General features: G+C 45.8%; 4 protein-coding genes across 9 annotated transcripts; 2 read left to right on the top strand and 2 right to left on the bottom strand.

Moving 5' to 3' along the window:
* Nucleotides 1-10,670: 10,670 nt before the first annotated feature.
* On the bottom strand, nt 10,671-12,537 carry LOC309573261 (interleukin-8-like; the record flags this gene model as incomplete). Its single annotated transcript, XM_082282024.1, has 4 exons — nt 10,671-10,701; nt 11,299-11,382; nt 12,164-12,299; nt 12,474-12,537. The coding sequence occupies 4 exons, from the start codon at nt 12,535-12,537 to the stop codon at nt 10,671-10,673; spliced, it is 315 nt and encodes a 104-aa protein (XP_082138150.1).
* A 22,806-nt stretch (nt 12,538-35,343) lies between these two features.
* Nucleotides 35,344-50,842, top strand: RASSF6 (Ras association domain family member 6). Its single transcript, XM_082281925.1, has 11 exons — nt 35,344-35,453; nt 39,941-40,030; nt 44,097-44,175; nt 44,528-44,679; nt 46,507-46,598; nt 47,045-47,229; nt 47,333-47,434; nt 48,648-48,699; nt 49,232-49,350; nt 49,437-49,534; nt 50,239-50,842. Exons 2-11 carry the CDS (start codon nt 39,960-39,962, stop codon nt 50,312-50,314), a joined length of 1,026 nt encoding a protein of 341 aa, XP_082138051.1. The 5' UTR covers nt 35,344-35,453; nt 39,941-39,959; the 3' UTR covers nt 50,315-50,842.
* A 1,814-nt stretch (nt 50,843-52,656) lies between these two features.
* LOC309572800 (alpha-fetoprotein-like) lies at nt 52,657-61,772 on the bottom strand (the record flags this gene model as incomplete). Its single annotated transcript, XM_082281265.1, has 14 exons — nt 52,657-52,779; nt 53,414-53,546; nt 53,847-54,070; nt 54,297-54,435; nt 54,732-54,829; nt 55,416-55,548; nt 55,646-55,860; nt 56,154-56,283; nt 56,602-56,699; nt 57,089-57,236; nt 57,743-57,945; nt 58,131-58,266; nt 58,448-58,508; nt 61,625-61,772. 14 exons carry the CDS (start codon nt 61,770-61,772, stop codon nt 52,735-52,737), a joined length of 1,911 nt encoding a protein of 636 aa, XP_082137391.1. The 3' UTR covers nt 52,657-52,734.
* A 2,716-nt stretch (nt 61,773-64,488) lies between these two features.
* Nucleotides 64,489-67,412, top strand: LOC309572902 (uncharacterized protein). 6 transcript variants are annotated; one of them, XR_014226392.1, is made up of 5 exons: nt 64,489-64,725; nt 64,915-65,062; nt 65,590-65,733; nt 66,765-67,010; nt 67,184-67,412. XR_014226392.1 is itself a non-coding variant. In XM_082281441.1 (5 exons), the coding sequence occupies exons 1-5, from the start codon at nt 64,694-64,696 to the stop codon at nt 67,100-67,102; spliced, it is 513 nt and encodes a 170-aa protein (XP_082137567.1). In that variant the 5' UTR covers nt 64,489-64,693; the 3' UTR covers nt 67,103-67,412. The 6 variants fall into 6 exon arrangements, 5 of the variants coding, with proteins under 5 accessions (XP_082137567.1, XP_082137565.1, XP_082137564.1 ...); XM_082281441.1 differs by having other exon boundaries at nt 64,925-65,062; nt 65,597-65,683; nt 67,093-67,412; XM_082281439.1 differs by having other exon boundaries at nt 64,925-65,062; nt 65,573-65,683.
* Nucleotides 67,413-69,596: the final 2,184 nt, after the last annotated feature.

Below are 69,596 nucleotides of genomic sequence, written 5' to 3'. Positions count from 1 at the left end.
GAGCGTTTATTTGCTGTGGCTGGGCATGATACCTTGCAAGAGAGAAAATTCCAAGGGAAGATGGGCTCAAATGCTGAACTTCTGCTTAAATTAATTAATTCACTTTTACATTTAATTAATTAATTGTATTTCTAAAGCCAGCTGGAATGTGTGTGATTAGGAGAAAGCCTTCTGTTTCAGTGTAGTAAAAACATCATCCTTTTGACGTGATGACTTTTGCTGCTTATCATCTTCAAATTCAAAGCTTTGTGGTTTTGGGATCTGTGGGCTGATAGAGGTACTTCTCCCCAAATCTGGAGACTTCATAAAAACTCAATCATCTTTAACATGTGTAAAGCATTGTAATTTATTTACAGTAAGAACTGAATAGTTTGCCCATAGTTTATTGTAGTTTCCTGTGTACCACTTGTCATTAACTTGATAAAAGGTATTTGTGATAAAAATTCATTTGTTTCCCATCACTATGTGAGCTGTCCCAGGAAAAGATCCAGCAGCTTTGTCTGTCCTACCTCTTACTGAGTACTGAGTTGACAAAAGATACCGATTCTGACTCTTGATGGTGCTGCTCCTTAGCTGTGTCTTTTAGAGAACTTCAATGAAAAATACATTTAGTTCTCTGAAGGTATGAAACAGGAAAGGGTTTTGCCAGGAACTTAAGATTATGTTTTATTGTTTATGTTGTATTATGATGTATATGTTGTGTTATATTAATGTGTGGTTTCACTGGTGTCAGATTGTAGATGTCGGATTTTTAACCAGTTTATTTGGAAGGAGGTTTTCCTGATGTGTTTCTTTTGATTTCTCTCTGCATCTCCACATATGTTATGCACTGAGGTTAATTAACATTTGATTAGAGATCCTACTTTTCTTAGTTACTATTTGCACCCTTATTATATAATTTTGGTGTGTGCTGAAATGTTATTAATATCTGAGGGAAAAAAAAAAGAATTCCCCTTCAAATCCCCAAGTGAAATCAGTGAGCGCTTGTACTCCTGACCAGCAGGCTCAGCTATTTCCTGCGTGTGGCAGTAACGGATCTGCAGAAATCCCCAGGGCAGAAGTGAAGCAAGGAGTCTGCTCCACCTATGATTAGCCCTGGCCCTGAACTAAGGGTGAGTGTCTGTGTAAAAGAGCAGGATGTTTGCAATGGAATATAAATCCACTATGTTTTCTGAGAGCTGGAGCATCTCCTCTCCCTCCACCTTTTTGCTGATGTTACAGTTTCATTGGGACTGTGTGAAGGGGCAGTAAGAGAGACAACTGAGGAGTGAAAAGGTCGAGGCATGAGATCAAGCCCAAAGGCCAGACACTCCTAAACTGCGTTTCTGGGAATGCCGTGTTTTGTCCAAGCTCTCTTTACATCCCTTCAACACTTTGCCCAGGATCTCATCCAGGCTTTGTCGTGGGAACTGCAAATCCATTATGGGATTCTGGCAGCTTGTTTTCCTCCCAGCCATCAGAGATGACTTGTGCAAATGGAATTGCTGCTTCTTTTGCAGGATCGCGTTGCTGAGTGAGCTGATGCTGCCGTGAGCAGAGCCTTCCATGCTAAACCCTGTTAAAACCATGCTGGCAGTGAACAAAACAACACTTGCACAACAGTCTGATTACTGAAAGACTGCTGAAAAGGAAGCAAATACCTCCCGTGCCTGTGTTCTAAGGCAGGATATAGCTTGTGTTCTCCGTGTTGCAGGGTGGAAACTAGTGATTTGTCATGACTCATCACCTTGTCTAATGAGCACAAAAGTCAAAAGAGCATCTTTTAGGATCTCGATTGGGATCCGTTAGTCTTTGTATGTAGCAACGGATGCCCCTGCACAAGGGTCTCAGTAAGGGGGATTCAGGTGTACTGAAGCTGAGCTTCAGTCCATTACTGGTTTGAGTTGCTCCAGTTCCAGAGGAATGGTCCAGCTCCTGGGCTGATAAAATTACTCTGAGCAAATTAAGAATCTGTCTTGTTTTAGACAAATTCCAGCCTCTCCCTTAAGAAGTTGTGCACACAAGACTCAGAGGCCCAAGAAGTAAAGCTGTTGCTGTAATGAGGGTTCAGCCTGTTTGTCAACTCCTACCTCCTGTGTGTCCTCTGCTCCAGCTAGTCTTGTTCCCAGGGAAAATCTGACTCTGTCTTCTGAAACCACCTCCTTTTCGCACAAAGGTCTTGGCATTCACCTGCCGTTCCACTTGAGCTGCAGAGAGCTGAAGGGACAAATACAGAAGCTGGGAAATAATCGCTTCCGCTGCTCGGAAGCTGTGCCCAGTGTTGAGCAAACACTTGTGGAAGTCTGCAATGAGGCAGAGCTTGGGGAAGATATGCGTAAAAAGCAAAATATCTGCTAGGTTTGAGAATTGCTGTAGGAGGAAGTGATAGCAAGGGAAGGAGAAAGGCTTAGGTCAGCTCGTGGGGTTTTTCAGACTTCAGTGTTTAAATATAGACGGTTATGTAGCCTTAGTCAGATCACGGCAAGTGCTGGACTTTCCTGGATACCTCTGGAATCACAAAGTAGCAGTACAGCTTTCAAGTTGATTTGCCTTTTAATGTATTTATTATGTATTTATAATGTATTTTATTGTGTATTTTATAATGTATTTACAAAAACAGTAGTATGTTACTGCATGTTTATTTTTGATATATATTTCAGTTCTGTTTGAAAAAAAGTCAATTCTGTATTGTAGCTTTCACTTGAAAATTTGTTGTGGATTAAATGAAATGTTTCATTTGCTCCAACTCAATATGAAAATGTATTGAAAATATTAATACAAGGTATTTATCAATATTAGAAAAGGATACATTACTATTACTTGTAGTGTTAACATAAAATACTAGAAGATATTAACAAATATACATACTACAGATAAAATTTGTCTACCTGGTTGGAACAGAAGAGATACTAAGTCCACCTAGAGAATTTTTGGGCACCAGCACCTGGGCTTTACCTGCCCTATAAGGCTTCATTTAGTGCTTACTTGCATTTGCCTCTCATCAGCTCGACCAGAAGCATTTTCTCACCATGCAAATAAGACCTGGAAATGGCAGGAGGAAACACATAGCAATTTTTAAGAAGTTTGTGCCAGGAACTTTTGATTAAATTAGAAGCAGTCAGTGGCCATAACACGTCACACCTTCATCTCTGACTCTTATAAGTGAGATCTGTTTGGCATAAAAGCTGTAATATGTAAACTTGATGACTCAATGGATTTAAAGCTGCTGGACAGGTCAAATCTTACTGCTCACCAAAACCTGGTGGTGCAGCAGCAGGAAGGAACAGTGGATGTGTTCAGTCAGCTCATGGATTCAGATCTGAGTCCAGAGCTGGTTTGGTGAGGGGACTGCTGGGGGTCAAACCTCAGAACCCAAACTCCTGGGGCTCACAAGATTGAACCCCACAGGGCACTTACAGCATTTTTGAGTTCTCCACCACTCTCACCATGTATGTCTAGTCTGATGATTGCTGCTAGAATCTGCACTTCAGTGCTTTCTACCTCAGAAATTAGATTCATATGGCCAGCCATAAAGTGGGAAGCAAATCACTAAGACAAAACATCTTTTCAACTGTAGAAAGAAATCAACAATAAATCTATGGGAATTGACACATTAACATTAATGTTTAGTCATATAAGCATTCCCTTGGACCCAGGAGAAAAAACACAGAACAAAAATGTAAGCTGTAAAACCCTTTTGTAAAATGAAAAATGTGATCTATTAGGGTGTCAGGTAGAACACGGTGCTAATAACGCCAAGGTCACAGGTTCAATCCCCATATTGGCCTTTCACTTAAGAGTTGGACTCAATGATCCTTCCGGGTCCCTTCCAACTCAGACTAATCTGTGACCTAACATGAGAGAAAAAATTGACCAAGTATTTCCTGTTTTATTGAAATAAATAATGTCTTTTCTTCAGAAATATTACTTCTAAACTTCTTTTAGTATATATGTATATATGTGTCTTTCTGCCTTCATCTTCCTATCTGTGAATGGAAACTGCAGCACAACAAATAGAAGTAACACAGGTGATGTAGCATCTCTATTTTTAGCTGCTCCCTTATGAAAGCCATGAGCTCCCAGTCTTTACCCCGAGGCTGGCAGTGACTTAGAACTGTTGATGAGACAGGAGGCAGTTTAGGTATCAGCCTGTGCTTGCCTGCATCTTCCTTACACCCAGCCAAATACCATTTAGATAAAGTCACTTATAAACACTCTTCATTCCCTGATCTGATATTCTGATCATACATCTAGCATCGTACACCTAGCATCTCTCCTATGTACTGATGGTCAGCCTAGAATAACTTACTTTTATAGGAGCTTTGTAATTTTTGACTATGTCAATCACTTAGGCTACTTCCTGCAGGGAATTTCAGCTGGTAGTTTGTTGTTTAATCAGTGAATCTCCTAAGGTCTTTCTGCAGTTCTTTATAGATGAGCCTTGTTTTCACATCATCATTTAGCGTCATCAGAGTTCTTCAACTCATGGCAAACAATGTTCCCAAACCCCTTGTGGGACTGCGAAACCAGACAGGACACTACACAAGGTGGTGTAAGAATCCACAGGTGACATCCCTTTATCAGTAAAAGTTGATCTTTTCATTCTGCCCTTCATCTCTATGTATTCACCTGTTAATTATCCATTTCCAAGGCATGTTTCTTAGCCTGACTATTTCCAATGTTTAGTGAGGGCTGTGAAAGGATTTCAGAAAGACGATTTGACTCTACCTATGAGACCTGCCACATCCAGTGTCGTCTTGTCACCTTCAAACAACTGCAACAAGTGTGTGAGAGACAACTTCCTTCAAAGCTACACAGATGCTTCCTTATTATGTGTTTATTCATGTGTTTGCTAATCGCATCCATTCTGTTTCTGCTTTAAGTAAGGCCATTAAGGGGTATCTAATTTCATCTTGTTTATTCTCATCCTTACAGCACTAAAACACTTTGATTAAGCTTGAACTCCGTGATGTATCACACACAGAAGTTTAGAGAGAGAGACAGCAAAGGAAATAAAACAAATCAGCAACCATCTCAGGGAAAGAAAAATAATCCGCTGTAGTAATGTAGCAGAGGGGGCATTCTCAGCAGAAATGATGGCATTCTCAGCAGCAATGTTTTCTCTCATTTCATATGCTTGCAGAAATCCAAGGTTTATTTTTCCTGGACTTTTCTTTGACTGGTGACTCAACATTGTCCCTGGCCCTGTAATTAGATTAAGTATAAAGTGAATTCAGAAATTCATTAAAGAAACAGTTACTATTAATACAAGCTACAGGGAGAGTAATAAGTGCTCATGAATTGTTACTGAATTATTTTTACTGTACCAACCAACTGACATTTGTGCAAAGACAAAAAAAAATTTTTTTTTGTCTTTGCTCCTGCATGAACTGCTCCAATAAAAAGGACTTCCGTCTGCCTGTGTGCAAAGTAGGGATTTGACTGTCCCAGTCTACAGCAGTGAAAGCTCCTGAAAATGCCAGCTGCATGTCTGAATTATACCCAGAAAGAGGAAGTGAGTTTTTGAGACCTTGATTTTTGGAAGTGTCAGACACACAGAATGTGCTGTCTCTCAGCAGAGGTGTAGGGGCATCATAGTCATAGCCTTTTGGGTGGTTTAACACACCAGGAAGGCATCAAAGGAAACTATTTCACTCTCCAGGCATGTAGAAATCTCGCTTTAGAGAGAACTGATGGAAAGAATTACTAATGCCTGAAGAGGGTGAACATTTGCATGCCAAGAATTTAAGTAGCCTTCTAAAATGAGTTTTTAAGTGCAGGTGTTCTAGTAAAGGAAACAGCTTACCTGGCCAGCAGAGCCTTTAGAATGAGCCGGACCCAGGGCGCAGTGGGTTCCACACACACTTCCCTGCCATCTTTCAGCCTAGCTCTGCCAAGAAAGAAGCAGAGAAGTGAAAGCCAGGTGTGTACCTCACGCTTCTCCTAATGGCTGGAAATTTCTCTCAGCCAGTAGATGAAGGACCTGTTTGGTCTTGTCTTATTTGTTTGGGGGTTTTTATGAATGATGTCAGTACAGGTGCTTATGCTGTAATCTTATAATGAGCCTAATGAATTTTCTATTTGGTTTCAGTTCTCTATCTGGCCATATTTCAGCAGATCTTTCAGGAACTTAATTATCTTGAAAAGTATTTTTTTTAACCAAACATGGTTTGAATTACCAATTCCTAGTGAGGTGGAGCTGGATGCCATGCAGTGCTCCACAGAGGCTATGATTGTATGACCTTTAGTTGCTTCAGAGACCATAGTGAAAGCATAAAAGCCTGACAGGGCCCTTCTGTTTACTGACTGTGCTGGTCCAGTTCCTGTGACTAGTTCCAGGAGTGGTTTTAAGTGAAGCTTACCGTATCTTTTATTTTGTGCCCACATGGAGTGTAACCCAGATTCCCCACTCCTCACAAAGGGAAATGCTCCATGTGCAATTCTGACACAGGAAATAACTTGGAGCCTTTCAAACTTTGCCGCATGCAGGCCAAGTCAGAGGAAATTGTTTTAATTCATGTCAAGAGGATCAAGATTTTGTCTTTGATTGAGTCTTCCTTGTCTAAGTTATTAATTGTGCCCTGTGTTCTGGGAATCTGATTCTCCACTCTGATGTTGGTCATAAGTAAGATAACAGCAGAAAGAGATTTAAAATACTGTGGCAGCTGCTTGTAACATTGGCTGGGAATTAGCTCATTCCTTTGGCTATAAGGCCTCATTCCTGATACTTGATGTCCTTGAGGCTTTGCAAGGTAAACATCCTTCCACTCGAAGTACATAATTAAATAGGGTGAGAAGTGCCCTCCTGTTAGAAGCAAGATGTTATTTAGAAAAAGTGCTCACATGATTTCCACATTTTTGCAGTGAGGTCCTCCTTGGCTTAATCTCACATCCTGAATAGTCTTGGGAGGAATGAACTTGGAATGAGTGCTTATGCACTGGCATTGGGAGCGTCTTCCATCTGTCTTCTCCAGGGCCTTACCTATGGAACAAAACTCAGTTGTCTAGGTACATGAGCAGTCTCTATTTGCTCCCCTGAAGAAAACTGTATTCCCTCCTGTAGCCTCATTCTTGTTCCTCAGACACTCTGATTTGCTGGATGCTGAGATAAAATTAACTGCCTCTGCGCAACAGAGCAGCTGCATTTTCAAAGCTGTTGGTGTGCAGGTGCATTTGAATTTGAACTTGGATTGCTAAGCTTCTGCTACTATTATCTGCTCATTTTCTTTATTCTTTCTTGCAAATGGGATAATTCGTGCTTTGTCATCAACCTGCCTACCGAGAATAAAATTGCAAATAGGACAAAATTGTCTTTTGGAAAAGAAAATGTCTATGGACATATTTAGGAAAAAAGGTCCCATTTTAATTCAAACACTTCTTAAAATCTAGAGACAAGCATATATTGTGGCATAGGAATAAACTCATTTGCTGACAGAAGCATATTTTACTCCTGGAAACATCCACAGCATCCTATCAGGTACAAATTATCCTTTTTAATTCTGAATGACAATTTACTGAGGATGCATTTCTCTTGCAAAAAGTCATCATGGACGTAGCATAAGCCCATTTGCATTTGCATATGTATACTTATTAATTGCTTACATGAGTTTTAAGAAATAATTTTCTTACCTTCTGACCCTGCCATTGAGACCAAGTAGAGAACCAAAGCGACAGCAACAGATTTACCATCCATTGCTGTGCGCGTTATCCTCTTGACAGAGGTCCTGGTTTAGTGCTGTGTCCCACCAGATTTTATACCTGAAAGGTGCACTCGCGGCAGCCTGAGTGCTGAGAGGTGGGTTCTGCACTTGCAGGTTTCCTAACACATGAGAGTATTGCATAAGAAATCCAAACCTTTGTGCAGTCCATTCAGTGGCACTTCAAACCTCCCTAGCTTTTGCTGCTGTATATTTTCAATTATTTCTTTAAGTTGTTATTGTTATCCATCACTTCCTGTTTGCACTTCTTCATGGGATATTGGCTTTAACCAACAATGCTGAGCTTGCACTTGGAGATCAATACATTACCAGGCATCCCTCTGAGCCAAAATAAAGGGACTTTTTCCCTCCTCTGCGAATATAGAATTTCTGTTCAGCTCTTTGCACCATGCTTAAGTGCCTTGTGCAAAAACAGTTACCCAGCATAATTACAGGAACTTTTCATCCGAATCTTACACTCTGTATTTTGATATCAATCCAATGAAGTAATTTAGCCACTGTTTTATGAAGGCAAGACACAACTAGTTTCTCTTGGTCTCTGAAAGGATTTTGTCATTTTCAGTTTGGCTAAAGGGATTTAGATGCTTTATTCTGTACTGAAAACTCTCTCTAGTCTTTAAGCAGGAAATGATGAGCTTAAAATGACTGAGGCATTGTCACCAGTCACTTAAGCTCTTCGGAAACTTTAATCTGTTCAGAATATGAAAGAAGAAAGTATCTGGCAGTAAGGGCTGATTAAAATAAGCACTTAGGAAACTGCTTGTTTTTCTTTCTAACCCCATGCATTTAGGATAATCACAGGTGCTTAAGACAGCAGATAAACATATCATAAGTGACTTCTACCGTCAAAGAAGAGCAGCCCAGTCTGATGAAGGTAGACACCGAGTCAGAAGAGCCACAGTACTCCTCTTAGTAGTCTCCAAGAGCACTGAAACACATTTTTGGAGGCATGAGGGTGTTTGTTGTGCTTCTAAGGAAGCTATTCCATAACAGCACACAGAACAGAGATGTGATATGTTGTCATTTCTACCCTCGGAATCACGTCTTACTGATGGAGGAAGGTGCAGATGCCTTGCTCGAGGTCCTGCAAGTGCAGCCATTTCTGACATTTTGGACAGGAGAACTGATGAGAAGAGCCCTTCCTTGGCTGTGATTCAGCTCCCAATAACTTGACAGGAATTTTCCTGGTAGCAAATGTTACATGTATCTGTATTACACTAAAGCCAGTGCCAGTCCTTTAGGATACACCCCTACTTTTATAGCCGTGCAGATCAAGTGATTCTTCCCAACCTCTCCCCGTTCTTGGCTGATACTTTCGACATCCTTATCTCCAAATTAGATGTCTGAAAAGAGGCAGCATACAAAAATCCCTCAGGAAACAGGAAGTCCTAAAGTTCTAAGACAAGTTTGAACAAAACCTGTCTCCTTGAGAAACTTTGACTCCTTCCCATTCTGAGGCCTATAAGGCTGTGTAATGCTGTGTGGCGGGGCAGGGGCAAATATGGGAACAGGGAGCAAAGTGTGGTCAGAATAGTCGTCCTCTTGCACAAGAACTTGCTCAAACACTGCCAAAAACTCCCTTTATGTCTTGCACCATGAGCAAACATGAGCTGATTGTGCAGAATATGGAGTGGCTCCTTGTTGGAAAAGACCAAACCTAAACAAATACCAAAGTATTTCCTCAACTATCCCATTTCTCAAGTGTTCGGTGCTTGAATTTCAACATTCCTCTGTAAATTCCTGTGCTACAGGTAGATGTGAGGCCATATAATTACATCTCTGTTTCTTAGGATTTCCCCTGATGTAGTCCTCCCTCCTGACAGGAATTAGGGAGGATGCTCAGTGACTTCCTTATGTTTATAAGATTTCCCTGTTTATTTAAGTTAATGAAAACCCTTGTTCATTGCCATGCTCTCAGCTGCTGTGCTGTCAGAGTACCACAGTGCTATGGCCACAGCAAGTTCTGTGACTAACCAGTATTTGTTCATTACTATCTGGGAATTTTATTGTCCATACTTCTGAAAACACTGAGTCTGACAAGAAAAGAGGAAGAAAGTAGATAACTTCCATAATTCCTCTGATTGTTAATTATCTACACTTTACAGAGGCAACAATTTGCTGTTTTAATTTGCTGCCCCCCCCCCAACTCAGACCCACCTTTGCCCTTCTGCAAACCCATTATGCACTACAAACTGAAAGAAAATGCTTTCTCTTTTTTTCAGTTCTCTCTTCCAATAAGAAAATTAATAACAAACAATACTGAAGTGAAAACATTTCAATAAGCTTTTATTAGGTACATAAACATAAAAATTTTCGTATAACAATCTTCAACATAAATAAATAAATAAATAAATAAAAATAGTTCTATAAATAAATAAAATGGGTGTTTTGTAGCCAAAAGATGGCATTAAAATACATGTTTATACCTTCACAACACTAGTTCACAAGAAATAATATCTTGAAAACAATGACACAAAACCTGATGTACCAGAATTTTGACATGTTAATTCTGGAAACTTCCCTCTTCAGCCAGTAGCCCACTGTGAGTGGCAGCGACCCAGGTACAGTTGAAGCTACCTGTCCATGCTTTGCGGGGGAGAAGTTGTTGCTGGTCTTTTCCTAAACAGTTAGCAAAAAGGGAGGGAGTCATTTAGTGAAAGCTCTGCTGGGCATGCACTGCACTGTTCCAGCTGTGTTTAGAAAAAAATATTTCAGAATCATCTCAATAGTTCTTCAGAAGCCATTTTTTTTGCCTTCTTGTTGAGGTGTCAGTGGTTTCTTTCCTACACAATGAGACCTGTTTAAAAGACTAAAAGTATTGTTGTCAAGTAACCACAAAGTAGGGAATACATATCCTAAATTCTGTGAAATTGTGAATGTAAGAGGCAGGAGGAGGTGAGCTGTCAGAAGCTGGGTGAGTGTCCTCCGTATTTTTGCCTCGCTGGAAGAGTTAGGACATTTTTCTTCTTTGTTTTAGGACACTGTCTCAGGTTTGGTGTTGGCCCTAGAAAGAAAGAAGATGGAAAAGGAGGCTATTAAAAATCAACCATAAAACAGGTAAGACTTGCTGGCACCAGCTGAAATCCACCACTTTGTGCTTCTGTGCCCAAACACCTGAGAAGCTGTGACACAACCCAAGGGACACTGGTACGTCATGGCATTCCGAAAAGGATTCAATAGCAGTGAACTTCCATAGTTTGATGCTTCGCTTGATGACTGAAGCCTGATTTTCCCCCCACTTATCTATATGCCATTAGTTTGAAAAACTGATGGCTGCTTTCTACCACTGCAAGCAAGAGTAAACCACTCAGTTAACGCCTGGACTTCCTGAGCAGTTGTGCTGCAGGTTCTCAAAATGCTTCTGCCTTAGGGGTGATGAAGGTAACCTTCCCAGGGATGTGTGGCACGGTAAGGCTTCAATACCTAATGCTATAATTAAGGCTCAAAGCAATCACAGTGTTTGCCACAATTAATGAACACAAAAGGTAATAACTGCCCGAGGAGACAAAATTTTGGAGCACTTCACACCGCCCATGTTTGGTAGTCCAATTAAAATACTGGTTTTTCAATAAGCTGTGCTTTTTGAGGAGAAATTACTCACTTGTCCAGAATTGCTTTGATGATCAGCTTCACCCAGGGAGCAGTGGGCTCCAGGCACACTTCTCTGCCATCTCTCAGGGTAGCTCTACAACAGGGAAGAAAGGAAGGGAAAAGGGCTACTTAGTGAAATCCAAGGCAACGTCACCTTTCTCTCACAACATAATTCTAGGGATACACTGACATGTGCCATTTTAAGCTACATAAACTGAGGCTGTAGCCCAACCTAAAGGGATTTTTTAAACTGGTTTAGTATCTTGTCATATCTGTTTGTTTGATGCATTAAACCATCTGCAGGGCTCTCCCTCTTTTCAAAACTGCTTTTTTCCCCCCAACTGGCTTTGTATTTGTGTCGGTCTTCCACTGAAGAGTTAAATCTTTCCATCTTGATTCAGAAATTGTACTGCCCAGTCCATAGGAATTTGGTTACTTACAGTAAAAGTTCTGGAATACAACCGGAATGTATGATTTGTATGCTAATGGTAGTTTTTTTCATTGACTTGAGTAGAAATGTGATCATTTTTTTGACCTAGCCCTTAAAAATTATGTTTTGATCACTTGCTCAGCGTGGATCCACGCGTTTTCACAAGCCAGTAGAATCCAGAGTTTTAGAAAGTTATTTGCTGCCTGATGACTGTGAATTTAGGTCAAAGTATTGCATGTGTTTAAAAAGTAGAGATTGGCAAAACAACACGCAGTTCACAACACGTAGCACATCATCTGTAGGAGCAGGGAGTGCTGCTGTTCTGCTTTCTGAGCAACTGCTTCTGCCCACTGCTCACACTGCTCACCGAAAAGTTACACCATCCCAAGAGCAAAATCTGCTTCCCTCTTGTTAAGTAATCAGGAAGCTTTTGCAAAACACTTACATGACTTCGACATTCTTGCAGTGAGGTCCGCTGGGGGTGAGGTTCACATTTTGGATGAACTTGGGAGGGATGAACCTGGAATGGGTGTTTATGCACTGGCACCGGAGTTCGATGGCTGAGCGTGGCACAGCCTCGCCTAGAAAACAAAAAAAGTGGAGCGTTTCACTATTTTCACAGGAAGAACAACACAGAGGTTTTTGCTGACAGCATTGGGAGAGCCCTTTGCTGCACTGATAAGACAGCACAGTGTCTCCTCATCAGCATTTGTTCTGGCCATTAATCAGGAGAGCATTAGGAAGGGTTTCTTTACCTTGTGTCCCAAGTGCTGAGATCAGGAGCAGGATCAGGGCAGCAGCCACAGTCTTGCCCATCATGATGCAAGAGCGTGTCTTCCTCGTGTGGCCTGGGCCTGGTTCTGTGGTGGGGTGAGCTCTGGCAGATCTCGGGGTGGCAAGTGCCTGTGCTCTGGGACCAGCCACATTTATATCCTGCCTGGGCCACCTGGGGCACTCCAGCATCATGGGTGGGTCATACCCCTGGAAACTCCAAACCTGCGAGATGCTGCCGTGCACTGAGTCACAGGTCAGTGGGTAAGCCCCTTTCCCTTCATTACCACAAAGTTGCTTCTCATTAATAGAAAGCACTTTATGAAGTAGAGTGAGCTCTGTGCAGTCTGTAGGGAGTTTGTAATTCTGTATTTCTTGGGATAATTTTAAGCTGTTCTTTTGTCCTCCTTGTGAATTTCCATCACAGGTCAAAGGCATTTGCTCTGTGATTTTCCATCTCTGTGTCCTTGGACTTCAATTTTATTTAATTCCATTTCAAGACATGATAGAAGTAGGAGCTAATAACTCTAGAAATTATATAGAGACTAGCTCTCCTTGTCCTTATATTCACCTACATTATTTAAAAATCTTTTTTAGATGGAGAGAACTTCAGCACAAATATTTACAGTATTCTTTTGATGAATTCAAATCTAGCTTCACTGAGATAAGCAACAGAATCCAGACTGGCTCTGTAGTATATACAGAACATGAGAACATACAGAATATGTTATTATGATATGATGAGTTGCTTTGCCTAACCTAAGGTGGATTTTGGTTTTTGAGGATGACTGCTTCTTCTGAAGCCAAAACTTCTTAGTTATTTGCTGTTTTGAATATGGGCACAGGAAAATTCTAAAAGCTGCTGTTGGATTCTGCTTCTGAAATAAAATGATGCATTTACGCAAATTTAAATTTGACCCTGTAAAGAGAAGATTTCTTCTGATTATGATGAAAATAAAGAAAACTGAAGATGAAATCACGAAGACACATTATTCAGACAAAGTCAGAGGTGTTCAACCATTTCTTTTAACAGTAAAGACAAATACTATAATAAAAGTTGGCCTTATTTGGGTTAAACATTAAAGACTCCCATTACTGTTCCTCTGCCAGGTAATGGCGAAGTCAAAGGAACAAAGCATAGGGCCATATATGAATGAATGTAGGTTCTCTTTTCTCTGACAGATCATGAAGGTCTCAGAGATTTACATATGCCAGGCTGAATTCCACTCACTGTTACCATATCTAGCAGTGTCTGTAGTTCATAAATAGCCTTAGAGTATACAATCTGAACAGTAGCTATTCCAGAAGCTATGGAATTAAGCACCTGGTTTTCCTGTCACTTTACAGCTTGCAGCAAATATAGCTGGATGAGCTAACAGATAAACAGATAAACCCTTAATTACAGCCCTTGCTTGTCAGACCTGAGGTCTGTCTAGGGATTGCCCTCTTCAACCATGGCCATCAGCAGGTGTCTAGGATTGCATAAGAAAAGATTAAGTGTCTTTGAGACTTATCCCTAGCAGTCTGAATCTGGTTTCATTTGCTTCCTCCTGATTCTTTTACAGGATAACAAGAAGTAGATATTGATCCTTATCCTCAATTTCCTCTGGCTTTGTAATTCTGTAGGCCTTTATCATACCTCCAGTCAATCTCTTTTTACGAAGTTCTGTGCTGTTGTCTGAGAGTAGCACAGACTGGTTGTTTGTTCCTAACTCTGGACTTTTTATTTTCCCCTCACACACTATTTCCATGCACAGCAAGCTGTTCACAGAAATGCAAGCTAGTGCATCAATGCAAATGTCTTCTGGCCTGCGTACAAGGAGAAAATGGAACGATGAAGTGCATTGCTTAAGGAGTGTGGATTTTTTTTTCCAAATAAATCCAAGAAACTGTTATTCCTCTTAATTTCACTAATGATTTTCAGTATCTCAAAGAAAAAGTTATTCTTTCTGTACTGTATATGCAGTGAAGCTTTTATCCTTTGTTTTCTTTGTGCAAAACCTTCTGCCTGTTGGGTTTTAAGAAAACGTCATTTCTGCTTTCTTGGTCCAGACAGACCAGATGTTCGTGGCTCTGTGTGTTTCTACTCAAATATAAAACAAGGGCTTAGGTGTTTTACATTTATCAGAGACAATATAATGATTACAACATAACACATCTTGATATGGAGCAGTGGGAACAACTGAGTAGTGTTCTGGAGGCCATGCTTTGACTTGTAATTTAGGATGTAGGGAGCGGAGTGCTCAGAGGGCCTGCAAAAAAAGAGTTGACAAAGATAAAATCTCACCTGTGGTTCAGAGGGAAGTCAGAAGAAATGAACTCTGAATGGAAAGGTCACATGTTTTATTGTAAACTGTGTGATTTGGAGAGAGACCAGCTGCTGTTCCAATTGATTTAAAAGGACCTTGTTTTGGAGACACAAGGTGAGTGAATTAAGAGCTGCTGGAATTCTAGTATACACACACTCTGACTGAAGAGAGCCATTGCTAAGCCTTAAATATGAGTGTCAAAAATGACACCTGATCGCCTTCAGCTGTATAAACACTTTTTTGTCATAAGGGTCATAAATACAGTTATTGAGAAGCTTCAATTTTCTTGGCATGAGAGTGCCTTAACAGCTACCGAGTGATAACATTTCTGAGTACTGATGTGCTTATCAGCACTATATGACACACAGGAATGCAGACTGTCCACTGATGTGTGGTGCAAAAGTCCCTGTCCAAATCACATGGCAAACTGGTACGTGCTGGATTAGTTCAGATCAATCTGGAGGTGCTACAGTATGCATAAAATTCAGTAATTCCACTAATCAAGGTTTCCACATCAGTTAAGCTATAGAAGACAAAGGGCAGGAGAGAGTCTGAGGTATCCACGTGAAAACATTGTAGCTTCTCAGATAATTTTCTCTGTGCTCCTGCCCACCCTTCTCTGACTGGAGCGCCCAGGAAATTTACATTTCCTTATGCTCTGTCTTGGGGTGACTTTATGATGTGTATCCCATATCGCTGCCCTATGCCCAGGAATTAATTTTGTACCTCTCTACACCTTTAAATTGAGCCTGAGAGGGGGAAGGAGAAACTGAGCAAAACTTTTTCAAAACAATTTGCAGCTTGTTCAAGGACACACAGAGATAGAGACTTTTTTCCTCAGCTGCGGCAGGAGACCGAGAGGGAAGGGAAGCACCTGGCTTGCTTTTCTTTACAGCCAGCTTTTGGCAGTTTTTTTCTCAGCTCTTTTTCCTTCGGAGAGTTGAAATTTTGTTTTCCTGGGATTTTGGTTTTTTCCTTTTCTCTCTGCTGGATGGTGTTAACATCAGAATACATTGGGAGGACTTTCCACCGAGGCCTTGGCCCTGGAGGTGGGCCCACCACCCCATCCCAGCTCCAAGGAGGGGGAGAGACACATCTACGGAAGGACTCTGAAATTTTCCCAGGTTTCTCTCAGCAGGGCGAGGAGTTTTATTATTTAGCATTATTATCCTTTTCCCGTGTGTGTGTTCAATAAATAGATTTTATCTCTTTCACTTTCCTTCGAGGAAAATTTATTTTTCCCAAACCTGGTGGGCGAGGGGTGGTGACCTGCCTTCTCTCAGAGGATGTATTTCTAAATTTGACCAAACCGGCACATGCTCACATGAGCAGTGAGGAATTTCTTTCCCCTGCAGTGCCCTGTCCTCATTTCCCTCAATGATTGTTCACCACAATCTTTAGTAATCCTGCCTCATGCCTGGAATTTTACATTCAAGCATGTAAAAGATGATTTGAAAATTGCTGAGCAGCTGAGTCAGTCCATGTGGCCTGCCATGGTTTTTTTTGAAAGAGCATTCGGTTGGACACGAAGGGGTAGCCTTGTTTCACTTTAGATTTCCTTTAAGCATATTCTTCCTCTTAATTTCTTACACTTCTGTGATCCTATATACAAAATCTCTTCATATTTTTGATCTGCAATAGGAAAATACCTCAACTTCTTTCTGTTTTTTCCTGTCGGTCAGGGTCTTTAGTGTCATGTGTGTTTTGGCCATGAGATGGTCTCTATTGTGAACCTTTCTGAGGCAAGTTTGAGAGAGCCAAACAGAGAAATTAATTATAGTTGAAAATGCCATAACTCCAAGTCTTTCCCCCTGACTATTCCTTAATTAGATATCAAAAAACTCCCCAAGATTTTAAGTTGGCCAACTTTCACACTGAATGACTTTTACATGAAAAATATAGAATAAAGGGCTGTAATTAGAAATGCAACCATGAGGTACTTTTAGTATCTGTCTTCTGAAGAGCTTCTGCAGTGTCTGATCAGTTCTGTCCAAAAATATTAATTCTCTTTTGTTTCACTAGTGTACAATTTTGCAAGCCTAACTTGTTTTGCTGAGCCCTCCTTCTCAGGAGAGGCTCACCGAAATTTGTGTGGCTGCCTCCTCCCCTCTTACTGAAACTGCTTGTGTTTGATATTTACCCTCATTAACAAGAATGGAAATGGTATTTGTTAATTTTTAGAAGTGCTGGGTATGGAGTGGAGGGTCTTTGCCGAATCAGTCCTGCACTGGGCAGGTGTTACAAAGGTCACTGTGCAACTGGTTTAAGAAAGGAGTATTAATTAGTCATAAAATTGCACAGTCTTCTAAGAACAAAGATGAGAGGCAGATCTCTGCTGTACCACTGCACTACTTCCTCACAGCACAGGAGATGATGATCCATATTCCGGTATCTTCCGTGCAGCCCGTGATTCTTGCAACACCCCTGCTGGTGAATGGTTTTTTCCACCTGCCCTGCTGATGAGATCTCTGGTCCAGAGGCAGGAGAAGCACTTTGGAGTTCTGTCTCGAGAGCACATAGCATGTGGATGTCCTTGCTGCACAAGCAGGTGCTCCACCAATACGCAATTATATAACACACCTAAACCCATTGCTAGTACTTCTTTTTCTCTGTCCTGAATTTTCTATTAGCCTGCTTGATTTCCCAGTGTTCATCCTGCTGGCTGTTCTGGGTCCTAGTGCTGTGCATTTAATACTCCACGCTTGCAGCTGTACATCTAAAATTCCCTAATGGCGATAATGAACTTTCCTTCAGCAGTCCCTGAGCTTCCAGCAGAACATTTCTGGTTGACTCAGAACTTGGTTCACATTTTTCAGCAGTTTGAAAGGATCCAGAATTGCAGTCCTTCCTTTCTGTGCCCTTTGGCAGGTTCACAATACAACAAAAGCCATTTACTTATTGAGCCTGATGGAAAATATCTGTCTGTGTGTATTCCTGGGTTTTCCCCATGTAGTAACTGCATAGGAAATGAAATCATCTCCAGAAAGGGAAGTAGTATTGGAAAAAAAAAAATAAATAAAAAGAAGAAATGGACAGGATGCTGCCTGAAGCACTGTCAGGGTGTTCAGGCTACTCAGCATGCAGCAACTTTTCCAAAGAACAAAAGAGACCAGTTTAATTGCATTAATTGCATTTTTTAGAAATAAACTAATTGCAGAAAGATTACTCAGGGACTTTCCAGTATTGCAGCTTGTATCACCATGTATTGTCTTTCCTATTAGATAGATACCTTTTTTCATTAATCATCATATGTAACTGAAAACCTATTACAATACATGAACAAAAGAGTTACTCAGAAAAATATTTTCTTTAGTATGACAAAGCCAAGATTTCCAGGACTGAGCAGAAAGAGTAGCTGAGAATAGCGAAAGGACTGGAGAAGGTACTTGGGAGTAGCACTTGCTTATGCTCCCTCCCTGACTCCCCAGCCTCCCCTTTGCCAGCCTATATCCCCTCAGCTGTCCCAAAACTAGAAGCCCGTGTCCTAAGTTCACCTGCTTGGGGGACGAGGATAAAATAATGACAGCTTTTCCAAAGCTATAGTATTTTCAAGAATTTAAGCAAAGCAGAATTAACAGCCCTATGCTACATTCCATGGGCATTGCAATTCTAATCACCCTCTTACTGGTGTAAATTGGGAATAAATTAAACTCAGTGGAGTCACCCTTCAGCATTGGATGTAGATCCGAAGATAACAAGGTCCTGAACTCAGAAGCGGTGAGGTGGTGCAAAGCACAACAACTGTGAGGAGACAATGAGGGTGCATTGGCCTCAAATTCCTTGTGTAAATCATCAAGACTTTTTTTATTTCCAAAGCTTTAGCTGTCTGGAGGAAAGATCAGTCTGAACTGGAGACAGAGGGCTCACGTGTACTTCTTACCTGCACCTGAGAGAACAAAAGGTGAAGACAGAAGAACTTGGAGAGGAAGGGAACTGCAGCTGCATTTTATCCATGAGGGCCCATCTCCATGGCAAGGGAAGCTGGCTTCACACGGGACTGCTCACCATTGAGCACACTGTATGCATGCTTACATCATGTGAAACCAAGACAGAGTTTCTAGATCCTTAAACAACAACCTCTGACACTTGAGCTGAGGGAAAATGTCAAGTGTCAAAACAGTACAAATACATCCTAAGGGTTCTGCTGATGGTGCTGGTAACTTCAGCAGAATCCACTGGTTGGACACTGCAGAAAGATTACCTGAGTGGTAACTATTCCCCGGGAACTCAGTACTGCCGGTTTATTTACAGGTTGAATATTTGCCCAGCTGAGTGCATGGCGTTGATCTGTGCAGATTAACAATCTGTGTCTGCTTGTTCTGTGCTATGTTAATTTTCAATATTTTGCTGTGGAAGAGACAAGTTTTCCCTTTTAATAGGTGCACATAAGAATTTGAGTTGCTGTTGCATCTGGGTATTGCACTTCTTCCTGCAGCTGTTACAGATGCTGGGCAGAGGTTGAGAAGGTTAGATGAGATGGGGACAGACCCTGTGTCCTACCTCTTCCTACCCAGTCCTGGTCCTCAAGAAAAAAGAGCAAAGGCAGCACCTCCAACATCTACTTTCCCTACTTGGGAGCACTGTGCTGGAAGGTAATGATTTTCAGGGAAATCAGTCTCATTTTTCTTGTCACTGGATTTTCCTCTTCTTTCCTTCATTTCATGTTGTTTCATTCCTATACAAAAGGGAAAACCCCAGGGAACAATTGACATTATATTGATTTGTTGGCAACTCCTGGCATAGAGAACTTCCTTAAACTCCAGTGAATTTTGTAACACTGATCATGAGTTAGCAGCAGGTCAAACAAATACTTCAGGCATGACCTGTTTGCCTTCTCCCACTCCTCACAGGTATGTAACAGCAAACAAGAATACTTGTGTGACAGAGAGAGTTTGGGAACTTGCACCTGGGATTTTTTCCAAGCACTCACAAGTAGCTCCCTACATTTTTAAAGGCCCAGTGGTACGAAGACAGAATTCATACTGTTTTAAGTCTCTGTATATTGCCTGTAGAATTACAGCACTTCTGGAAAGCAACGTTATATGTGCATAAAGTATCTGAGATTTTGAACTTGAAATTTAAAATACCATTGTTCAGCAGTGTAAATATTTGCCTAATTTTCTTGGTATTTATACACTGACTCATATCTCCTCTGCACACTAAGTTTCTAGTGCATTTGCAATTCGCCCTGGTGCTTTGGGGGAAAACGATGAAGCTAATCTTTAACTCTTCAAAGCAAAGTGACTGGACAGGTTAAAGTAGTGATTTGTAATCACTTCCTACCCAGATCATTCTTCTTCATCAGAGATAGTTCCTATCTTTGTATGACTGATTTATGTCTGTGGGCCTGATGTTTACCAAACCACCATCAACCAAGATCTGAACTGGCTTGGACAGTCACAGCTAGAACTGCAAGTGGGTTTGTACCTGTAGCAATTCCTAAGGTGTGTTATGAACTTCAGAAAGCTCTAATCTCCCTCTGCCATTCCCACCCTACCCTCTCTTCAGTATTAGGCTTCAGCGTTTCTTTTTCCTGGGCTTGGATTCTCTTTGCATTAAAGGCACCTTCTCTTCATTTGGGAAAAAATATTTGGCATTTGGATTCAATGAAATGTGGAAATTACTCTTGTATGTCACTGTTTCTCCTACTTTCAGCACAGAGCTAACTTCCTCTTATAAGAAGTAATGTGATTAGAACCCAGGAACTGACCCACTTTTATTTAGCATAAATAGCTGGTGCTGCTGTGTGACACAGAACATTAGTGATCGATACCAAACTCGAACATCTGAATATTTAATGTAGATCATGGATATAAACCTACAGCAGGGAGCTTGATTTTCCCCAGCACCTTTTTCCCCAAAGGTCTGACAATACCTGTTTGTTAGGTCCAACCAGATGAGGTATCCAATTCCAGTACAGTTAAACAGGAAACCGTCCATTATGAGAGCCGGGCATGGAGCCGAATGTTTAATCACCCACAGAAAACCATATCCCTTCCCCATTCCTCTAAAGTGTAATAACCACTGGAGAGCTTGGGAACTGGTGAGAGTCATTATGAGCTTTGATTCCAGCCACTGGTTTATCATTTTCATTTCTGGAGTGGCATGTGTGACTGCATGCCAGCTTGCAGCCTTTCATAAGGTGCATCCTGTCAATCACACATATTCTTCAGAGGACATTTCTATTTTTGCTGCAAAATTCCCATGATTTTGGCAGCTTTGGAGGACAGAAACTCCTTGACTAGTAAGATGTGCTCCAGAAGAGTTTCTCATAGACTGCCAGAGAGTAAATGTGAAATGCAGGACACCTAGAAGCATTTCTTCTTGGTTAGACTTCATGCTTCATCTACTTTTTGGCTTAGATGAGGTTATAAAAATTCTCTCCTGAGAAGGTTTTCCCCATGTATTCTAGTTTTACTGTTCTACTTGAGGCATTTGGCCAAGTTCTGTTCCACCAAATCCAGTAAGACTCTCAAAGCACATTGACACGGCGGCTCCAACTCTTCTGCACAGGAGCTTTATTTTTACTCTTGTGTTGAGTGCACCTTTGATTGCACACGGAGTGTCACGAGTGACAAAAGTCTGGGTGAGCATAGCAGGCCTAGGAAGCTCCTACAGCTGGGACCCAAACAGTTTTCAGGCAACAGTGTCTTAAACAATAATTACCAGGTCTATACCAGTGGTGGTGCACAATTATTAGTACATAAGGATTCAGTTTGCACTTTGGTGAGGGTCATGTGACAGTGATTTTGATCAAAGAATGGTTACTAAACTACAGTTTGAAAACAATTTCCTTCCAGCTAATGTTGCAAGATGAGCAGGATGTTCACTTGTTGACTTGAACGTCACTGTTCACCTTTCACACAAGTTCCTGAAGTACATTGTAGAGGTGTGGGAAAGGGAATAGCTACAGATCACACTTGAACTTGCAGTCTCTCTTATTATAAACTTTAAGTAATAAAGCTTCAGTTTTAAGGCATAGAATTGGACAGGAAGCAGAAAATTAGTTCTGGAATGTGTTTGTGCAACCTCATTGAAATTTTTTGTCTTTTATGTCCACTGTCAAGCTATGCTCCATTTATCGACCTTCAAAACCCTGAAAGATATACTCAGAATGGAAAAAGCTTCTGTATTCTTTGTTGTTCTGGTGTAAACAATCTTGCCATGATGGACAGTCAGATCCTGTCCAAAGCTTTCTGTCACAGTAGAATTTTTCATCATGTAGTTTCTGGATTGGGTGTTTTGTGATCCCTGTTTACAAAGTTGTGTGTCAGGGCCTGAACTCATCCCAGAGTGCTCTGTAAGTAATTCTTGTAATTCTGTATAAGCCACTGCATGTCCTATCCTTTTCACAGCCCAGTCCAAAAGGAAATGCCAAACATCATGGTAATCATTTACCAAAAGAAATTACAGATGAAAAGCATGTGTCTGGAGCAGAAGGCGTAAGAGCAAAGCAATTTGGTTTTTAAACACATTTTCTGGGTACTTATGTGATTTTTTGACAGTAAGAATCATAAACCAAGTGGCAGAAGTTCAGACAAATAGTTGCCTCCCTTCTGAAGATACTAAAAATCACATTTTATTCTTTAGGCGGAATATTAGGGCAAGTTATGTTGCACCATTGTGAGTTCCTCAGAGTCCTCCTTTATCTGCTTGTCTTTATTTCTTCTCTGAATCAAAGATAGTTCCCAATCTACAGCTATTGTGCTGTTTTACTGTGTTTTGAACAGATTAACCCAGAAAGGAATAGTGGTTCTCCGTAATATGTAATCAAATCGGATTTTCAGTGGAACACTTTTGGGACTGATTTTGAGACCTGGGAATAGGATGGGCTGAGATTTCTGAGGTGCTTGTCATTGCAGACAGGTTTCTTTCATTGCAATGCTGGTCATTTTGCTTTTAGGGTGATTCTTCTTGTTTTGAGGGGGTCCATTTTATAATCTGACTCTATGACACTGGTGGTGAATAACTGGGAAATGGTGCAAAAGCTGCACCGCAAAGGTGGGAAGAGGAGGCCAGGACTGGAGAAGAAATAAAAAACGTCTTAGTGGCCTCCCCAAAACTGTGTGTCTCAATTAGCGTAACAGCACCGCCTGAAAAATTGTTTACTGTGATCCACTGCGTGAAGCATCAGACAGACTGCATTAGCTGGCAGAAAATATCTGAAGGATTAATGGCAATTGCTCTAGAGCTTTTATGAATGAAGGCACCCTGAATTTAAGTTATACAACACAATGGAATTTCAAGGCATAATGGCATTTTTATCACAGAACTAGCCTTACTAACATATAGGTCACTTCATTTCGTGACAAGTTCAGTCACGTTTGCTCTTCCTGCTAACAGCAATGGGTGTAAATTAAGGAAGTGTTGGATGCCTCTGATAACACGCTGGATCCATGAACCTCAGCAGCAGCCAGTGAGGGGTATGAAGCACTCTGTGCTGCTCAGGAAGCAGCCAGACCATACTGGGATGATTTCCAGGGCACGTCTTCTATCCCAGCTGGGCCATTACAGCTAGAGCGTGGTGCTGCATGCGACTGTGTTGGTACAGAGGGAGGACAAGCAGGCTGGAGGCACAGGAGCAGTTGTTGCCCAGGGTGAATTGCAAAAGGCCAGTACATTGCACCTTTGCTCTTTTTCAGGGCCTCATCCTCAAACCTGTGAACCAGCCATCACTCATTCCAAAGTGATTCATTGCTGGGACATCCAAAGGCCATTTTCATGTCATTCCTGTACTTGGAGGCAGGAACTTGGTAATGAGTTCCAGCAAGACAATAAAATCCTCCCCTCCTCATGTTGCAATGTCCCGGTATTGCGGTGTCATCCCGGGAGTCCTGTGTGCGGCGTCACCTCTGCACTGAAGGCAGGCACGCAAGGACAGTGTCATTTTGAAAGAGCTGAGGTGGTCCCTCTCTCAGGAGAGCAGGGCATCATCCTGCCCGGGGGCAGGAATCAGCACTTCGGTGTTTGCGCTCAGGAAGAGTGCCTGTGCTTGGAGCAGGCAGTGTTTCACCACTGCTCAGTCCAAGTTCCTGGTGTAGCTCATTAGGGGCTCAAGAGTAAGCATCTTTCATTGTAAGAGGATCAGTTAGTGGATGCAATAAATACTCTTTTTCAGCATAAGCCCAGCAGGCAACACACTTAGAAAAGTCAGGAATGACAAAGAGTGTACACGTAAGATGTCCAGGCAGGGCTTACAAAATCTTACCAGGTAGTATCTTAGAGCTCTTGGTGCAGCACTTGCAGGGGGCTCTAAGACTCCAGCACCATCAGGCATCCCATTCTCTTGTTTTTGAAGAGTATTTGGAATAATGGGCTCTTTACCTGCAGTCAAGGTTTTGCACACTGCCTCAGCAAAAATGAATAATGGTAGTGGACACTCAGCCCTGAAGTGCTGTGCACACTGTGCTGCTGCTGAGCCACAGCTCTCCAGAGCCTTTGCACACCCTCCAGTGCTCTTGCACAGCCACCAGCTACTGGCTTTTGTACGGTGAAGAAGAGGTCTGAATCACAAAGCTGAGATCATGATGTGGATCTGAAGCTCCCATTCCCGTGGGGATGTTTGAACATAGGAATTTTCTCTGAGGCTCAACCCAAGGATATGAAATCTCTTTGTGATGTGCCTATTTTCTAGCTAGTGTTACCTGGTATGGAATGTGATACTAGCTTTCCACAGGCAAGTTAACAGTCTGGTTTTTCACATTTAAAGTTGTACCATTGAATAAATGGCCTGATTTTCACATTTGTAATTCCAGCTGAAGTTGCTGAGTATCTGGGAGAGCAATAATCAAGAGAATTCTAGCATTTTGCTTTCCAAGTGCACCTGTGAAAGCATGGACCCATTAGGTATTTTCTGCTTTAGGCGAGTCCCTTGTGAAAGAAAATTACAAGGACAACCCAAGACAAATTTAGCAAGTAAATTACATTTATTCCCTGTGCGTGATTTGGAAGATGGACAGATTCAGAAAAAAGACAAACACGTCCCTAAAGTGTTAACCTGGAACCCTGGAGATTTCAGTGCAGCTCTTGGCTTTGGAGCAGGGGTTTGTGACTCTGGGATAGCTGATTAAGCCAGGATTTGCCAAGTCCTCATCAAAGATGAGACTGTCATCCTCAAAGCTCCTGCCAGAGCAACTTAATTACTGCTGAAGATTGAAGTTTTATTTCTTTGTGCCTGACTTCTCCTCTACACAATTACATGGCTGCACAGATTGAAGCTTTCTATCTCCCAGGAGATAGAAATCAGAGGCTTTCAGAATCATTTCTAGAGATTCAGAAAAATAAACACCAAAATATACAGTATGGAGAAAAGTTAGAAGCCTTGACAACTGCATGACTAATATTTTAATATTTATATTTATAGACATATATGCATTAAAAAAAAATAGGAGCAGAGGATTGCCATGGATTACATCATTAAATAAGGAATTGGCACAATTCTCAAACACAAGTAGTACAAACCTCAGTCAATATAAGTGATACTGGGTTTTCTTTCTTTCAAAATTAGGGTTTGGCACTTTCCAAGCATACTAGGAAGTATGGATTTAGAAGACCTTTGAAAGAAACATGAATTTTATTCTGTATGTTTTGTGTGAAACAATTCAAATTATGGGTACAAGCTTATCTTTAATGTTTCAGGCACTTTAAACCTTTAAAAAGAAATTGGGTAAATCTGTGACTCAGAAAAATAGTGTCTTGCTTTCTTCATTTCTGGGACAGATTTGCCTTATAATCCTTTGGAAAGGATTCAGGCAATATATTTCACCCTCATCACATTTCATAAACAAATAAACTATCACAGAAAAAAGGATTTAAGGTGGATTATCGTTTTGCTCCACACCTTAGAGACAGGAAATTCAGCCACAAGTGACACACTGGTTTCAACGCAGCCCATTTTGTTTTCATGGTAGTGCCTGTTATAGATACCACCTGAAAGCTGAACTTCCTGCTTGAAGCTGACACAGGTATCAATCCTCTAATGAAGGATTTGCATGATTTATTTCTCTTCTCTTCTGCATTATTTGACTTAACACATCGTTGGGGATTGCAAGGGTCTTATTCACCTCACTGAAGTCACCAAGGTGATTTCCCTGCCCCACTTTCCTCTTCTGTAATCTGATAATTTTCCTCCCACCTCACATGTATTAACAAAATCCCTGAAGTAAAAAACATTATCAAGACATCTGTCGGCATGTGATGCATTCCTTTCTTGTGGGCATTGTTCACCATTCTTTTGGCTTCAGACATTTAATTGTTCTGTTTCAGAAGATGTGAAACAGGTGAATATAATAAGCATCTGATCATTTAATGATCATGAGAGTCCATGGGAATATTTTACCTCAAAAGGTCCAGGATGAAGCATTAGATGACCAGACACCAGTAACAAGGGGATGCTCCTGCAGGGTACCAACTGAGAATATTGCTACTTAGAGCAGAATTGAATTCACAGCATCCACTTGAAAGCATCTTCGTGTGTCTCCCCTGCTCTTACATGAATCACAATATTTAAATCTTTCCACATTTATTTTCAATTGATAGCAACATAATTTTTTACATCTTCAGTGAGAGAGCACCCAGGAAATACTACCAGGAGTCAGTGCTCAAGTTTGTAGTAAGTGGGCAAGTACCATCAGGTGGATATCGGGGCCCAGAAAGGACCAGCTGCTCCTTAAGGGACTGGGAGCCAAGCACCCTGACACAGCAGGCTGGGCAGGCACCTCACTGCCCAGACTCCTTCCCACAGAACCTGTGCAAGGAGATCTTGTCAGGCCCAGAGAACACAGCCAGGTTCAACCAAGAGCCTATACCACAAGGAAAGTTCAGGGCAATGAGGCAAGTTCAAGGTCACGCCAGTAAACCAAGTGACAGGTCAGGCACCCTGATCAGTGCCACCCATGGCCAGGCCAACTCGAAGCTGAGGCTGAATCCAACACAGGCTGAGCCCAACACTTCCTCCAACGAAGTTCAAAACCAGGAAAAATTCCAAAGCCCAAACTTAAATGGGCTTCCGAGCCCACGGGCAAGAAGGCATGCTTGGAGAAGCCACAGGACTACGAAAGTAAATTGCTAGAGGAGTCTGAAGGGGTCATGAAAGGATTTAGCTGGAAATACTGAAGGAGGAAAAGACTCAATGGACTTTCCTCCTTCAGCTTCCTTCAGCTGCAGACTGCAAACAAGTTTCAGTTTGTGATACCTTCTGTGACTTTTCTGCATGTCTAAATTTTTCCTAAATCTTCCAAACAGAAATAAAACTCAAATCTAAATCATTTCTGAACAGCAAAACACAGACGTTTTCCTTCAAGTTACAGCACAGAAAACCCCTTTCTGAATCTCTTGGCCTTCCATCTTTAAGTGACAGCTGAGCTTTAGAGACATATCCTTGATTTTTTAAAATTGTCTCTAATACACCCCTCCGTCTAAACAGGCCTTTACTACTTTCCTGTGTGAAGTTCCTTGCTCAGTGTGGGACACTGAACCATTTTAAATCACATGTGCTTGCTCCAGCCTTGATCTTCTGTCCCTTGGCAGTGGTGGCAGAAATTTCCTAGTGTGCTTCCTGGTCCAGTTGTTGGCTGCAAATGCTCCTGGTTTTCCTGCAAGCTTGGACGTGGTGTGATTTTTGGAGTGAATCTTCTCTTTGTAAGCCAGGTATATTTGAATCTCAGGTACTCAAAAGCATGTAAACATTTGGAAAAATCCTTGTCCGTGGATTTCGCTATTCCTCAGGTTTTTAATATTAATACTTCAGTCACTAATGGGGAAGTTTTAGACTAAATTTATTCATGTTCCCAAGTGAGAGGTGTTACACAGAGGCAGCTCTTTACTATTAATAGCTACTGCACATTTTTTCCCTGGGAAATTGCTTTTGCTGCTATAGCAAAAAAAGAATGAAAATGTTCCTCCTGACATCACACATGACGAGATTGTTTTCCCACACATTTTGGTCTGGTATTTATTTTTGAACAAGGTACAATACACTAGCAGGGCACACTGATAACGACCAGAAGTGTTGTCAGTGAAATGCATGAGAAATGTGTAAAACCACCTAAAATAAAATGCTTGCATCTTGTAGAGACTTTGAACTACACATTTAAAGCTTTCCCATTTATTTTAGGGTTCCGGCCCAACAGTGTCCAAACATGGACTTGAATTGTGTTCTTGAGGATTGTTTTTTACAGAAATAGAACAAACTGATGCCCATGGGACTTTCGGAAATGATGACAAAGAGGTACTTGCGTTTTATTTTATGAGAAACAGATTAATTTCTGAAGCTACACTGGCAGTAACCTGCAGCAGCAAGCCCCTGCGTGCACGCACAAACCACCCAGGAAATAGCAAGCTGGTGACTGGCTAACTGGGCCTCTTCTCTTGCAGAGAAGTGCTGCATTATTAGTCTGTTCTGAAGTTTGTGCTTGTAACATTTTGCTACGTCACTTTCAGACACATCAGCCTGAACCCAGAAACTGTCTGGTTATCCTGATGGGTCATAACTGGTCATAAGATTACGGTTGTTAATGACAGGTGCCATTCAGCAGCCAGTGCCAACAGTGTCCAACAGAGAGGGAGAACAGCAGCCGGGATAAAAACCAGCATCTACACTTCCTGCAGTGATCCAAAGCTGGAATGCCTCCCAATACCAGTATCTCAAACATTTTAGATCCAGTCGATAGGATCCAGTCCTATTCATGTGATTGCAATGTTTCATGGGAGAAGACACTCTGTTTCCTTGCAGTCTAGGAACTCATAAATCTGCAAGCTAAAATAAAGGATATTTTCCTGTTCACAACAAGGGCAGAAGCAGCATCTTGCCCTTAGGACAGAACAGGCTACACTGGCCATGTCCATTTCTTGTTTTCTCCAGGACCCAGCATTTTTGGGACAGATTTTTTCCTTTAATAGTATTTTGCTTTTCTAGGAATATTGGTATTTCTCTGCAAGTGCTTCTCTAACAACTTCAAGCAAGCAGGAGCCTGTAGTATCGTATGGTCCAGGACCAGTTATCTTTCCTGTCATCGAACCATTGTAGAGTTTGTAACCAAAACAGAATCATTTATGCCCTTTTCCTGCTCTTATTTCTTGTGGAGGAAGATGTACCAGTATCCCTGAGGATGGGTTCCTTTTCTGTTTCACATCCACTCCTGCAGCCTCAGACCCTGCAGGGGCAGCTCTTTGACAGGGAAACACTGGTGTGGGTGTTCACCATGTGCCATGCAGCGTGTGGAGGGCAGCTGTACCTGCGTCCATCCTTCTCTGTTCTGCCCCGGGTGTGCGCACAAAGCGCAGCACAGTAAAAGGTAACAGCAGTGTTTCTTAGGGTGGCCTAACTGGGAAGCAAAGTTCTCCCCCGTGTATGTTTGAGCGAGGAGGTGTGTACGACGGACAAGTAAGGCAGCAGTATCTATGCTCGGAACACCCTTCTCCCGGGAACACCGAGGCTCATCCCGCGGGCGCGGCGGGAGCGCTCGGGAGCCGCAGCGCCTCAGGCGGGTGAGCAGCACCCCCTCGTGTCCGCGCTATCTACGCTCGGAACACCCTTCTCCCGGGAACATCGAGGCTCATCCCGCGGGCGCGGCGGGAGCGCTCGGGGGCCGCAGCGCCTCAGGCGGGTGAGCAGCACCCCCTCGTGTCCGCGCCTGGTATCGCAGCCCAGGCACAGCGCCCGAGGCTCGCGCCCAGCCGTGGTACACAGTCCAACACCAGAGCCAAAATCTGCCTGTCTGGCCCTGGTCATGCACACCGAGTCCATTCCACCCGACCTATGTAAGTACTTACCTACGAGAAGGTTTTGCTCTCACCTGGCACCTACTTCTGATATTGTCTGCTCAATGCAGTTCATGTTTCTGCAATAACTTAGGCATAATATTTCATACCTGAAACTGCTTCCATTCCTGCACCTGTTAGAACCTGTGCTCTCTGTACAGACCAGGGCGAGCACAACTTCCAGGTAACAATCCTAAAGACACTCTGCAGCTTTTTAGCTGATCGACCATCCTCTTGTTGGAGGCTGGCTCTGTCACTCAGCAGCCTGTGGTTTCGTGTGTGCGTTGTAAAAGCTAGGACAACACCGTCCCAGAGGCTGAATCTGCATTACCAGTGCATTCAGATTCTTCTCTTGTAAGGACATGTGTACTGGCTAGAATCAAAGTATTGCCCATGGGGCTGAGAATGACAGTTCCAGACAGATCAAATTCCAAATTGGAAGACACACCCTCCAAACAGCTGCACCGAGAAGAATCCTTCCAGAATTTCAGCATCTCCTGAACAGCTATTGACTCGTTTATATGGCCTACACAAGCACAGGCAGAGCTCATAGTCTAAATAAGACAGTGGTTTGATATTCCACCATGTTCCACGGACCTCTCTTCTCATCTGGGCTTGTTTTTCCAAAGCATTTCTATGCCAGAAAGACATTCAGATGTCCTCAACAATCAAATCAAAGTTTAGCCCCCTTAATTCCCATAAACCTAGCATAGTTTGGTAAATATGTGAGCCGAGCATGAAAGAGGGTTTGCCCCTTCAAAGTTAGAGACTCGATTGTTTCCTCCAGCATTACTGAAATGCCGCCGCCTCTGCCATTGAGGGGACATATAAATGCCACCCTGAGCTCTAGGACCCTAAGAGTTTGGGCCTTGGATACCTGAATGAGAAGAAAAATGTAATCCATACAATCAGACACTTGGGACAAGGATATGAATGTGATGCAGTAAGTGTATAAATGAATCTATTCTCGGTAAAATGTGCTCAACAGCACAATGCTTCAAGGGGTTATTTGATAATGTAAGGGAAAAGCAGCAGTCCGGGGCGACACAGAGCAGGCAGCTGCAGTGTCTGTGGGATGATTTCCAGTGAGAATAGTGAGCTGAGCTGAGGAATGTCTGTGTCAGAGGGTGAACTTTCTTAGAGAGGAGTCACAATGGTCCTCTCAACACACCCAGCTCAGGGCAGAACCTCAGTGAGTCAGCCTGATCTGTTCTGCTTTGCACTTTCTCCTTCCCAGTGCCCTCTGGGCTCATGCTTTCAAGAGCAAATTAATAAATAAGTGCCATGGATACTTCTAGATGATTGCTCTACTGTCTTTATAGATCTCTAATGCACAGATATTACATAGCTCTCTCTGTGAACGGTTTTTCCAACGCTTCAGGGCTGTTACTTGCCAATATTCACTACAGAAACATTTTTAGGTCTCAGATGTGGCTGGTTTCACAGCTTCCAGGCAGTCTGATGGAGGGATTTGTGCTCAGCAGCACACAATGCAGAGCTGTGTGCCCCACAGAGCCAGGGCACACGATGTGAAGAATGCCTGCACTGGGCAGGGGTTGTGATGCAGGAGCGTGGGCTGCGCAGGCACACTGCCAACTGCCAGCATTCCTCAGTGCCCACCAGCCTCTGATTCCCTGCTCCACGGTCAGAGCTAAAACAAGAGAGAGCTGTTTATCACTCTTTTATTGCACTAAGTGTTACAAATGTAAGGATCACTGAAACTTATTTCAGTGTGTTTTGCTGCAGGGACAAATTGTCCTCTTGTCTGTAGAGAAGAAGATTTGATGCGTAACACTTTTCAAATTGAAACCTCACATAACCTAAATGGAAGTATCAGAAAAAATGACAGGTTATTTTGCAAGGCTGTCCCAACTGTAGCAGGTGAGTCTGCCTTCCCAGGAATGATGGTAACAATTTCAGTTCAGGATTAAGATCTGAATCTTCCCCAGAACTCTAGGAAGTGACTGTTCAATTGAGGGGAGTTCTGGACAGACACTTTTTAAAGAAATAGAAAATAGGAGACAGTTCACATGATGACTCAACTGAGAAATTAAATTAATTAAACTGAGAATTAAAGAAAAGTCATTGTAAATGGGAAAAGGGAGTCAGGGGCTACAGTCACATGGCCTCAACTGGTCATTTCAGAGGAGTAACTGAGCATAAAAGGGTCCTGTAAGGCATTGGTGCATTGGCATCTGTTTGTTGTGTGGGGATTGGGAGGATCTTGATAGTGGCTGTCAAATGGGAGACCAAGGATTTTGTATCTTGAAGACAGAATAATCCAGATATATAGCATGATTTATAGAAAAAAAATTGGGGAAATGATGTTTTATGGACTTAAGAAAAGTCTACATCTGAAAACCGTGAGTGTGGCTGAGTCACAGTTTCTAAGTGCTGTGCAAGGTGGCTGGGTGTGATGAGGCGGTGATTTTACTCCTGGCTGAGCTCTAATGGGAGTGACAAGCTGTATTACTGTAGCTCTTTGGGACAGGGCAGTTCCTTCTGGTCCTGCCATCCACGATATTTTGTAGCTGCAGGCAGTAAAAGTCCTTGTGTGCCTCTATGAAGTCCTGTAATATTAAATGGGTGACTTCGTGGGTGTGAATAAGCAATGACAGCCATGAGGCATGACTAAAGGTGTTTCAGATGCTTAGGTCAGACCTGCCCATCCAGCACTGGCCCATGAGGACAGCAACAGTGAGACCTGCAAGCTGCTTTCCATGCAGGCAAAGGTCAGTACTTGGTAAGTTCCAGTTCTTGATGTGATATTTAAAACCATAGCCTTCAGTAACTGTGTTCCTGCCAACTTCAGCTCCGCTTCTTTTCTATTCCTTAGAAACTCGTGGCCCTCAAACCGACCAAATGGTGTGTGTGAGGGATTATGGCCCATGACAGTGCATGAGCCTTTGTGTGCACTGCGAATTTCATTATCTGAGCTAGTCATCTCTTACCCAGTTTCTGGTTTCTGTGCTTATCAGTTGTGGCTCCAGAACATGTCCTGGCACACAAGTATCGCTGTTGGCACCTGGGTGTGATGACAGAAAATAATCTTGCTAAGGAGTGGGAGGCCCTTTGCAGGCTAAATGCAGGTTTTAATTTCTTCATTTGTTGCTATGATCATGCCACCCCTTTGGTAGCATTTGTAATCAGAAGGAAAGAATTGATCACTTGTGTCTTAAGTTAAATCCAGGTCTTGTCAGATGAGGCTCTCCTTTCGCATTAGAGTAGCTGGCTCAGAAAATCACAGAGGAATTTTCTGTGTTTGATATTAATGAGCTGTCTAGAAACAGGTGTTTGCAAACAGTACTAGGGATTTTCCTTCTTGCTATAAAACAATGGAATATTTTGTGTTTATCAAAGTCCTCCCACTGAAGTGCAGCATGTGTGTGAGATGCTGCCATGGCAGCCTGCTTATTGTGATTGTCTACTACAAAAATAGAACAGGAATCTCTGTTTTTCCCGTTAGAGGTTCTCTCCTATCTTTAATGGTATGTTTGTTAATGATTTGAGGCCAAGTTATGAAGTAGCTCAACTCCAACTTCCAATTACTTATTAACCTAAAATTACTTAGTTATTAATCATGCAAGGACCAGAAGTGTAATACAGTCTGTAAAGACTCCAGGATCATCACATTCCCTGCCTGTTCTAAAGGAATTATCGTTGCCTTTTCACTCAAGAAGTGAAATAGTATTACCAAGTTGTGACTTGTCCATAGATTTCCAGGGCATGCAAACTATGTTGATTATGAAAGATGAAAAAATAATTGTCTCAGTGCATTGATTATTTAAGTTCTATGAAAGGTATCAAGCCTTCTGTTTCTTGGAGTTGACAGTAAAGTAGTTCCTGCTCAGTGGCCCTGAAGACCTGTTTCCCCTCCCCATACCTGTTCCCAGCCTGCACTGGTCAGTCCTTTCCAAGTACTCACCAGTTAATTGTGTGTGACTCAGATGAGATCAAAACTTGTCCATTGGTAGGAACAGTTCAAGGGTGAGAGAGAAAACTAGAAACAAACCAGAGCCACGTTGACCAGGCCAAGGTAAGGACCAACACACCTGGTTTTACTGGAAATGGGAATTATAGTTTTTTATTACAATTAGAGGTTTCACTGCTTTATTGTATTAATTTCTTACTGAGATATCTTTGCATGAATCTAAGTACTTTAAGCATTGGGTTCTCGAAACTCAGTTGTAAACTTAAAAAAAAAAAAAAAGCCATCCCTAGAAACTTGAGGTTTTGGTTTTGTTTGCTTTTTAAGTTGAAAAGTTTGGGGTCAGGATGAAGCCTGATTTATCCTGGGGGGATAGGGAGGGGCCAATGTCACATTTCCCCATTGTAAGCCAATAGTATGGTCTTCAGTCATAAAAATACTTGGGTACGTCATGGTGCCCAACAACCTCACTGTGTGAGTGTCCAGCAGGGTGGCAGACTTGTAAAAAAGAGGTATTTGACATTATCTTTGGTTAGAGACTTGAAGGGGTCAGGCTGCTATTGCTCTCTGCTCCAGCTCTCTGATCCCAGAGCATCAGGCAGCGTGCTCAAATATCTGAAGCTGGGACAGGAAAAACCAAACCTCTGGTTTTACAGCAAGTGGGAAGCTGTGTGGATTTGTGCTAAACTGTCACACTTGAGATGGAGCAACTCCAGAGACTGAGCTTGGCATGAAGCTCCAAGCCCCAGCACGGAGCTTCTATGCTGTTGTGAACTGAGTAAAAAAACCTTGCATGTTGCTTCCCCCCTGTTTTGAGCTATTCTCAATGTTGTAAATGCCAATTAAATCCTTGTGTCAATATTTTCAAGGTGCAAAGGCAGGAAATGCAACACCAACTTTAATCCCAAATACCAGGCTTACTGTGGTGTGTGTTTGGCAGTGTGTCCATCTCTGGAGAGAAGTATACCCTCTGGTATATTCTCCTATACCGGAGGATAGGATGTGATCAGGAATCAAATATTTGAGTATTTGGGTCTGTTCTGCCTCTCCCTAACATCAAATTATATAAAGCAAAAGTAATTTGATATAAATCAGTGCAATAAGATGGGTATGAAGGCAAATTCAGGTTTGGCATTTTTCATGCTCTTCTCTCTGGCCCAGTAAGTTCATGCTTTGGGGTTGATCTGGTGAATTAATTATTAGCTGGAAACAGATGGGCAAACAGTAGGAACTGGGAAGGTGTGTCTTGGTTCAATTCTTTTTTCTAGCTTAAGCATCTGCTTATGCAATTTACTGCTGAGCAATTAAAGTAAGAGGCAATGCTTTCCCTCTTACAGACACAACTTTTGCCCAGTAATATTCATAAGGGTATTATACAGTTCAGCAAAAATAACTGTGTGGGGTTAAGTGATCTAGCAGTGCTGTCACAATTTGTCATAACGTTCTAAATCCATGTATCTACACTGAAGCATGATCTGATGGATTGTACCAGTTATTCCCCCAAACATTGAAGATGGGCATGTATCTGAGGGAAAGCATACTTTATCCAATGGATTAGAAAACAAAAGAGGTTAAAGCCTAACAGTGCTTTGGGCACAGGATATTTCACGGTGTGTCACCAGATGATGCCAGGGAGTCGGCAGGTTGCCTCCCCTTGTAAAGTTAGTGATTAAAGTGTTAACCGGAGCCTCCTGGAGGTGGAACCGTGACAGGGCGGGCTCCTGTCAGCGCTTGGAGAAAGGAAAGTGGTAGGTAAATATTCCCGACGTGCACCGAGGTGCGGGGAGTGTCCTGGGCTTCCAGCATTCCCAGTTTGTTAGGCAAAATAGTAATTAAGAGCTCTGTGGGTCCCATGCAGCAGAAGAGGTAGCTGTCCGCCACGGCCATGCTGCCATGCCTCTTCCAGGGCTCAGGGAAAGGTATGTGAAACTCGTCCTGTGCTTCTCCTGCCCGGATCGCACGCCCGGGTAAGTGCAAAGGAAGGCTGGAGCTGTTCTGCTCGCTGTGTAAGCTGCGATGTCGGGGGAAGCAAGGTCCTTCGCAGCGACCCGGAACTCCAGTCACACTCCTCTGGAGTCATTTGGGTGCTGGAGGGAAGGAGAAATGCTTGCTCAGAAATGCTTGTTAGAAGTTCCTGAAGGGTTTGCGTGAGTCAGTTGTGATTAAACGGGCGGGTAACAGGTAGTGCTGCTCGTCGGCGTGCCCGCGGCCACGACCCCGCAGTGCCCTTCATTCGGTACGGGTGTGATTTAGAAGTGACATCGGTGACCTTGTACGCTCTTTTCGGCGGCTAAAAACGGCCTGTGCCGCTCGGCTGCGAACGGAAAGTAACTCCTCTTGAAATGGGGTAACAGAGTGTTTGAAAGTAATGTGTGCGAGTGCAGCTCTAGCAATGCCTGAGGCGAGGGAGCGTGTGCATCTGCCTTGTGACTGGGAAAGTTAAGGGGCCGTATTCACGTAAACCAACTTACCGCTGTTTTTGTCAAATCCCGTTCCGAGCCTGCCTGAGCAGAGGGCTTATGCTGTGATTTGTACTCAAGTAGTGCTCCTAATACTCTGTACTGACCAGCTAATTTTTAAAATAAAGTGTGAAGAAATCTGAAAGCCCAAGAAAAAAACCAAAGCCCTTGTTTTTAGCGGGGAAAACACAATTGTTCAAAGTAAATACTTTATTTTAATTACCATCTTTTTCTGTGGTGGTAGGGACATCTACCTTAAAAAAGAAACCAAAGAAAGGAACATGAAGTCCCATAACTAGAGTATGTGACTAGTAAAATTATTCTGCTGATACTGAGTTTATCTATCTGAACAAATCTTAAATTCATCTTTATAGAAACCAATCACGATCCAAATATTTGCTAAATACCAGACACTTGTGAGTTTAGAAGATGGCTCAGCTGGATAATGGTGTTGTGCCTATGGTGCAGAGCTTTGTGCTGTACAAAATATTCCATGTGTGTGTTGATACTGATGGTACTCAGTTGATAGCTGAGTTAACAGCTCAACCTTGTGGTTTCTAGAAAAGAAATGGAAGAGGTTCGCCCTATCCTGACTTCCTGCGGTTTTGGAAGGGCTTTGGGAAGCACTGGGTCAAAATACTTTGAGATCTTTGTGGAGGTTTCTGGTTTTAGTTTCTCTAGCACTGGTAGGGGCTCCTTGTAGCATACTGCGCTCTGCGGGCCCTGTCTTAATATATGGATGCACCAAAAGCACATCCAGGCTGTTACGCAAATTGAGGTGCTGCCTTGCTGCTCCTGCTTGGCTCATTTCTGGATCTCGGGTGCCCCTCTCCTTCCAGTCCTTCTCTGCAGCTGCCTTTTTTTATCCTTGTGTAAAAAGCCGTGTAGCCATTTGCTCTTAACTTTTGCTTTGTCATTCCTGCACTCCACTGTCCCTGGTCGGTCCCCTTAAGCAAATGACTTAAACATCACTGCACTGAGTGAAAGGTAGCAAGTCCTCTTATCTGCCTCTGCACTGAGACTTGGACTTTTTTTTTGGGAAAAAAACTCCACATTTCAGGTAAGATATGAATCTTACAGACAAGTACAGCTCATTACCTTTGTGAGATTTGTACTGTGCAAATGTGTTGATGCTCTTGCAGCTTTGAAATGTGCAGCGGTCTGTTTTCCCTTTGCTTTTCCTAGACTCCTCCAGTAGTTGCAGTGCACATCTAGAGATGCTCAGTTTGCAGCTGCCCCAGTTTTCATTTCTCCCTGACTTTCCCTTTGCTTTCCTTTCTGTCTTTCACTACATATTTCAGGCTTCAGTCTTCCTCCAAGCATTAGGTTTCTACTTGATTAAGTCTCAGGCCAGCAGTTTAGTCCAGCCAAGATCCCACTTTCTGGGTGTAACCTATCTGAAAAAATTCTGCACTTCTTGTCCAGTTTAACATAATGGTGAAGACACCTGTGTGATACCAAGTAAGTCAGGAGATGGCTTCGAATAAATGACACAGGCATATGTATGGTTGGAGTAGCTGGAAAATTAGCATGGTTTGGTTAGTTCAAACCAAAGGGAGCAATGGAAATGCATTTCACTTCTGTTTGCTTCCTCAAAAGGACTACAGGGAAGTGACATGGAAAGCAGCAAGATAGCAGGAGGTGATGGAAAATCTAACAGCTTTGTGGATTTAAGGAGCGGCTGTGCAAATATCCTGACATCTGTTGTGTCAGGTAATGGTGCTGGGGAAGTCACTGCATGGTGGCAACCCACAGGTTTAGGGCTTGGCTAAAAATAGGGGCTGTGAGAGGTGTGCAGCCAGGATGTGCTTGTGGGAAGAGTCCAGGGAGAAGAGGTTCATCTCTGGAGTGAGCTGGTGTTGTGGAAGTGTTTGGTACAAGGCTGATAAGCAGAGCAGGTCACGTAACTGAGGAAGGCATAGTGAGAGCTGTGCTTCTGCGCCAGCCACAGGAGAGAAGGCTTTGTCCTGGATATTGGGGCAGTGAGGGAGAGAAAGAGAAAGGGGTTGGTGAAGAATTATCCCCATCACCACATACTCTTCCCGTTAGCTTTATTTTCAGCATTTTAATGGCACCTGGCTGATTTAAAATCTGTTCAAGGTGTTTAAAGCAAATAATTTACTAGGAGCCATCCACTGTGTAGCAAAACACAGTGTTCATCTCTTTTTTGTGTGTGTAAAGGTCACTTTTCTCCATATGCAGAGATCAGCTTTTTCTTTCACATGAATCAATTTAAGGCCAAATTCTATAGAAAAGAGTGTAGCCACAAGCAGTGAAGTGGTGCTGGAGCTTTCCAGTGTTGCCACTCTACAGTTAATAGAGGTGCCTTGGCTATCCACTGCTCTTAACATGTTGTTTCCTGACAGGTGGGAGGAAGCTGAAGTGTATATTCAGTTTTTCAGGTGCCAAAGTGCATAAACTCCTCTGCATCTTGTAAAATTGGCTTGAAATTACACTGACACAGGCAGCTGCTTCACTTAGAGGTCTTAAGTAAATCACATAAAATCAGATTTCAAGGTGTGGCCAGTGGTAACTGAAGTCATTTCAGAGGCAAAAACCCAGCAGTGGTGTACAGCAGTGTACTCCTCACACACAAACTCATGTCTGTACAGAAGTCCCTGGGCTTGTTTGGCTTTCAGGTATGTTTTTGTCTTGATGGATGTCACCCAAAGGACAAAGGGAGTGCTGCTTCTTTCAGCGAGCTCCTGAGAGAGCCCCGCTAGAAACCGCAGCTGCTCAGGTAAAGCTCATTTTGGTAGTGCACTCTGGGTTTAGGGCTTGTGAAATAACTTGCTGTGTATTTTGTCAGGTGAAGATCATGGGTTTTATATGCAAAACTTCTCATTTGTCCACATAGTTGTTTTTTAGAAGCTGTTTATCTATGATTATGGAAAATTGGTGACATCTAAAAAAGCAGCTCAGTAGTGCAATACACAGAGGTGAGATGTTTACTCTTTGCCCAGCCATGATCTGTTCAAGCTTGAATGTTTCCTGAATTGGTTTTTGGAAGGCTGCTAGTCATTGGGACTATAGACAACCAACTGCTTTGCAGATATCTTTGACCAGGCCCTGTCCAATGCAGTCTGAAATCAGATTCAAGTCAATCCTCTGGCATAAGGGACAATGGCCATTGAGTGCTGTCAGCCAAATTCCTTTGCCTTCATGCCCAAATAAAAGAAATGGAAGTGGAATGATCAGCTTCCCGGGCAGTCTTTGGAGATGTTACTGCTTGTCATGGGATTCTTTGAGGGTTTTTTCGCCGCCGTGTGTGATGCCACTTGTTCAGTTAACTCTCCTCAGTCTGCCTTTTATTCTAGTACCTGAGGGTGAAGGAAAGAGCCTAGACTACATAATTAAGCTTGCTGAGGAGTGCGCTGTTGGAGACTTGTGGGTCTGGCTCATTGCCTGCATAATAGGCTCAAATCCCAGTGTGGAAATCTGTGAATTGTATTGCTACGTCCCTGAAATTACAGTCTTGTTCTCTCTTAGCTATTCCACCTGCTTTCTTGGGGTGCTGCAGGACACTGCTAATCATCAACACTCCTTCCCTTGCCTGGTTTTAGGAATCTAGATGAGGGTGGTTCGCTGAGTCACGGTGTGTTCCAGTGACCCGGGGTAATGCTCTATCCATAGTGGACAAAGGGATCCTGACCAGTACGTGGGCTGCTGTCTCAGACTGCTAACAACTCAAGCATAATCCTGGAGTTGAAGTAGTCCTAAAACTGCTTGAGAAAGTCCTGGTAGATGTAGTACTTGGGATTTAAGGTACTGTTATATACTGGATGGGAATGGCTTACAGCTTTTTTTATTAGGAGTGGGAAATATTTGGGTATTAAGGCCAAGTATGAAGTAGTCAAAATATGGTGTAGTGAGCCATCAGCTTGAGTGTCCCGGCCTGTTTCACTTGGCCAGCTAAAGCTTTGTTGCTTGATTACTATTCCATCTTTTGTAGTAACAGCAGTGGATATATTCACTTTTTTTAACTTTTTGTTTAGATTCATCTCTTCTGAGTAAATGAAGAAAGTGACTATGAAGGCGCAGCATCTGCCTTCTGTTTTCATCAATGAAGAGAAGTTCATAACCAGGTAAATTATTAAAAACCTAAATATTTAATGACTTTGCTGCTTTCTTTCAAATTATTCCACATTTATTCCTTGACAGGGGATCCTGTAGAGAACTGAGCCTGTAGCAGCAGCAATCCCTACCACTTACTTTAACCTGTTTCCAGTAAAGAGTTGGCCTCTACATGGAATTAAAAGAACAGAGCATTAAACCTTTGGACCTGTGGTTTTTGTTCATTAAGGAGAACAGCCCATCTAGAGGATTCTGAAATAAAATTACAAGTTAGGGAAGAAGACCTTCCTGTCTTGGAAATCTGTTGGAATTGGCCATAAGTTCCAGAGTTGAGCTCTGCCTGTCTGCATCCTGGGGTTTGGCAGCCCCGGATTGCAGGGAATCTGTGCAGAAAGACCTTTGGGCTGCCAGCTCTCTGCTGTGGTCAGAGGAAGTGTCTCTTTCACCTACTTGTAAAAAAGCTTGGAATTGCGCTCTAACTGCAGTTTGTAGGATGCTTTTCACAGTTCAGTCTCCCTGGGAGGAATTTTTCCTACTGCTGCCCCAAACTCTGAGCCACCTGGCATTTAGCTCCGTCCCCTTTCTTGCAGGATTATTTTTCCCCTGTTGGCAAGAGCACAGGAGCTGGAAGAAGGGCCTCTCTTCTCTCTTCATTTCCATCGCTCTTGGTCTTCCCATGGGAAAGAAACTACCTGTAGAGTCAACCAGGGAGGGGGTACTGGAATTTCTCATGCTGCAGTAGAGATTTGTTCCTGAATCCTGATACTTTGCTGTGTGGCCTGAGCAATGTTGTTTTCTCCCTTTTCAAGGAAGGGTGTCAGGGCTTTGCCCAGAGCACACAGGCAGTAGATGCATCACCCCCTTTCTCTTCAAGAGTTGTTCCCTTTACACCGCTGCTAATTTGGAGCTCAGTGCTTTTGTGTTGGAAGTAATTAATGTGTGTCAACTTGGCATGTATTTCTTGGTTTGGAAATGTACCAAGTGAACCAGTGTCTCTGGGGTTTTATTCCCCTATGTATTTGCCTGTTCGTGTGGTGAAATGTGCATCCCGGTTGAGACCTTTCTGCATGACAGCCATGGTTTAAACTTTCTTTGCCTTGCATAAAGAGAAATAAGTGTTTCAAGAACCACGGACATTCCATATGCACTCAGGCTTGCTTCCAATGCAATTTCCAGACTATCAGCCCTCATCTATACCTTGAATCTGCTGTTACACTACTTCTCTTCCAGTTCTATCCTGCGAATCTTGCTGATGGGGCAAGCTTGCTGTTTGGGAATTGCACAATGGCTGGATCAAAAGGCTGACCAAAGCATGTGGGATGATTTGGCTGGCTGAACTGCTGCGTCTCCAGCATAACTACCATAAATATTCACAGATTGTGTGTAGGGCTTGGGGGAGGAGAGGGCACAGGTGAGCTCTCCTGTGTTAGTGTTTCCAGAGAGTAGTCTGGGCTCTGTTGTGGTTTACCACTGGGGCACCTGACCTTGCAGTTCCTTTGTGTCCTGCTTTTGCTGCTGAAGAAAGTGGTGAATCTGCAGTGCATACTATGTTTTTGGGGTGAGTTGTTCTGCCAGTTAGTTGGCTTTGGTTTCCATTAATGGCTGCGTTTGGATGTTGCCACAAAGCTGCTGTGAAAATAGACTTGCAACACAACAGCTGCTGATTTTCCAGCCACCAAACTCAGCGGAGATGGCATCTGTCTCTAGGTTAGGGCAGCAGGAAGATGTGTTACAGTAACACTCCTCCTGGAACTAGGCTGGTGCACGTATTCCCTTCTGGGGCAAAAAGAAGGAAAATGGTTTCTTCTCTTAGGTCTCCACTACGCAAGGACAAACAAGTCAGAATGAGCTGCTGTTAAATCTCTCCCTCAGGGCTTTTCTAATTGTTTGCGTGGTTTGTCACTGTTGGTTGCACTAATGCAAGGCTGAAACCTGAAAGATTTACTTACGAAAACTTCTGAGGAAGGCAATGGCAAGTTTTTTTAGACAAGGCAAGAACTGTTGTGAAAATCTTGAGAGCTTTCTCTGAGAAACAGAATCTGCTTCAGAGATGACCCTTACCAGACCACTTACTGCTGTTAGTTATGATTTTATTTGCCTTTGCAGACAACATGGACTAAGAGTAATAGGTGGGCCTCAGAGTGTGACCCAAGTCCTTACATACTCTTAATCCATCTTCAGGGAGCTCACCTTCCCAACTTCCTACTTGGAAAAAACTTGTGAAGTAACAGCTGTCAGTAAAATGGTTGCCAAAGGCTGTGAAATAGAAAGAGACTTGAGTTTGAAGCACCTCTCGAGCAGGATCAGCAGGTCTGTCACAACATTTGTCAGACAGAACTGCCTATCTCCTACTTGCCTGTTAATCATGAATTGCATCTGGAGCTTGCCTGTGTACGAGGCCAAGACGTGCTTCATCTTGCTTACCAGTAGCCAGCATGATCGGAAATGCGCTTGTATCTGATTCATATCCAAGTCTATTTGCACTCCTTTTTGGTGGGATGACCTGAATACAGTCCCTCACAGTTCATGAGACACAAAGAACCTGTAATGAGCTATTTCAACGCAATGGAAAGAAGGGGTTTTGCCACCAGTATTCTGAGGATTTAAGACCAAAGTGAGTTGAAGTAAATGTTGAAAATCCTTGTTTGGAGTCCAGTTGATAAAGCTAGTTAAAAAATATTTTTGTGTGTGGAATTGCAGTAATATAAAGTAAGTAATTTACATTTACAGAGAAGTAGCAGGGAATGCAATGAACCTTGAGTTTAGTGGTGCAGCCCTTGTCCTCATGTTACCTGCTAGGTAAAAGCCCAGTTGATCTTTTCCCTTCTCACCATGGGAAAAGGCTCACTAAGCAACAGGACACTGTCTTGTTTATTAAGTGGAGAGGGGAGGGATAGGTATGCCAGGGAAAGCTTTCCACGTTCATGCTCTGCATGGCCCTCTGCCCCAAGCACAGCATGGACATGTTACCTGCCCTCCTGGCTGTCCCTGGTTCCCTCTCTGGTGTCCGGGCAGCTGGGCCCAGGGGAAGGCCATGTTCCTAGGGCCTGTCGCCATGTTGGGCTGTCAGTTCCTCTGGGGCACTTCTTTGTTTAAAATTGGTGGAGGAGTTGTAATAGTGTTTCTGATGGTACAGGGGTTCTGAATAGCTTCAGCAGCTCTCTCAGGAACGTGTGGTGCAGAGCTTGTAGGCTCTGTGTATTCTCTCTGTGGGCCTGCTGTTCAAGAGCTCACACAAACGTGGAAATAACGGGCACTATTTGGAAACAAACTTGGTGTCTTCACACATGATGGCAAGGCAGGACATTAAACCAATGTTATCATTAGTCCATAAGGAAGAATTTGTACACTTCCATGCAGTTGTTCCCCATGGTTAATTACCTCTGCTGGTGGGAATTGCTTGCTTGGATTACAGTCTGAGTCATCTTTAAGTGGTGTGGTGAAGAGTGTTCCATTCTTGATGACCTTGAAATACATTTCAGTTAATTCTGTCATTGTTCAGCCCTCCTTAACCTGAGCTGCAGCTGGTTTTTTGTCTCCATGGCTCCTTGCTTCTTGGCAGAGGTTCTCTTCATCTCCTTCCTTTCTCCTCTCAAGCAAAGAGTTGGTGCAAAGCTGTTTGGTTTCAAGCAGAGGGTAATAGGAATGTTAGACATACTGTAGATGTTTGGAAATAAGAAGAGTATCTGAAGCAATATTGAAAGCGAACGGAAGCCATCATGCAGAGAAAATAAAATGTAGCCTAGTTAAAAGTAACCTGCAATATTGGTGCATGGGGATATCGTTCTGTTTGCTTCCTCCTCATGACTGCTACAGAGGTGCAAAGTACAAGCTATTCTGGGGCAATATTATAAAGGTCATGTGAGACTGACTAATTAATTTCCTCTGGGTTTTTGAAGAAGCAACTTACGAGCAACCCTGTAGTTTGACAAAACTTTACTCTCAGGAAATGATATCTTGGTCATTAATAAACCTATAGAAGGATGCAGTGGGTAGCACAGGTAGCACCCTGCCACATACCACCTGCATTTTACACAGATGTAAAAAATTATTTTTTCATTGTGATCTTCATTCTAGAGAGCAGCTCAGTTCTCTTCTGAAGAATTACAACTCTTACTATTCAGATCAAGAGAATCTGCAACTGACATGTAATCAGGTAAGGATTTAGGGGAGAGAAACTTCACTAATCTGGACATACCAAATTAGTGCTCTCTTCTCCTCACGGCACTGGACTGCAGCACTTGCTGTGGTGGTTTTATAGCATGACATGTTCCATCTAATATTATAAACCAGAACATATTTCCTGAACTGAACAGGTCAGCTGCAACTTTGGCTGTTTTGGAAATAGCTCAAAACTGAGGTTACACGTTCTCCAAGTAATCTGTTCCAGGGCTGTGTCAGCCTGGATTTCACTGTATTCCTGTTACTTTGAGGGGAAATCAATTAATTAGTTGATTATTTTTACTCAGTTATTATGCAGCACTCACTATTTTGCTGTTTTTCTCCAGCGAGAAGGAAGCACACCATTCATTGAAGGGATCCTCTCGATATTTTGGGGAGTGCGGCATCCTATCCGATTAAAAATTCAGGATGAGAAGCAGATACCCTCTTTTGTAACCCTGAAGTCAACAGAGAATGTGGGTTTGTTCCCTAGTAAAAGGTAATGTATGAACTTCCCTAAGGAAGCTAGCATTACAAGATAGCTCATGTTGTGGCTTCAAGGGATATGGCTGGCTGCACTGGATATCCCAGATTCCCCAAAGGCCACGGTGGTTGCTGTACAGCAGAGCCTTTCAACAGCTTCTGCTGGGCAGAAAGGTGTGTGTTTGTAGCAACTGTGTTTGGCCTTCAGGCTGAGGAGCTGGAGGAGGCTGCTCTTTGTCACGGGAACTGACTATTCCTGTACAAGGACTGGGAAATGGATGTATATAAAAATATAGGAGAAGACCAAAAAAACCCCTACATTTCCATGTACTGGAATATATACCATATATACCATACCTGATACTGGAAGCCCCTGAAAGGCCTTATGTTGGTGCACACACTAGAGCATGAAGCCAAAATCTGGTAGGTAAGTGCTGAGAGACCGTGTGTCCCATCTTACATTCCCAGGTATGTCAGGTGTGGAACCATTGCTGCTCAGGTGAAGTTCAAGCCAGGGAATGAGTACTGGCTTTGTCTGTGTAAAATTTAGTGTAAAACCCCCTTAAAATGCCCACAGACTAGCTGTTCCAGCTGCTGCCAATGACATTTTATATCCCAGTGTGTTGTGCTCAGCTAATACAGGTACTCAGTGTACTTTGTTTTGAACGCCGTTTCCCCCGCCTTGGTGGGTGAATTTGATGAGCTGAATCTCTTTGAGTCTTGTAATACAGAGGCAGAGCCAATATTCACCCTGAATGACTCTCTGATAAATTGTGTGTTGTGGAGTTTATTTTCCTAATTACTTAATGTCTCAGTTTGCATGTGGGAGGGACATGTTGGAACTGGGGATTTAATTCTGCCATCTTTGCAGCTGTGGAGTTCCAGTAAAGTCTTCTTCCCCATCTCTGGCTGTTGAAATTGAGGGATGAAATTTGACAGGAGTAACTAGGAAAGAACCTGAGTTTTAGGCAAATCTGGCTCTCTGTTTACCTTGACCAGGTCTGCTGGTGTGGGATGCATGTGGCCTGCAAGGCAGTTCTTAAAAAACTTGTAACTGGTGGAAATCTGTATCCTAAAGTAAACATTAACTCATGATCCCAGAAATGTGGGGCTGCCCTGACATGCCTTAAGGTATGCAGAGCAGCTTGGCTGTCTGATCTTAAATGAACGTGGTAAATGTGTGGAATACAACCAAGATCTTGTTTGGCATGTAAATTGGGGGTAGCTGAATATTTTTGGGAAAATATATATATATATATACACACATGAAATTTATTTTTAATATTGCCCTACAAATTGGTTTGTTCTCAGTCAGCAGTAACTGGCTGAAGACTTCCTGCTGAAGAGTTTAGGCAATGAATTATGGAAATATTGACATGAATATAGTTTTTCTGACAGGCTGGTTGGAACTTCCTGCTCTCGTACACAGCTGGTTTGGACAGCACGAGGGGCTGTGTATAATTTAACCTGTGTAACAGACCTGCATTCTGTGACTATTTAAACAGCAATATGTGTGTTTTGTGTGCCTGCCTGGTAGTCTCTGTGTGATTAATCCAGGGTGGTGCTGTGAAATAGATCAGGAATTACTGCAAGTTGTTTGTTATGTCCTGGTTGATGTTCAACAGGTTCTAAATTGGATGTGTTACATTTGGGATCCCTGGTCATACTTTAATATCACATTTTAGTACCTGATTTTATGATGACTTAAACTAAAATTACCATGCTGAAGTATGTAACTTGAGCAGGGATAGGAGTCTATTACATGAACCCTGGCCACAGAATGAACTGAAATCACTGAGTTAATGAGGAGCAGTCAATGATAACTACATGTTTGGTCTTTCAGGGGAATGACTCGCTGGGGAGAATTTGATGACCTCCATCATATTAGCGGGGAGACACTCAAGTCTACTGAGGAACAGCCAGACCTTGAGCAAAGTTAGTGTGGGTGCTGTCATGTTAACAAAAATTTCTGTGTTCTGTGAGGGTGCAAAAGGAATCTCATACATCAGGCCTTCCCTACCAGCAAAGGGAAATCTCTTTCTTCTGTGTAATGTACTGCAAGCTGGGTAAACACCGGCCTAGGGCTGGTTAGGGCCAAGATTGCTGTGCAGGTGACTTGGTGAACAGCCAGTGGGAATGAGCTGTGCTTTTATCCAAGAGATCATTCTCAAGGGAACAAAATAGCAAACTGCAACCACTGCAATCAACCTATTCTTCATCGTATGCCTGTGCCTTGTTCCTTTCCTGCTCCACACCTCCCTCCCGTCCCCCAAATAAATAAAGAATGAAGCCCTTCACCAAGAGCCTCCATCCTCTGGGGGTGCTGGCAGGGAGTGGTGAGCAGCTGCACATGATGCTGATGTGGTTTTAATTCTGTCCAGGTTATCCATGTTATGAAAGTCACACGCTGAAGTCCAGGAGTGAGCAGGAGCTTGACTGTGCCACCCTGCCCTGGACCAGCAGTGATGCCACAGCTGTGCGGAAGAGGACCAAGCTCCCTGCGATAACCAGGGCAGGAGTAGAAACTCACAGGTTCTCAATCAATGGCCACTTCTACAATCACGAGGTAAGAATTTTTAGGCTTGGCTTTGTCACCTGAGGGACAGGGAGCCCTCTCCAGTGAGTTTTGCCTCATGCTCACACCCTTGTGCGCTTGTTCTTGTTCCCAGACATCAGTTTTCACTCCGGCTTTTGGATCAGAAACCAAAATAAGAATCAATAGCCAGATGAGAACCAGACAAGTGGTAGAACAGTTGCTTCGTAAATTTAAGGTAAGTCTGCTGGCAAGAGGAAGTGTGGCCATGTTCTGGAAATGTTCGTTCCGCTGTGCACTGCAGCACTGCGGGAAAGATGGGGAGTAACTGGGCAAGGATAGTGTGTGGAGTGGAGTGGAGAAAACCCGACATGGGCGATTTTAAATGCATGGGTTGGGTTTATTTTACCTATGTTCCATGGCTCTCAGAGGCCAGAAAAGTTACACTGGGTGCGTGGTGTGCGGAGAACTGCAGAACGCTTCTCTCAACTCCCACTCAGGAGCGCGAACGCTGCCGCGCTTCCAGCATTCCCACGGCAGGCAAAGGCTGCTTCATTGTCCCTGGCCGTGCTGCCCTCCCGCGGACAGCCCCAGGAACTGCGGCTTGCGTAAAACGACCGCGAACTAGAACGAGTGTCTGGGACATGTTTCCTCTTAGAGCCAGGCATACGGAAAGATGCAGAAAGTTAGAGTTAAAAGTACTGCTCAAGGTCAGTGCCATACTGTCTGAAACTACTTTTTTTTTTTCCCTTGGAATCTCCTTGGAACCATCTCCTGCCACCAACATTGTATGTGGTCACAAGTAGCTTTGCCCTTACTGCTGTATATTTCTCAAATATCTTGATATTGCATGGCTGCTTAGTGTATAATTTATACGTTAATGGTCTTAAACTTCCCATTTAACTTGCCTAGAGACTTCACTGTTGCAGAATTACTTCATGTAGTTAGTAAGACTTGGGAGTGTCTTGGAAGGAAAACTTAACTTCTAGGAGTAATAAGGAATGGAATTACAGAGCAGGGTGTAAAGTTGTAGGGAATAAGTTGCAAAGTAAGTGTTCAAAAGTCTGCTGTTTTCTGAATGTGGCTCAGGCACAAGGGTAGGTCACAGGGGTTTCCCCCAATGGCAACATGAATAGCAGATCTGCATGTGATGGGAGAAGTAAGCTATATGAAGTAGTTAAGGATGCTGCCGGGAAACCAGGCAGGAAAGATCTGGGGTTACAGTGTATTACTGGTTTGGGCAGAGTGGGAACGTAAGGATTAGGGCTAGCACAGGGACAGTGAACGTGGCAGCACAGCTCAGATCCAGTATATTTTAACTTGTCTACAGACAGGATCTCTGTAACAGACTTTGATCCAAATCCCTGAGCTGAGACACACAGGGAAAATGTGCTGAGAGGGAAATGCTGGGGAGGTCTGTGAGTCTGAATGGACTTTCTGTTGTTTCACAGATAGAAAACAGCCCCCATGAATTTGCACTTTACGTTATCCATGCATCCGGAGGTAAGCCAGCCACTGCTGCCTGATCACTTCATCTCTGATCATCCTCTATGTGTGTGTGGAATGTGTCCCTTGGAGTCACAGAACTCATCCCAGGCCTGTGTCCTCGTTTGGGCTCTGTGTGTGTGGTGTGGCATTTTGCCTTCTCCAGGGACCCTTCAGAGATGTCTCCTCTGGAGAGGAAAAGCGGAATAATTGTGTTGTGAGCCCTTTCAGCTGACAGTTTTGGATTGCATATGCTGAGTTCAAAGTACTTATTGTTCAGTGGAGAAAGGTTACTTCCATAGCAGTTTACTCTTGCTTTTTCAGGAAAAGGGAGATTTGATCTTTATTAATGGGAACACCTGAGAGAATAGGAGGGAACTGAGGGGGAAGGTACCTTTAATGGGACAATATTAGGGACCTGTTAGGTATATGGTAATTGCACTTGAGTCAGTATGGGATCTGTGTCAGGAGAAAAGGCTCATGACTGCAGGAGGTAGATAGAGCCCCTGTGGGGTGTTCCATGTTTCATGACATTGCTTACAAATTCCAGAAAAGAAGCAGTTGAGAAGTGGAGATGTTCCCTTGCTGCACAGGCTGCTGCAGGGGCCTTCTGAGAATATTGCCAAGTTCTTTCTCATGGATGGAGATGTGGAGGAGATCAGCAGTGATGTACGTATATCCTCATTTCTTATAGTCCATGGAATTTTTCTCAGTGACCATAGTTAGTAGTGCCTTTCTTGTCTTCTCCCTGTTAGGTTGCTCAGTATATTTCGTTTCATCTTCCCTTTTTGGAATCGATTCTGCACAGAATAAATGAAGAGGAGGAGCAGGAGATTCAACAGACAATTGCAAGGTAAACAGACATAAAATGAGGTGTGTCAGAGTCCAGGGGAATCTGTACAATTGTGGCCTGGCTCATGAGGAGAACATACGGATGTAGCAGAGTGCAAGTAGAACACTGTGATGGAAGGCTGAAGGGATTGGAAGGGTTTATAATCCTTTCCCTATCCTGTTGATCTTAAAGATTCCAGAATTAATGCTGACTACACATAGAGTGGGGTCTTCAGAAAATTTGAACCCTCAGGGTAACTTCTGTTTATTTTATTTGCTGTTTGCTTTCTGAGCCTTTGACTGGTCACTCAGCTTGTACTTGCTGCCGTGTGTTCCAAGGGAAAGGATAAATGCAGTACACACATGCTGCTATTTAGGTTCTGTAGCGTTTAAGCCACATCAGTGCCAGATGTCCCTTCAAAACTTGAGGTGAATGACAGGAATCCTGCTGGCAGTAGCTCAAAACACCCCACTGGTACAAGCCAGAGGGGCTCCCATATTTGTGAGCATCTGAGTCCTGAGTCCAACAGCACTGAGAGGCTACAGTAGTCATAGATCTATGACTGGATGATGGGCTGATAATCATGTTGAATCAAAGTGTCTGGGAAATGTTTAGAAAATAATAAACTTGCCTGTGTTGGGAAAGTTTTCATTGCCATTTGACCAGCTCATTGGAATTTGGGTTGAAAGTTTGCAGAGGTTATTTAAATGCATTCTCCCTCTCAGGTACCTAAGAGAGAAGACCCTGATACGGCAACACCTTCGCAGTCGGACTGTTAAAAAAACAGAGACTACGGTATGATGGGATGGCCCCTCGGGAATGCCTGGGCTGCTGAAGGGCAGTCCTTGCTGCTGCTTTCTGTGGGCTGGGACTGAGGAGTGCTTCAGCCTCCGAGTGCGCAAAGCGGGGAAGTCTCTCCTCACCATTAAACAACTGCAACTGCCCCCACTCATGCAGCTCTGGGGTGCAGGCTGGAACCACCTAAGGAGATGCACTACATCCCCCAAACAACAGGTGCTGAATCTGACCCAGAACTTGGGGAAAAAAAACCCTGAAAAGCCCAAGGCTTTAAACCCTGCTGATGTGTGACCTGGTACCAAGAGGCTGGCGCAGAAAAATATTGCAATAACCACTGTGTTGATAGAAAATATGCAAATTAAGTATATAGTTATCCCTCTATTAGAGAAATACTGAATTATATTAGCAGAAAGCTTTTCAGTAGAGCCAAGTGGCAGAATATATTTATGTATTTAAGACTGCAGGTAGAATTTTCACTTAAGTTATAAAATATCCATGCAAGATGCCTGAAATCCACTGGCTTCAGGCTGCTGGATGCTGAAACTGCCTAAGCTTTGAGCTACTGTTAGGAAAACATAACTGGAAACCCTCCCACTTAGGAGCTGTGCAGCTCTTTGCAATGACAGGGAATTTATCCCTGAAGTACCTAATGAACTGCAAAGTAAGAACTCTGACTAAACACACTAGACACTGTTGGGTCCTGAAAGGCATCTCAGTGGTTTTTGTAGTTGGAATAAATGGTTGTCTTCCTGCCTATGTTTTCTGTTTGAAAGGGAATTGAGAAGTGCTTAGTGAGAGGCTGCATGTCACAGCCACAGAGGGTTGGGCTCATGGCCTCCCCATGGATGCAGTTTGGGTCCAGCCCAGCCCCACGCCCGGCGCAGCAGCCAACTGTCAGGTCCTGTCTGGCTGAGTTGTGTTGAATATTAGAGCTCAAATTATAGAGATGTAAATAAAATAAATCTGTGCACAGTTAACTGTCCTCCTGCAGTAATTTGTTGGTTTTACTTCATATCTGTGACTTAACCTCAGCTGCCTTTGTCTTATGCAGGTAAGAAATACTTCTGAGGGAGGAAAGGAATGTGCAGAACATGCGGCCTAGAAATTATGTGGAGTAAATCAAATTGTAAAACTTTACACTGCCCAAAATCACGTTACTGGGATGTGAATTCAGAAAATAAAGGTCAAGGTGCTGATTGAAGCTCCTCAGGTTGGAGCAAGTGTGTTATTTGAAAGCAGTTTATAATCCTGCCTAGGAAAAATATTAGGGGCAAGGGAGTACAGAGGGCAGAAATAAACATAATTCACAGTTCAGAGGTAGGGATTAAATGACAGTTGCCTTCCAGCTGTAAATGAAAGTTCCTTGAAGCAGCAGAGTGTGCATCCAAGTGTAAGTACTGGAATATTAAATAATTTCTTGCACAGCCCATGTGGAAAAGAGGTGTTTCCAAGCAGGTTCTCCAATCCCCTGGATATGTCCACTCTTCCCAAAATAAGCCATTTTGTCACCATCTGATGTTCAAGACTTGAATCCTTTTCATTTCCCTTGTCTTGCTGAATTGGGACTGAAAACTGCTGGGAGCCAACTCTGGGACAGGACACAGACCTAATGCCATTGGCCAGGATTTTAGGGTGAGTGAAATCATGCTGTGACTGTTGTGGGCTTGGTTCTTTGTGGGTGCTGTGTGGTCTAAATGAACCATTTCTGACACAGACAAGAGCAGGAGAAGAATTTATTCCAAAGTATTATGGGACATTCAAGGAAACACAGCAAGGACACACAGGTGACACAGGAAATGGGGGTCACTCAAGTTTGGACCCCAAGCCATTAATCACAGAAACAGTGATTACCATCTGTATCCTATCTGAATTTGTACATTTCCCTGCTGACCAGGTGCTTCAGCAGTCCCTGTCCTGTCCTTTCTGTGACATTTTACTTAACTTTTTTTTCTTTGTCACCTTATTTGGGGTGCCCAAGATAATCTTTCTCTGTTTAAAGGCAACATTACAACAAGCCAGAGCAGGCCATATTGGTGAGTTTATATGCTGTAGTTCAAGGCCAGCATTACAAAAATAATTATTCAGTGATTGAAAAGTAATTTACAAGTGGCTACAGGCAGATTTTCTCTAATTTGATCTCATTTGCACTTACACTTCATAAGCTTAGGATTTTAAATGCCTTTCTTTGTTTCGGTCTGTGACTATTTGGGGTAATAAAATTACATTGCATACCAGAAGATGGTGGCCACAGCCAAACCTTGAATTTCCATCACTTAGCTGATTGTTTCAGTGGATTTCCTTATGGGGATTCAGCCTCTCTGTGTACTAAATGTGGCTTTTTGTCACTTGGTTTGGTTTACATGCTCCCTGTGCAGTTCATGTCACTTGTCCAGCGAGGACCTTCCCATGGACTGTGCAGCTCCTTACGCCGACAGCATTTTCTCACTCCTTTTGATGAGTTCTGGACCCTGGAAAAAAGGAAAATCACTGGGAGCAGTAGTGTCAGGAGGGTGATTGATACTCTTGTGACATGTTCAGTGCGGTGGCAACGGCAGGTCCTGTCCTATGACCTTGGCAAGGTGTACACAATACTGTGTGCAGAGCACAGACACATTCATCATTGTGAATGCACACTGGTTTTCTGTTCAGCTGAGGTGGCCTTAGATTTGGTATTGGTCAGAAAAATAACGAAATACAGTTCTGGTAGGAAGAGACAGTAGAATCCTTTGCAGATGTGCTGTTCAGATATATCCAGAGGTGAAACATTTTTTATGACTAAGAGAATTCTTTCCATTTTATAATTTTAAGCCAAAACTTGGGAAAAAAGATAACAAAGGGTCAGGGATGGTTTGTTAAAGCTCCGTTAAGGAATACAGTAAAGGGAGGGACATGAGAGAAGTAGGGAAAAGCGGATTTACTGCAGGGTAAAGAGGAACCAAAGCAGTTTTGGGGTATGAAGTTCAGCGGGCTGAAACAGCGAGGGCAAGGCAAGAGGGAAACAGAGGCAGGAGGATAAACAGGGAAAATGCTTTGATCTAAAATGTGGATGTACCCTTTCCCTCCCTGCTGCAGAGGAACTTTGGCTGGAAACAGAAGCAATACCTCTTTCAGGAAGCAGGCCTCAGGGTTTGCCTCTCCGCAGCACTGTTCCCTCATGGCACTGAAGGCGGCCGTGACGGAGCCCAGCTGCTCTGGGCTGATCTGGGGCTTGTATTTGAGGAGGGTGATGAGCATCCTGCAGGAGAGCAGAGCTCTGGGAACTGGGAGGGAAGCACGTGCTCACGGAACTGCCCTCCACGCCAGGCCAGCAGCCCCCCACCCCATTCTGTTCCCACCCATTGCCTTCCCACAGCTCTTCGTCCTTAGTCACCACCCAGATGTGGATTTCTGCCAGGGAACAAAGCTGGCCCTCTTCCCCTTTGAAATGAAACATCATTGTCTGGTTTTGGAGTGTTCCAGAGAAGAAAGAAGGCAGGACGCTGGGCAAGAGGAAGGCAAGCAGTGCCAGGGGTAACAGCAAACCATCATGTCTTACTCCTGCTTCCTGTGCTGTAACTTTTCCTCTTCCGTGGTGCACAAGTCTCCATGGAAAGCAAATAGCCCTGGAGTCAAGGCCAAGGGCACATAACTCTCATCAACCTCCAGTTTTCCTATGCACGGCCTCCTGAAGGCATAGGAGCTGCTGCAGCAACGGCAAACTCCAGGATTTATGGGGTCAGCCAGGTGTCTCCTACAGATTTCCCCAAGCACGAGATCCAGCTTTATCAAGAGAATGAAAAAAACAATGTTACAACATGAATTTTTCATTTTCAAAAATCACTGAAACACACAATGCTCACAGTGAAGTTAGGGTAAAAGGAATTTAAAGCTTGTGTGTAAGATAGAGAATACTTTATATTTGTACTTAATGCTGGCTTATGTCGGTGCAGAAATGGCTCTGATTTTTTGCAACAAGTAAGATCCAGAACCAAAGGATAATACTCACATTTTCCTCAGCACAAGGCAGCAGCTTGTCCTGGCCCACCTGGCAGCATTTGGAGCCGATGGTTGTCATTTCCTTGGTGAATTTGATCAGCTCTGCAGATGTCAGCTGAGGCATCTTCTTGGTGAAGCTCATGAGGAGCCTGAAATGACAGATTTTGTGATACTGGTGTTTTTGTTTCACCAGGCAGCAGTGAGCAGCCTCTGCCTTCCCCATGGAATGTTCCAGCCCAGCCCTATGGAACACTCCTTAGCACAAGGACAGGACTGAGCCTTGAGTTTCTAAGCCCAGGTGGGCAGCTGTAAGACTGCCCTGTTTGTGTGCAGCCAAATGTTTCAGCAGTGCCTTTAGCCTGGCCCGTGAGACCCGCGCAGCGTTACTCCAGCCTGGACTGTGCCCAGCCGGAGCAGGGTAAGGAAGCATAGGAAACAGTAATACTCGTTTTGGAAATAGTAATCTCCTTTCTCATTGTAAATGTCGCAGCTTGTCCTCATGACACTTTCTGTTTCATAAATATGTTTCCTCAGTTCTTCCTCCTGAAAAAAATAAGTGAATTTGAGGAGTCATTGCATCGGGGGAATGCAGGATGTCCTACTGCCTCCTGATCAGGCCTGAGTATCTCCAGCTGCCTCTCACCTGGTATGGACCACCTGTTTTTAATGCCATTTCTGTCTGAAACCCCTGTAAACTGTCTGTGGTAAATGTCCACCTCCAATTGCCACCACTTACTGAATTTTGTGTGGCTGCTGGAGGGCCAGGTCTAAGACACAGGGCAGCTTCTGACTTCAGGTGTTGTAAGGCCACTGTCCTGATCTCAGACAATAACCGTAAGTGCTTCTTACATTTGGGAGGGGGAACTGGCATTGGTCAGGAACTCGAAAGGGAGCAGGGACAAAAGAAGTGGTAGTGTTAGCTCCATCCCTTTCCCTCCATCCATCCATGTTAAATTGCTTCCCAGCTGAAGGCTCTGTTGGTGCTTTTCGCATTTGGGAATCAGTCAGACCTTGCGGTATTTGCTGAGCTGTGGCCCTGGAGCAGGGATACTGGCTTTTTTAGTGATGGGGTGATATGTCTGACCCCCTCCATGTGCTGTGAGGAGCCCCAGGGCCCACTAGCACCCACCCCTCTGCTGAGGCAGCCGCTGGGAGCCCCGGGCATGCAGCATTCCTGTAGCAGGTCCTCATAGCCTTTGCCAATCCTTAAAAGCATCTGGGCAGAAAATTCAGGGTGTCTCCTGGAGTATTCATACAGAAACCTGCAGTATGGGGAAGATCAGGAATTAGGGAGAAGCCAAAACCACTGCCCTTGGGAGGCCGGGGATGGGAAGGACAGCAGAGGAAGCCTTGTGTTACCTGGCTAAGTGTGTGTCTTTTTCCTGGGCAAAACGTTCACATATTCCTTTGTCTTCAATAAACTCCCTGACGTGGGGGGACAGGTCTGCAGGTTTGTCATCATTTTCCACATGAACGATGCATTCGCTCCTTTGTAACAGGGGCTGTTCACAGCACTGCTGGATCTTACTGGACAGGATGTGCTGGTTGCTGCAGACATACTGCAGAATGTCTTCCTGTCAACAGAAAAGAAAAGAAGGAAATTTTACCAGACTCTGGTCTTTTTTTTTTTTTTTTTAATCAGTATTTTTATCTCCATTTTAGAGACAGATAAGGTGATTTTTATGCACTTTTTAATGGCTTCACGGTGAGAAAAGCCAGTTGGGAAAATCAACCACACTATTAGACCGAAGAGTTAAATTCCAGTTTGGCAGAGCAATCCATACAGCAGAGGAGGAAAAAAAATCTGGAAACAGTAACAACAAAAGCATTAAATTTCTGCAGCCACACAACGATGGAAGGGCTTTACCCTGTCCTGCATGCAGTCCAGCATGTCTCCGCGGCAGCAGTCCTTGTGCATGTCAGCCACGTCCATCACAAGTTTGTGAACAGTGACAAAATCAGCTTTGGGGAATTTCTGGCTTATCTGGGTAAGTTTCCTACAGGGAAGGAAAGTAATTATTGTTTATATTTGCAGTGGGAGGTTGTGCTAGCCATCATCATTTCTGTGTGAAGACGTTGTCTAACTTTCGTCACAGAGAGATGTGATTGGTTCAGACTTGGGATTAGATTTTTGGAATCTCATGGCAGTTTGTAAGGAAATGGTGATGCTGCCACACACAAATCTGAATTCCTAATCTGTCTTCCTTATTAGATGGTGACCTGCACACAAAAAGGACAGGGCTGGTACTTCAGAGTCACTGAGGAGGCACTCACAGCTTTATTCCTAAATAATAACAAACATGGGGAAAACTCACAGAGCCTTTAAGGTCCTTTCTCCAAACTTCTTCAGGATTCCACATGTGTGTTCCTGCCTCAGGGCATTTTCTCTTACTGGCTTCACCACCTTTGGTGTCTGATAGAAAGAAAATGCAGCCATGAAAGTGGAAGAAAATACACTAGTTCACATTGAAACTACAGTGGTGACAGTATTTAATTTTTTTTTTAACAGTGGAAGTAAAATGCTGTACGAGTTGCAAGCAACTGTTGTGCTTGCTGTTTAGTCACCAGCATTTATTAAGTGCTCTGTGAAAAGAAAGCAGAACCCTTCAGACAAGAGTTCAGTGCTTTTAGCACAGGGGAGGAAATGGTCACCAAGGAGCTCCAGGGCAGTCTGATTTTGGTTTGTGCTTAACAAGGTAAATTCCAGTATCAGGCTCAGATGTGGAGAAAGAAATGCTGGTATTTGTCTCTCAGTGTTTGCGTAGTTGCACATCAGTAACCGAAACCCCTGTGATGGAGTACCTGTGTCTGGAAGCATTCCTCCAGGTGCTGAGAGGGGCCTTCCGCACCTCCGCAGCACCTCTTCATCATCTCCTCATACCGGAGAGCCACTGACAGGATTGTTGGGGCAGGCAGGAAGGGATGCTTTCTGGAAACTTCGTAAGTAAAACTGAAACCAGAGAAAAACAGCTTTAGTTTCAGTTGATACTAAAATTATAAAAGTAACAAAAGGATGAAGGCTACTTAAGATATTGTTTTCCTGACATATCAAACAGTTGTGCAGTGTGGGTTTGTCTCATAAAATTTTGATGAGGCTGATGTTTTCCTGGGAATTTAAGTCTCAAATCCTGCCAGTTCTGGCTTAGAGGCAGCACAGCTCCTGCTTGGCTTTTAATGACTAAAGGGAAGCCCTTGGTTTCAGGTGAGTTCTTTACACAGACTACAATAAACTGGGCCAGAATAATGTCACTTGGAGATAAAACCAAAGCAGCAGGTGGCACAACAGGCCTCACAGAATGGCAATTACAGCTGGACAAATTGCACAAGTAATTCACATTAGGAAGAAACATTAGTATGAGAGAGACTCTTAGGCTGGACTTTGTGGTTGCTGCTGCCTTTTCTGCCTCCAGCCCAAACTGTCACATCCATGCATCCAGTCTAGGATTTATTACTCACTATGCTGTTAATGGTTGCTGATGCTGTGAGTAGTTTCTGCAGGCAGCTTCGGCATCTGGCCTTTCCAAAGGAGGGATGAAGCCTTGCGAGAAATTTTTCAGGGAGAGGAAGCAGTCATTTCTTTCAGAATCCTCTTTAGCACAGCAGTCAGCAATCCTGGGAAGGTTTTTCTCCTGGCATATTGTATCAAAGAAAATCCTGTCCTGTGAAAAATTAGAAGTTCACCTTTATAGATGGGAGAAAGAGTCCACAAACCAAACCTGCACATGTGGGGAGGTCACGTCTCAGAGTAATGGATTCACCCCTCTGGAAAAACTCGTGCCAGGGCTCTGCAATGACAAGTCACTTCTGGGAAGGTTTACCACACTGGAAACATGACTGAGCTTACCAGAGGCTTCAGGCAGTCGGGGCTGTCCCTGGCTGCCGCCGCACAGCTTCTGGCCAGGTCTGTGACCCGCTCGGCCATCCCGGCTGCTCTCCTGAACGTCCCTCCTGGCACGTACTGGGCAAACATGATCAGGGCACTGCGGGAGGAACACACTCCATTAGATCTGCTCCTGGCCTCCTAACAACTCGTTACGGGCCTTGCAGGTGAGAGGCAGTGACAGGATTTGTATCACCCTGGCCAACATTGGACTTGGTGCACTCGTTCCCAATGACAAGGTTGTGCAGTGGCAGCAAATCTGCTTTACCTGGACAACTTACATGGCTTTAAAGTTGTTCTCGTGCAGCTGAGAAAAACGTTGACCAATGCTTGTTTTTCCCTCTGAAAAACAAGATGATTTCAGAAAAAATGTTTACTAAATGCTTCATTAAATACCTTTTTATTTTGTAGCTCAAGTGTCAGTAGGCAGGGAAAATTTCCCTTCCATGCACTCCGTCTCAGGAATCCATGCCCGTCCTGCATACCACAGAGATTCTCATGGACTTAAGAGGTTGATCACACCAGATTTTTCCAGGGAGAGTTTTGCTGTATACCTTTATCCCTTAAGAAAATCCCCACATCCAACTGTGGCTAAGTGAGCCACCAGAGAGCCACGTGGGCCGAGTCAGCCAGCAGTGTTAAACAAGAAATAGAGAAAAAAGATGAGAGATCCTTACCTACATCCCGAGAAGTTCTAGGCAGGGCTTTGGCTACTGTAAGGCTCACCAATAAAACAGCGTAAAGGATTGTTCTCCAATTCATTCTGTTAGATTTTGGCAGGGACTTGGGGTGAGCTTGCTTTATCTGTGAAAGGCAGAAAGAATTAAGGGGAAAGAGTTACTTTTATCCTCCCCCAAATGATTCCTGGTTAATCAAAACCCTTTTACTGTCAGATTTCACATTAACCCTTTGGGAATATTCCCACAATAATTAGACATGCCATTATTTGCTCAGGATGATGAACTGGCCATGTTATTGCAAAGGAAGGACCTTGAAAATTTTTTTTTCCCCCATAAAATTTAGACAAATAGGCATTTTCTCCTTATCACACCTCATACCAGAAGTTTAAACACTCCTTGGGCTTTTTGTTGTGCACACTGAACTCATCTACTTACAAATTGCTCAAAGGTGATTGCTGTGCAGAAGGCGACTTTGGAACCGATCAGTGACTGGAAAATCCCAAGTTCAGCTGTTATCCTGTTATTTCTGCACCTCCTTGCTGTATAAGCTCTCTCCTGCTCCCAGCTCCCAAGGAGTCATGGGGAAAGGCTGAATGAGGTACCCCATGCACATTTTTTCAGCATTGATAATTACCATCAAAATGTCTACAAAGCTTGGAACAAAATCAACTCCAAAACTGTAGAATGAAGGGGAAAATTCCAGTTATTACAGGTATTTTACTGATTTTTTAAAAAATGTATGCTGTAAGCATCAGGGAGATAAAAAGACAAATTTTTGGAGATAGAAGTTCTTTGAAGAGCTGCAGGTATTGTTAACACAAAGGTAGATGGGCAAAGACTATTTCCACATGCATGATCATCACAGAATGTCAGGCTGGTATGGGTTGGAAGGGCCCTTAAATCTCATCTCATTCGAACCCCCTGCCATGGGCAGGGACACCTCCCACTAGACAAGGTTGCTCCAAGCCCTGTCCAACCTGGCCTTGGACACTGCCAGGAATGGGGCATTCATTTGAATCCTTTAAATTCAGTGTCTCCAGTGCCTCTTTCCATGCTCAGCAGGATGGGTAACTGCTTTTCACTTTTCTTGGAAAACCCTTGCCACTCTTGGGATGGCAATTGGGCTGTGTTCAGTGAACACTCACTTGCAGGAGGGAAATGTGTGTGAAATATTTAACTGGAAAGGAGTGTGGCCAGCACTAGGAATGAGATCCAATGGAGAGCTTAGTCCTCATTAAGAGTTGTCATCATTTTTTAAAGAAAACATGGTTTGTGTTTGTGTTTTTACATGGAAATGTAATGAAAGGAAGGTGGCTGGACTTTATCTGAACACGTGTTTTGGAATATGTCTTGTTGTAGTGCTCTTTTATGGCCCTGTGAAACCAACATCCCTGGCTGAGTGCTTGGTTTAAATTTACAGAAGCGATCTCTGGGAAAATGAGGAGTAATTCCCTGCTAAGGAAGACCAACAAGTTGCAATGCAGGGATTTGAAAATCAAAGGAGATAAGTATTGTTTTCCATGCTAAAAAGGCTACAAAGAAAGTCTGGTTCATTTTTGCAGGTTTGCTTTGTTCAGCTTCCATTGCAAACCCTGATTCCTGTCCTCCTCATCTTCCAGGAATTGCTTTGTGGTTGAATATGTGAATTTTCCATGGAAAGCCAAAACCATTTCAGCTTTTCCATGTGATTCAAATAGGTAATGCAGATTGCCTAAGAAAACTCACTTTCATACAACACATTTGAGCCTTTTCTGCAAATATTTAGCTCAAAAATCAACACCAGTTCTCTGCCTTCCTGTACAGGTGTGAATGGGATTCCATGTGCTCTGAGCTGGAACAGTGCTCAGCTCCTCTTGCTGGAATACAGGGAATTTACTGTGCATTCTGTGGCAGTTTGGCTCAGATCCAGCCTAATCCACTCCTTCGGCTGGAGTGTAACAGCTCGAGGCTCACTGAGACAAGCAGGGGTTTCTGCTTGGCTTTCAGCGTCTCCTTGGGAGCTTCTGGAGAGAGGGAAGGTTTTCCCTTCAGATCACTCGGGGCAGCGTAACACTCGCAGAATCTGTGCCTCAAAACCCAAGGTGTGGCAGGGATGTGGTGGATAAAAGCTCTTTACCTGTCTACTCAACAAATCCTTTCTGGAGTGTGAGGCCTGGAGGCAATGCAGGAAGGAAATCCAAGTTGTCCACTTCATTGCTGCTGCTGATTCTGTGATTCCTTGGCTGTGCTGGGGAGTCTGATGGCAGGAATTGCTCTTTTCAGCCCCTGCCAGCAACCAGTTGTATCAGAATCGCTTAGGAACTTCTGTTGGACCTGGAGATGATTTCCTGAGTGGATGTATTTTGCCAAAAGTGCATCTCTTAACCTCTTTTCTGACTCTACCTGTAGTCCAGAGCCTGATGGTTTTAAAAGGCTTTATAAATGTATGGACTATCCACACAGAGTGTGACTTGTCTCATGCAAACCAGGCAATTTTTGGCAATTCTCTTGTTCCCCAGCCATCCTTTGGCTGGGAGATGTTGAAAAGCTGCACAGGGTGTAATCCAGACCATAATTATCTCGCTCAAAAGAATCCCACTCCAATTCTTTTCACCTCGGGGAACAAAAAAGTCCGTCCATGTCTGTTTTCTCCCTTGTTTTCAGTCACTCTGAGGTGCTCTGTGTGGTCTGTCGTTCTGATGGAACGTGACGGCTTTTCCTGGAGTCCTTGTCCTGGGAGCGTCCCCTGAGGTGGTGTGAGCGTGCTGGCACAGGGGACAGGATAACCTCTGGCAGTACCACGGCAGCGCGCCCAGGCCCCCCGCAGCTCCGCGCTGCCGTACAGCCGGCAGCAAATCCCGCCGTCCCGCGGCTCCTCCGAGCCACGGGGCTGGGAACGAAACACCTTTCCTTCCTCACTGCTTTTCCGGTCAGCGCTTCCCTCCATCCCGGCTGCCTCCGGCCTCGCGAGGGCGTGTTGGATACGCGTTGCGTGCCAGTGGCACGTGGGGGGGAAGTGCAGCGGGTGCTTGGCGTGGTCCCAGTGTTGGGAATCACCTGCCAAATGTCCCAGGAGGACTCGTCTGTGTGGGATGTCCAGGTTCTCTCTGAAGTGCAATTTGGTCACCCCAGAGACATGAGGACAGAGTTGTACCCTGTGAGTTTCCCTACTCACATTTCCACCCTGCCCTACTCCTTCTCTGCCTTTTAATTCCAGAGCCACGGCAAAAGCAAAACACACTTATCCCACGGAGTAGAAAAGAAGCATTCCAGTAGCTCTAGGACCTATGGGCTGCCTCAGAGGCCACCTCTTCTGTAACAAACATTTTTGATAGTACAAAAAATAGAGAAAATTGATCCCTGCTTTGGACTTGGAGGACTGACCCCTCTGTTTGGGAGCTGAAGCCCCAGTCTAGTTCAGAGAGTGGTGTTGGTGCCAGCAGGCCTCGAGCAAGAGAACTGGGTGTCTGCTTCTGTGCTGTAGGATGCTTCCCTTCACACCATAGTGAAATGGTTTCCTTGAATACAGCCTGGTCCTGCCTTAGGTGAGGAGAGGCTCTTCCGCTTTCTGTGCTCGTGCAATGAATGTCTTTCTGGAGAGTCTGGAACAACGTCGTTATTACCCTCTAAGAAGGAGGAAGGAATTAATAATTGATCCGGGGGGGGCTCTGGCTATTGGGAGGGGAATCTGCAGCCCAGTTTCGAATGTGAAAGCTTTAAAGGAGTGATGTCTGTAGAAGCTGCTGCGTATGTGCTTGTTACCGACACCGCGTGCCCTTTTTTGGGAAGCAAACCCTATCTGCCAGATCATTTAAGAGCATGAAATGAACCTACAACACCTGGGATGGAAGAAGAAAGAAATTCCTCAAGTTTAAACGCTCTCTGACTCGCCATCCCTTTAGCCTCCTAAGCAGGGCACTCCTGCTTTTATCTCTGTTACAAATCCCACCGCAGGCCGATTGCAACTGAACTGGACATGACAGAGTACAAAGGGTGACATTTACAACCTGTCCTCGGCTTATCTGGCCCCCGGAGGCGTGGTGGCCTGGCCAAGTGAACCCCTGGGGCTGCCTGTCCAAACGCGTTATCTCAGCACGAGGCAAGCCTGGGTTGCAGTGACCTGCTTGCTCAGCACCTGTGGGCAAGGCAGGGAACTGGCTCTCTCTGCCCACGGGCAGCAGAGATTAAACAAGCTCCAGGGAACCAGGGGGAGGCTTCCCTACCTCTTCAGGGAACGCTGAAGTGGTTCAAGAACACTTTGTGCCAGTCTTGGGTACGGCTGCAGATGGTGCTTGGTCCTTCTCCTTCTCAACGCAGACTCTACAAGAGAAAAAGAAAGTTCACTTCATTAGAAACTAACCCAGGTGGGCAACAAATATCAGCCGTGGGAAGCCCCAGCCCAAAAGAGAGCCCTGGGAATAGAAGCAATGTTGATCAGCATGGGACCGAGAGCTCTTGGGAAGTGATTTTCAAAACTGTGTCAACACTAAGGCTTGAGATGCTGCTTTAAGGGCTGCAGCTTGACTGCACAGGTCTGTCTTTATGCCAACTGAAAGACACTGTGACGTGCAAGGGAAACACATGAGTGCCTATGGATTGTAGCAATGGGAGTGGGATCCAGCAAAATCGTGTCTTCCAAAAACCTGCAGCCAAAAGCCCCGGGAGGAATTGGACCGTGCGAGGCCGACAGCGCCCCCTGCCGAGCAGAGCCCGGTGCTGCAGAGACAGCCCCGGCAGCGCCTCTCTGGCGCCGCTGCGGCACCTCCGGCCGGACACGCGGCTGCGCTGCGGGCGGAACCTGCGCGCCCTGCGGTACCGGCGCAGAGCAAACTCGGCGCGAAAGAGCCGGTGCTGTGTCAGAAGAGCGAGCGGCGAGTGCTGCCGGCACTTTAACGCCTTGCCGCGTGACGGCCTGGTGCTGGAGGCGGCGCGAATCCCGCCCTCAGTACGCGCTGGAATTCGGCAGGGAGTGCTGACGACTCGGCAGCACCAGCCCTCGCCCACAGCAGCCCTTTGGGCCCTGCAGCCCTCATGGCCAGCAAGTCCCAAAGCGCAGCTACCCAAGTGCTGCTCTGGGCAACGTGTGCTCACCACATTTGTCCTAAGGGACCAAGGACACAAACTTGGCTCTTGTGTCACCTCCTGGCCACCGTGCCCTGCCAGCAGCCGGCAAGGAGGGGGTGTGCTCTGCCTGGAGCGCACATGAGGGAAATCTGTCTGGGATGGAGCGGGTCACTGTTTGCCTGACCAGGACCAAGTAGCCTCTGTGGCTCAGATCCCCTCCTCAGCAAAGAGAAGAAACACGAGCCTGTCAGGGCAGGCGCAGAGCACGGGAGCTCTGCCAAAGCCGCTCCTGGAGCATTGCGGGGCTGGGGGCGGGACACTCAGTGTCCCTCACAGCAGGTGCAGCAAGCGCTCTAGGGGCACTCTAGGGACGCTCTAGGGACGCTCCAGGGGCACTCTAGGGACGCTCTACGGGCACTATAGGGGCGCTCCAGGGGCGCTCCAGGGCGCTCCCCGCAGTAGCGGTGCCAGTCCCGCAGGGGCCGCAGCTGCGCTCGGGGCGCCGGGCGGGGGCGGAGCGGCGGTACCGAGGCCCCGCCCGGGGCATGCGCAGTGCGCGCCCCGCGGCCTTTTCCCGGCGGGACGGCGGGGCCCTGACGGGAGCTGCGGTTCCCGCGGTTCCCGGGGCGGGGTCCGGGCTGTGGCGAGGAGCCGGACGCTGCCCGGGCGGGTGGTCGGGGCTGCCGCTTGGGGCAGGGGAGCCGCCGCTGGCGAAGGGGCCGGGCTGGGGCTCCTGTGCCGGGAGCCGGTTTGCGTCCCCCGGCAGCGCTGTGCGCGCGGAGAGACCTCGGGACGTGTGCGGGGATGGACGAGGCGTTCCGGAGCTCGGGCCCGGGGTGAGTACGAGCTCTCCCACCTCGGGGCTGTGCCGGCCTGCGGCTCCCGGCCGGGATGGCAGGAGCGGCCGTGCCGGGGCCGTGCCGGGAGCTCGGGGCTGCCCCCGGGCCGGGGCCTGTCCCGCAGGAAAGCGTGACGTGGTAGAGAAGGGAGCCAGGCGGTGCTCTGGAACTTGGAACCCGCACCAGTGTTTTCCAGATGTACTCGCAGAGATTCGGCCGTGGGGAAGCTGCAGAGAAGGCTGCCCGGCACAGCTCCCCCGAATGGGCCTTCCCCGACTGAGCTCTCCCGGAGGACGGGGCACTTGCAGCCGCCTGGTCCTTGCCGTGAAATTCGGTAAGTCTGGGGAAAGGCTTCCTGACGGTCCCTGTGTCCCAGCAAGCTGTGCCTCGTTGTCCAGGGGCCCTGCCCGGGCAGCCCGGCTCGGCACAGCTCGGTTCCTGCTGCCGGGCTCAGCGGGGGGAGGCAGAGCCACCAAACTGCGCGTCAGGCTGGGAAGGGGCAGGCGGGGGGAAGGAGAGGAGGCAAAGCCTCTCCACCGGCCCCGGGCCCCGCCTGCCCGGGCCAGGCTTCTGAGAGGCCCCGGCGGCTCTTGTTCGCCCGGAAAGCCGCGGCCGTCGGGGGCTCGGGGGGGTGACCCGGGCCCTGCAGCACCGCAGGGAAAAGGGGGGAGCACGGGGCGGGTGGTGACCCACGGGGGGCGGCTGCAGTCCTTACAAGCGGCGTCTGCGCTCAGCGCTGCGTTTTGCTGCCTGCAGGGAGGGACCTGTGGTGTGGGTTGGGAGCTCGTGCTGGGGCAAGAGCTTCATCTTCCAAGAGGCAAAGCTGCAGCCTCTTCCTCACCAGGGACTGTCTCCATGCAGGACACAGGCCAGGGGACGGGCCGAGGGGCTCAGCCTGGGACGCGGCCCCAGCAGGAGCGGCCCTGGGCACCCTGGCGCGGGAGGATGAGCCCAGGTGAGGAGCGCGGCCCCGGCAGAGGCTGGCACGGGAGGAGGGAATGTCCGGTGAGTGCTCCGACCCGGGCAGCTCTGCCGTGCCCCTGGGGAAGGCGGCAGGATCGGGCGGGAAGGAAGGAATGGCCCAAATGCACAGGAGCTGAGGAAGTTGTGCCGTGCCGGCGGCTTCTGGCGCCGGCCCTGCTGGGCTGCAGCAGGTCAGGGCGGTGGCTGTGCCCCGCTCCTCCCTTGTGCCTGGCTGTTCCTCGGGAAGAAAAGGGTTGTGCTTGTGGTTTCTGGCTGTGCGGCACGTCCCGCTGCGCTGCGGTTTGGGGCCGCCCTGGCAGTGCTCCTGGACAGGGCCCTGGCTGCAGGGGGAGCGGGACAGGCGCTGGGATTCGGCTGTGCCCGGCGATTCTGGGAGCCGGGAGAAGGAGCTGCCCCGGAGCTGCCCGCGGGCGGCTTCTCCCCGCGCCCTCAGCAGCCGCCGCTTTGGCTTCTGGGCACGGACGGGCTGGGCACGATCCTGTCCCGCTCCCCCTCCCGGGGGGCTTCTGGTTGTTGCGGGCCCTCTGTGGCCGGTTTCACTGGGTGTTTAGCGTGGGCTCGGCTCAGCTGCGTTTGGTGTTTGGCCCTGTGGCGTGCTCAGGCTGGGCTCGATCGGCGTTTGTGCTGTGCCTGGCTCAGCGATGGGTATCAGGATGTGCAGCACGCTCCGTGGCTCCCCAGACCTGCTGCGGGGCGGGGCGGGGCGGGGGAAGGTGCTGGGCCGGGCCAGGCACAGCCCGCCCTCGGCCCCAGGATTGTTCGGTGGCTCGTTCCCGAAACGCCCCTCACTGAGCGGAGGGGTTGCAGCAATCTGCGCCTCCTCCTCTGCTCTTCTGGGCAGAAACGCGCGTTTTTTGGGCTGAGCCCTGAGCTCTCCCGTTGTCATTTCTCCCTCCCCTCCCCATCGGCGGCGGGCAGCGCCGGACAGCCCGTGCCGACAGCCCGGGGCAGCAGGGAGGGAAGGGTTGCCCCTGCCTGGGAGGGGGACGGGCATCTCCTCTGGGTTACGTGGGGCTCTGCTGGGCACCCTGACTGCTGAGCCCTTTTTGCAGAGACACAGGAGACGCTGCCGCAGCTGTCCGTCCCCAGGAGAGCTGGCGGCCCCGCCTCACGTCCGCTGCCGGCAGTGGGACTGGGAGAGGCCTCCACGCGGAGACTGGCGCGGCTCCGGTCCCCGATGGAAGAGGCTGGGCTCCCTGCTGCTCGGAGCTCCTCATCGGGGACGTCCGCGCCCGGCTCGGAATCCGGGCTGCCGTAATCGCGGCTCCGGCCACGAGACGTTCCTGCCGCTGCTGCAGGTAAGCTCAGCTCTCCCTCTCTCGGGGACGCCTGGTACAGCTCCAGCACGCTCTGGACAAGAGCTGTTCCTGCCTCTCACAGCTCCTGCTGAGGGACCCCCTGCTGCCTTCCTGCGCTCAGGATATTTGAGGACCCAGGCGATTTCTATTCCTTCTGTTTGTTTCACTTGCAGGTGATAGCCGGTCCAGCTTGCCGAAGCTCCGGCTCTGAGATGCGGCTTAATATTAACGCTGCTGCTTTTTGTTACAAGCCAATTTAAAGCTCCAGCTACTTGCAGTTATCTGGGCTTTTGGCCAAGTTGTAAATCACTCACTGTCATCAACTGCATATAACTATTAACTGTCATCGAGTTATTGTTTAAAGAGAAGTCATAACTGTTTTGGTGGTTGTACACAATAAACACTTGGACGTGGAAAAGGGGCTGGAAAGTGCTTTTCGCTCCTGAGACTATCTCGAACCCTTGAAACGGCCTGGTGCATGCCGGCGTCCCTGAGCTTGGGGACCAAGGCGACCGGACCCCTCCTCCGGAGAGGGTCCTCACCCCCAGCCCTCCCACCCAAAGTTCCAGCCCCGAACCCAAAGTTCCACCCCCCGGCCTCTGGTTTTGGGGCTGAAAACGGCCAGCGGGGCTGCTGTTTCCAAGGCTCCAAAAAGCGGCACTTAGTCATTTTTTTTCTGAGTCCCAGAAACACTGGACTGGACCTGCGTTTTCAAGAAAAGAAAATGCAGGACTTAGTTTTTTTTCTGAGCTTCAGAAAGGCATTGCCCACCCTCTGCTTCTGAGCCCCAAAAGCACAACACAGAGGTAGTTTCTTTCTCTGAACTGGCAAAAATGCAGCAGCCAGCCTGCAGCTTCAAGAGAAGAAAATGCAGGACTGGGGGGTTTTTTGAGCTTCACAAACACAGGGCTGTGCTTTTGGGACCCAAAATCATCGCCCCGAGCTTGGTTTCAAGGCCCAAAAATGCAGCACTCAGTCTCTGTGCTCAAAAGGTGAAAACACAAGACTTAGTTTCTGCTTTTAGAGCCAAACCCACAGGACTTAGTCCCGTTCTGAGCTCCAAGCCCAACCCCCTCAGCACGTTCCAAGCACCCAAAACACGGCACTTGCGAGTTAAGAGCCAGCACCGCAACGCTGCTCGGGACCCCGTGTGTGATGTAGTGGTGGGGAGCTGGACGGGAGCGTTGCCCACCCGCCGCCACCCCGTGTCCAGTTGACGGGAAGTGCTTGGGAACCGGGATGGAGGCACCCTCCCCGCACGGAGGGTGCCGTCCTGTGTCTCTGTGGGGCAGCGCTGGCAGACGTGGGGGGGGATCGCTTTATTCCAAGTTTCTTTCACGTGCGCACAGAACAACAGCTGCAACTCCTCCCGCCCGGCCCGCCCGGGAACACGGCCCGGCCGGGGACACCCGTTTGCGGGGCAACATCCCGCGCTCACACCCCAACCTCCTCCAGGGGCACCGTGCCCCCGAGCCCCCAAACACCTCCACCACGGGAACCCCCCTCAGCCGCCCCCGAACCTTCCTCCGGGAAAGCCTCCTCCGGGAAAAGCCCCGGGCGGCCGCCGCAGCAGCAGCAGCAGCCGCCGCCCGCCCCAGCCCGTGCGGCCTCCGCGCCTCGCCCGGAGCCGCAGGAACCCCCGCGGCCGCCGCTGCCCGACCCGCACCGGGAGCGGCAGGGCCCGCCCGCCCGAGCGGCGGGATGGGACCGTCCCCGCTTCCCCTCGGCCCCGGAACTCCCTGCCCGGCCCGGGGCAGCTCCTATGCCCACCGGCCCGGGGAGGCTCGGCCCGGGAACTGCCCCGGCCCCTGCCAAGGCTCCCGGCCCCTGCCAAGGCTCCCGGCCCCCGGTCCCGGCAAAGCTCCCGGCCCCGGCGAGGCTCGCAGCCCCGCCACCCCTCACCTGCTCCGGGCTGCAGCTGCCGCTGCCTCCGCGCCCAGCCCGGAACCGAAAAAAGACGCGAGGCCGCTGCCGCCGCTGCTTTTGTGGCCCCGCGCAGGCGCCACCGCCCCGGCCCCGCCCCCGCCTCGCTGCCGGTCCCGCCCGCCCCGTTACCGATCCAGCCCCAGCCCGGCCCCGCCCCGGAGCTCCCGGAACAGCTGTGCGGGCGCCCCGCCTTCACCGTCCGGGGCTCTGGACGAGAATCCGAGCCCGCTGCTGCCCCGGGAGAGGCGGGGGCCGCGCTCCCGCCGCTCAGCGCCCCGAAAGCGGCGGCGCCGCCCCCGCTGCCGGAGCCTCCCCGGGGAAGCCGCCAGGCCGCGGCCCCGGCGATCGCTTCGTTCGGCAGCCGCGGGGAGCCCGGCCGAAGGCAGCGAGCGGCGCCGAGCTCGGCCGAACCGAGCCGAACCGAGCCGAGCTCGGCCGAAGGCAGCGAGCGGCGCCGAGTTGGGCCGAACCGAGCCGAGTTCGGCCGAGGGCAGCGAGCGGCGCCGAATCGAGCCGAACCGAGCCGAGTTCAACCGAAGGCAGCGAGTGGCACCGAGTTCGGCCGAACCGAGCCGAGCTCGGCCGAAGGCAGCGAGCGGCGCCGAGTTCGGCCGAACCGAGCCGAGCTCGTCCGAAGGCAGCGAGCGGCGCCGAGTTGGC

The sequence above is a fragment of the Coloeus monedula genome (assembly GCF_965178545.1).
Source record: "Coloeus monedula genome assembly, chromosome: 5".
Classification (NCBI taxonomy): domain Eukaryota; kingdom Metazoa; phylum Chordata; class Aves; order Passeriformes; family Corvidae; genus Coloeus; species Coloeus monedula.
This window is presented reverse-complemented; position numbering and strand designations above follow the sequence as displayed.

Bases quoted from the DNA above. Each gene is read 5' to 3' on its own strand.
- RASSF6 (XM_082281925.1), top strand. From the start codon at position 39,960: ATGAAGAAAGTGACTATGAAGGCGCAGCATCTGCCTTCTGTTTTCATC. The intron at 40,031-44,096 runs GTAAATTATTAA...TCTTCATTCTAG, and splicing joins GAAGAGAAGTTCATAACCAG to AGAGCAGCTCAGTTCTCTTC. The intron at 47,230-47,332 runs GTAAGAATTTTT...TCTTGTTCCCAG, and splicing joins GCCACTTCTACAATCACGAG to ACATCAGTTTTCACTCCGGC.
- LOC309572902 (XM_082281437.1), top strand. From the start codon at position 64,990: ATGGGCCTTCCCCGACTGAGCTCTCCCGGAGGACGGGGCACTTGCAGC. The intron at 65,063-65,572 runs GTAAGTCTGGGG...CTTCCTCACCAG, and splicing joins GGTCCTTGCCGTGAAATTCG to GGACTGTCTCCATGCAGGAC. The intron at 67,011-67,183 runs GTAAGCTCAGCT...TTTCACTTGCAG, and splicing joins CGTTCCTGCCGCTGCTGCAG to GTGATAGCCGGTCCAGCTTG.